The sequence below is a fragment of the Salvelinus fontinalis genome, chromosome 20, assembly GCF_029448725.1.
Source record: "Salvelinus fontinalis isolate EN_2023a chromosome 20, ASM2944872v1, whole genome shotgun sequence".
NCBI lineage: Eukaryota > Metazoa > Chordata > Actinopteri > Salmoniformes > Salmonidae > Salvelinus > Salvelinus fontinalis.
This window is the reverse complement of record NC_074684.1, coordinates 21378796-21442413: the sequence shown is the minus strand read 5'-3', so window position 1 is coordinate 21442413 and position 63618 is coordinate 21378796. Positions and strand designations below refer to the sequence as shown.

General features: G+C 42.3%; 3 pseudogenes; 2 read left to right on the top strand and 1 right to left on the bottom strand.

Moving 5' to 3' along the window:
• Positions 1–3961: 3961 nt before the first annotated feature.
• Positions 3962–6350, bottom strand: LOC129817503 (inactive hydroxysteroid dehydrogenase-like protein 1; annotated as a pseudogene).
• A 131-nt stretch (positions 6351–6481) lies between these two features.
• LOC129817118 (protein broad-minded-like) lies at positions 6482–12828 on the top strand (annotated as a pseudogene).
• A 3806-nt stretch (positions 12829–16634) lies between these two features.
• LOC129817117 (protein broad-minded-like) lies at positions 16635–49376 on the top strand (annotated as a pseudogene).
• Positions 49377–63618: the final 14242 nt, after the last annotated feature.

Below are 63618 nucleotides of genomic sequence, written 5' to 3'. Positions count from 1 at the left end.
GTCTACGTCGTTTGTTGTTTTGTAGTTATTCAAGTATAGTTCGTTTTCTGTTATGTCGTGTCTTGTTTAAATCAATAAATCATGTCATCATACCTCGCTGCATATTGGTCTTCAGATCCCTCTCTCCTCTCCTCGTCTGAGGAGGAGGAGGATTTAGAGTATCGTTACAGAACCACCCACCAAATTACCAGAACCAAGCAGCGGGGAAAAGGGCAGCGAAAGCAACCGCAGAAATCCCAGGATTCATGGACATGGGAGGAGATCTTGAATGGAGAAGGACCCTGGGCACAGGCTGGGGAGTATCGCCGCCCCAAAGCTGAGCTGGAGGAAGAGAGTGCTGAGCGGCGGCGATATGAGGAGGCAGCACGGCAGCGGGACAGGTACGAGAGGCAACCCCAGAAATTTTTTGGGGGGGGGCTAGAGAGGAGTGTGGCTAAGCCAGGTAGCAGACCTGAGCGCACTCCTCGTGCTTATTATAAGCAACGCGTCACTGGTCAGGCACCGTGTTATGCGGTTAAGCGCACGGTGTCGCCAGTGCGTGCCCATAGCCTGGTGCGCTATAGGGCAGCCCCCCGAAAGTGTCAAGTGAGTGTGGGCATCCAGCCGGGGCGTATTGTGCCTGCTCAGCGCGTCTGGTCTCCGGTACGCAGTTTCGGTCCAGGGTATCCTGCGCCGGCTCTGCGTGCTGTGTCTCCGGGGCGCTGGGAGGGTGCAGTGCGTCCTATGCCTACGCTCCGCTCGTACCGGGCAAATGTGGGAGTGGAGCCTAAGGGAGAAGTGCGCGTAGTAGGCACTAGATCTCCAGTGCTCATCCACAGCCCGGTTCAACCTGTGCCTGCACTCTGGAGGGTACGGGCTGAAGTAGTATGCCAGCCTGGGGGAGTGGTGCCAAGGCTGCGCACCAGAGCTCCAGTGCTCCCCCACAGCCCGGTCCTTCAGGTGCCTTTTAACATCAAGCCTCCTGTAGGTCTCTCCAGTCTGGTGGGTCCTGTGGCAGCCCCACGCACCAGGCTGTCTCTCCGTCTCCTCCCTACAGGTGTGCCCGTCTGCCCAGCGGTGCCTGAACTGCCCGTCTGCCCAGCGGCGCCTGAACTGCCCGTCTGCCCAGCGGCGCCTGAACTGCCCGTCTGCCCAGCGGCGCCTGAACTGCCCGTCTGCCCAGCGGCGCCTGAACTGCCCGTCTGCCATGAGCCTGCAAAGCTGCCCGTCTGCCATGAGCCTGCAAAGCCGCCCGTCTGCCAAGAGCCTACAGAGCCGCCCGTCTGCCAAGAGCCTACAGAGCCGCCCGTCTGCCAAGAGCCTACAGAGCCGTCAGCCAAACAGGAGCCGCCAGAGCCTTCCGCCAGACCGGAGCCGCCAGAGCCTTCCGCCAGACCGGATCAGCCAGAGCCTTCCGCCAGACCGGATCAGCCAGAGCCTTCCGCCAGACCGGATCAGCCAGAGCCTTCCGCCAGACCGGATCAGCCAGAGCCTTCCGCCAGACCGGATCAGCCAGAGCCTTCCGCCAGACCGGATCAGCCAGAGCCTTCCGCCAGACCGGATCAGCCAGAGCCTTCCGCCAGACCGGATCAGCCAGAGCCTTCCGCCAGACCGGATCAGCCAGAGCCTTCCGCCAGACCGGATCAGCCAGAGCCTTCCGTCAGACCGGATCAGCCTTCAGAGCCGTCCAGCCAGGACCAGCCTTCAGAGCCGTCCAGCCAGGATCCGCCAGAGCCAGCCAGCCAGGATCTGCCAGAGTTTATCAGCCGGGACCTGCCCCTTGTCCCGGTGTTGCCCCTTGTCCCGGTGTTGTCCCTCAGTCCGGAGCTGCCGTCCCTCAGTCCGGGGCGGCCCCTAAATCCAGCGGGACCCATGTCTAGGGTTCCCAGTCCAAGGTCGGTGGCGAGGGTCGCCACCTTGAGGAAGACACAGAAGCGGGGATTTATTATGGTGGGATTGGGACAGCGTCCGGAGCCGGAGCCACCACCGTGGTCAGATGCCCACCCAGACCCTCCCCTAGACTTTTGGTGGTGCGTTCGGAGTACGCACCTTGAGGGGGGGGTTATGTCACGTTCCTGACCTGTTTTCTGTTAGTTTGTGTATGTGTTAGCTGGTCAGGACGTGAGTTTGGGTGGGCAGTCTATGTTTTCTGTTTCTATGTTGGTTTAAGGGTGACCTGATATGGCTCTCAATTAGAGGCAGGTGGTTTTCATTTCCTCTGATTGAGAGCCATATTAAGGTAGGTGTTTTCACACTGTTTGTTTGTGGGTGGTTGTCTCCTGTGTCTGTGTGATGTTACGCCACATGGGACTGTTTCGGTTTTGTTTGTTCGGTTTATGTAGTCTGTTCCTGTTTTCATGCGTTCTTCGTTATACGTAAGTTCTTATGTTCAGGTGCGTCTACGTCGTTTGTTGTTTTGTAGTTATTCAAGTATAGTTCGTTTTCTGTTATGTCGTGTCTTGTTTAAATCAATAAATCATGTCATCATACCTCGCTGCATATTGGTCTTCAGATCCCTCTCTCCTCTCCTCGTCTGAGGAGGAGGAGGATTTAGAGTATCGTTACAATAAGATATTACATTTTTGAAGCAAAGTTTTAGAGAATGAATAGATCTCATAACAGCATTAATTAATATGTACTATTTGAAATGTACCAATGAGCGCCCAGTCAAGGACCCTCTTCCTCTGTTCATTTGGACCAGTGAGTACATTGTTACGTGAAGGCCCATGAGGCCCAGATATCAATAGCCATTCCAATAACAGACCTTTCCAATCTGGTGGGAACCAAGGACCTGACCTTGTTCAATCTTTAAACATTGGTTGTTTAATTCAGAAGGCACAAGAAGACATGAAGATTATTTTTCCTACCTTTTCATTACAGTCAGTTTGCTGTGCCACTATTTCCTTCAGGAACATTTATTGAATACATACTCAAAATTAAATCTTTGCCTATCAAAGTTTTCTTTAGGAAAAACCTCCCACTGCAGATAGTAGTCTACTTTTCATCAAGGCTGTATGCATAGTCTATTGGTAAACTGGTATGGTCACATAATGTTATAATTATCTGTTATAATTATCTAATTATTATCTAATTATCTAATTATCTATTACTTTTTGTCAACGTCAGCAATCCCATCCATCCTTACAAAGCAGGTGATAGATCTCTAATGTAAAGCTCATTTGATTAACCTCACTTTCTAGGCATTATGATTGTCGAATACCAACAACTAACCAGAGGCAATTAACCATTACATCTCACTTTAATGTCATGAGTGCAATTTTCACAAATCTGGTATTTGATCATGTAGTTATCATAAGTGAATTTTCAACTTACCAAGAGACAAACCTGAAGAAAGGTCCGAGCTCAGTCTCTCAGGATGATGATGTCAGGGTGAAGACGAGAACCTTCTCAACCTTCCCCTCTTATGGACGAGGCACCATCCAAACCACAACAAAGACTACATATCCCACCTCTTAGGTATGACACCATTCAATGACCTGTGGTAGTGCTGTGGCCCAAGATGAAACCTTAAAGTGATCATTTAGGTTCCTATGATATCTAGTGTAAAGCTATACCAAACATAGAGGCAGGGTATGTCAATATTCAAGAAATTAAGTTTGACAAATGATTTAAAAGTCAGAGACACTGCCAACCCGCAACAAGATTTATTTGTCTATAGATCAAGTATTGATTTTCATACACAACATGCATTTTATGTGTCTAATGATTAGACATGTTGTAATTTCTTTGTCAATAGTTACTTTCTAATTGTTCCATCAATTGTTTTGTTTTTAACAGCAGACTTTGCTTCACATGTTATTGTGAAGATTACAAACAATGTCTGACCTACTTTTTCCGAAAGAATATGTCAACAGTGTTGGTCCTTCTAAGTGTAAATGATTTACTAAACTATCTTGTCTTTGTTGACAAAAACAGATTTTTGTTCAAAAATGAAATCCTCATAAAGTTCATCAACAAATAATTATTTAGTAAGGATTATCTTTATTGAGCTACATTTTGTATTGTGCTATGCATAACATATGCATATTCACCAAGCATAAACCAGATGGAAAGTCATTCACAAGCACACAACTTATTTCTGCAATCATATCACCAATAATTAGAATCCCAGCACCATCAGTAAATAAAAAATAACTCATTTCAAAATGTATTCTCGAGTATACTGTAAATTGTTGTCAAAACAACTGGCTTTACATAGGACCACCAGTTGAACACCTCAAAGACCACAGTTCCTCAAAGAGACATCTCAAATCACTGCAAAAAAGATCTCCATCACCTCACATATCTGTGCATTTCAGAGACGTCATCAACATAATTTGGGACCTACACTCCTGGAAATTATTTAGTATTACATTCACTGAATAAATATAGATTTTTAAGATACAATTATTATGCACACTCATTCACACACTAGTGTAATATCATCTGTTTGATGCCTGTATTAGCTAGGCATAACTTTGTTGTCATGAGTTCAGTGACTGGAGTTCAGTTTTCTGTATGAAGGAGACCTTTCAGCATGAGATTGTGAGCATACATGACCAAAAAACCCAAATCCATTCTGGCATTGACTGCACAAGTCCAAACTAGAAAAGATAACACAAACAAGGGTCATGGTTAGCCTATAGTTTAAAATGGACTATGGACTACTAAATGTCTATCTGTCACCCCTTCCAAACACCATTTTAATCAGCACTGATCTGTGTACCTGCAGTTTATGGGGACAATAGCCTGTGGTCCTGTGTGAGATGCCCAGGGTGGAAATGGCATGACAGGCATAAACATCTGACTGTGGTACTAGCGAGCCACCTGCTGATGCTCCACGGGGCGCCACTTCGAAGGGTACCAGACTTTGCACAAAGATTCCCTGATGACCATGTTCATGGTGCAGAGCACAGGAAAAGTTATCAAGGTAAGCCTGAGAAAAAAAGAAAATAATCACAGGCATTTATTACAACGAATCAGTAGGATGACAAGATCACAATGCATTTAACAACATGTACGTCAAGGATAATCAGCGTGTGTGTGTGTGTGTGAGTAGTATCTGACCGTAGAACGTGAGAGAGGAGCTTTGCTTGGAGAGGGTCTATAACATGCCCCAGAAGAGATGTTCACCACTGCTCCCCGTTTCCTCTCTACCATGTCAAGTAGAACCAGGCGTGTCATCAGTGTGGTGACAGCAATGTGTGTTGGAGTACATACCACAACTGGTCTTCAGGCAGGCCAGTCAAGTTTGGTGAGTTGCCAAGGCAGTCACTCACACAGATAACCAGAAAGCCTATATTTTTGTCCCCTCAAGGCGTCTTTGACAGGCTTGCAACCTGTGTCGCTCTGACTGAAGTTAGCCACAAGCAGCATTGTATCCACTCCAGGAGTCTCAGAGATGGCCCTGGCTGTGTCACTGACACTGTACGTTACCATAAAGGACACCCCATTCACCAAAACAGTGGCCAAGTCGAGTGCTTTGCGTCAGTCGAGGAAGGAAATGCACCCTGACCAAGCTGTAGCAGTCCCGCACCTTTGCTGGCTGTACACAGAGCACCCACAACAGCTAGGGTTTCCACAAATGAAGTGCATGACCGAGCAATTTCTCTGTACAAAAGCTCAAAACTGTCAACATCAGCCATAGCAGTCACAGGTTGGTAATTAGCTAAACAGAAGCAAGCTATAAACAATGTTTTCTAATCTTAGCCAATCTGTACTACTTGGCTAAGGTTTTCCCGATTATATACTTTACTTGATACTTATAGCTTAAAGTTAAATTGTGCATAGTATTTTGTAATCTAGCTACACAGCAGTTCTGACAGGCGCAATATTGAGCTTGTTTACCAAAGATGGTCGTTTACCATGCTTAACGGGGTGGCTCTCCCATAGACACCAATGCAATAGCAGTTGGGTCTAGTGTACTTAATTCATTGACTTTCATTGTACCAGAAAAAAACTGTAAGTGTTGTGTCTCGCTTCCTCTTCTGTCTCTGGTTTGGCCACAGAGTTTCTAAACCCAGAGGCGCAACATTGCAAGCTTTGTGGGAATGCTTGTGATATAGACCAACAGACCAGGCCTGGGCTTCGGGTTTGAGAAGTCAATTTTATGTATTTATTTAATTTAACTAGTTAAGAACAAATTCTTATTTACAATGAAGGCCTATCGTGACCAAACCCTAACCCAGACAACGCTGGGCCAATTGTGTTCCGCCCTATGCGACCCCTAATCATGACCAGTTGTGATACAGGGCCACTAACCAGGGCCTGTAGTGACACCTCTAGCACCCAGATGCACCACTCTGGAGCCCAAATGAGAGTCTAACCTTATTCCATAGTTGTTCATTTTCTCGAAATCAAAAATTTGTGCCACTGTCTTAAGTAGTTAAACGTTATTACAACAACCTCATGAAAGTGACAAACAGATACGTTGTCATTTTCGTCACAAACAACCTTATATCAAAGGAGGGCCTTTGATTTGACGGCTTGCACATGGGCAGTTCGACGCGAGATGACCATTGGACCCGATGACGTGTTTCTACGTATGAGTTTAGCTAGCCAACGCCTTCATGGCCTCACCTACACGTACGGTAGGAGATTTCGATTAGAGATGCAGTTTAAGACTGGCCCTTTTTTTACCTGTCTTCATAACAGTTCTGTCTTTGATTTGGCTTTTGACAGACGTTCCTTTCCCGGAAAAGAGTGTAAACATGGGGGACCACGTGCCATCTAACGGACAGGGATTTAAAGGCACAGGAAAAAGCATATTGCATGAACACTTTGGTTTGAAATAACAGGAGTAGCTGGAATTTATTGTATATCATAATTGTCAGTTAACAAACAAAAAAATATGGTGTTTGTTTGCACCCCTTTTCCAAAGTACTGTTACATGGTTCCATGTTTCTGCAGGAGGTTGGAAATTGTTGCTAACTATACTGCATAACTATATTGGCGAAATGAGCAGTACGGTATGGAAGTCGTACACTGTTTATTACAATGTGATACATTTGCAATGGTTTTGCGAAAATGTTTAACCAAGGTCTGTCATGCAAAGGACTTTATCTCCTTACCTTCGTTGCTAGCAAGCTAACATTAGCTACCATGTCAACAAACATAACGTCAACTAGCTCCAGTAACGTTAAATGGCAAGACAATGCATGCCCAGGTTTTAATACAATGGCATCGCTTGTCTAGCTATATTTGTTATATTTCTATTTGTTTTCTTCTTAAAACTGCACTGTTGGTTAAGGGCTTGTAAGTAAATATTTCACTGTAAGGTCTACTACACCTGTTGTATTCGGCTCATGTGACAAATTCCATTTGATTCGATTTTAGTTGTTACATTAAAGTAGCACTGTAGCTAGCGAGCAAACTGAGTTGCCACTGGATAATCTCCATTCTGTGGATATTTCTGATGAGAAGAGTGAATCCACATTAGGACCATGTCTCAGATCTCAGCTGAGGATGAGTCTGAACTTCAGTCTGTTGAGGCAACTGCTAAAAAGCATCAAGACAGAATCTCAGGTGCATCTACCAATTGAATGTGCAGAGGAAATATTGCTTAATCTGGAGGAGATGGACAAGAACTTCCATAAGTATGCAGAATTTAATACCTTCTCATTTGCTACAATCAAATCTGTAGTAAATTATATCCATTGTTATCTAACGCTTGTTTAATATCCGTCTCTTTTTCAGTTATGAATTTGTTAAGTACCTGCGGCAGTATGTGGAAAGCTCTCTGGGAGCAGTTATCGAGGAGGAGACAGAGAGATGTAACAGAGGAGAGGGACACGCTGTTGGGTCCGGTCAGGACACCTTGGTTCATGCTGTTACAAGGAGGACTAGAGAATCTGGAGAGTATGTATGGTGTCTCTATAAAGCATTCTCAGTGAAGACTTCTCACAAGTGACTTTTGATTAACTTTATCCTTTACTATATTCCCAACATGGCTCGTCACTTACTTCACAGAATATGCCATTGCTTACAGGGAGTCTAAAGCCTATGTGCTTGTGTGCTTCACAATGAATACAATCTTGAAGCAGTAGCAGCAAGGTAAGAATCTGTTGTTCTGCCCCTGAGCAAGGCAGTTAACCCACTGTTCCCAGCACCAAAGATGTGGAAGTGGATTATTGCAGCCCCCCGCACTTCTCTGATTCAGATGGTTTGGGTTAAATGCAGAAGACACATTTCAGTTGAATGCATTCAGTTCTACAACTAACAAGGTATCCCCATTTCCCTTAGTGTAGACTAGATCTTTCATTGTATTTACCTGTCTCATTTACTTTGTGTAAAATTTCATCAGGTAACAATAATGTAAATTCCTGCGCCAAAGCCTGCAATCTTATCCTCCATCGGATACGTTTCGTGATAAGTGCTTAAATGTCCTTTTATCTACTCTACTTTGTTTCTGTGTTTATTAATACATGTGTATAGATGACCTAATGTATAATAACTGTTACCAATAATGTAGATCATGTAATGTACATGACGTGAAAGGAGCCACTGTACCATGTCTGACTATGTTTGTTGCTCTACCTGAATGGTCCACATTGTGGTAAAAAAATAAATCTGTAATATGTGTTGTAAATTATTGTATCATTGTGGAATGACACTTAAATACATTTCTAACCTCTAGAGTGTCATTTATAGATACAAGCAAATGATGCAGAACCTGAAGAACACAATGATGGTAGTTATTGAACCATTGATGAATACATTTGAAGAGGACCAACTGAGAAGGGAGGAGCTGCACAGGGAGAGCCAACATCATCAGTCAAACAGCCATTACACAGACAACTGAGCCGACAGTGATTCTTGCTTCAATCAGGTAATACCATGTTAAAGAAGTAGCCTACAAGTTACTCTTGCAAAGTGAGGATCCACCCAACTATCCATTGAATGGCTTTTTATACACTACCGGACCAGTATCATTATATCGTATAAACATATATTTTGTTGATCTGGATAAGTAATACTATTATACTTGTAAATCATTACATTATAGGCTTAAGTTGTTTGTGTTGCCTCTGAGTTGAGTTTGCAATCAGTGTAAGTTATGCTGTCTAATTATAACTCACGAGCACAAAAAAGTGAATGTACAGTAAATACACATTAACTACAGTTGCAAATGTTTCCTTAGGGTTATGTATTTATCAAACAATAGCAGCTGCAAGTACTTGCTGAAAGGTTGGACCATAGTAGGCCTAAAGAGTTAAAAGGATTTCAATATGATTTCTATTCTGTATAATTTGCTAGATTATTACTAGATTGGTAAGAATGTTATTAATTGCATCCAATGTTGTGTGGTCTCTGAGAGTGACAGTGGTGTGCAAGTGCACTGGGAGGACATGCAGGGTCTGTGTGGTGCATAGCCCTCGGATGTGCTGAGCTGTGGCAGTTGGAGCAGCCTGCGTAGGGATCTCTCAGCTGCCCTTGCTGACCCAGACCCTGACCTCAGTGTAAGTCACTGAAAAATGCTCACACAAAAGTTAGCACTTATGAGTGGAGATAACATGCTCTCAGCGAAATGCCTTTCTTATGTAACTTAGAAAGTAATATTAATGTACTACTCAAAGGAATGCAGTCATCCTGGTTTTGCTTATACAACAAAATGTTAAAAGGTAAAGAGCTAGACAGCTTAGTTTGGCAACTGAAGATGTCTGATAGATTAACTCAAAGTAAAGTAGGCCATCTTCATACGGTATTAAACATTGGCAACAACGCTTGTAGGCATTCTTAGAGTAGACATTTAAAATCTCTGTCTTTATACTAGGTCTTTAAAACCCCTTAGAGTCGATTTCCTCACCCCGCGGATATCGAATAAAAAAAAATCACCATAAAAATCTGTCTATTTAAGCTAAAGATATGTTTTTTTGCATTGGATCTACCGCATCCACCGATGTCGCACTTCCGCCGATGTCGCACCTGCGGTGAAAGGTTACAGAGCTAGGACGGTGTTTGTCAGACAATGAGACATCCTGAAAATCAGTCTTCTCACAAAATCGTCTGTAGCGTCCGAACAGTTTGGTTTACACGATAATATGGAAAGGTGAGACTCTCCCGAACAAATACATGTCGGTTGTTTTGCTCTAAGATGCCCACAGGCCTCACAAGACTTGTCTGACGGTCCCCCGGTAGCATTTTAAAAAATGGATGGAAGTATGTATGGAGACTGTTAAGTGCCAAAAATAAGGGTTTAAATACATGTAAAAAATGTTTCCTGATCTTTCTTATATCTCTCAGATATAGGACAGACACTTCAGAACAAACTTCCTTTTTTATTTAATTTTTGGGACTATCTGTTATTCCATGTAGTGAATCTGTTATTCAATGCGTTTGTATGGGCAAATAGCAGTAAGGCCGAATAAAATGTCCATCAAATACTTTTTAAAATAATATTTTTGATACTTCAAGGGGTCTTAAAATTCAAAATCAAATAGCAAAATGATCTTATGTATGACCTTCTTAAAGCAATTCCATAAACCTTAGTAAAACCCCTTACCCCAGCTTAGACAGGGCTTAGAATGTAATGGGCTAAATAGAATAGGATACTCTAATATGGGATTTCACCCCCTAGGGATTTTGTGTACTCTGTTTTGTAAACAACTTTCGTTTTTTTATTGGTCTGATGAACATTTGTCACACAGTGAAATTGCAAAAATTCCCACCTGCATGAGTCTTATAGTTTTGTTCATCCTCTATTCAGGATAAGGTAATGTGCTTTTTTATCAAAAACATTCTCTTCTTCACTGAATGTAACGAGAGATCTACAACAGTCTAGGTAATTCATTAGTTTTCTCCTATATGTTTCTGAAATGTCTTGTTTCTTTTTCTATTCAAAGTCTGATGTGGATAATGATGTGAATAATGTATATTTTGCCTTCTGACAAATAGATAAAAGTCTGGAGTCTGACTTCATGTACCTTAAACTGGGGCTCCCGAGTGGCGCAGTGGTCTAAGGCACTGCATCTGTGCTTGAGGCGTAAACAAGAATTTGTTCTTAACTGACTTGCCTAGTTAAATAAAGGTAAAAAAATAAATAAACTGAGCCTCCTGACTGGATCGGTTGGAATGATGTAAACAGACCGGACATTACCCGTCTTCTAAAACAAGAATGCCCCGCCTGTAATGTGATACTTGCATGGCAGTTATACCCATATGAATATGATATAGTTTTTATTTACATTTATTTTACCACCAGATGAGACTAATGAATGATTTTCAGAAGGAAGTGACAATCTTTTTTATTCGCAACCCAGAAAAGTGAGATGTTCTATTTTACAGTATATTCCGTGATCAGCATTTGCAAAGTAATAGTTTAGTCTAAAATGTAATTTGGTATCTTCTTTGTCTCACTAGGTACATGGAGGAGATAATAGAGTACTTTCTCCCTCCTGTCCTTACACCCTGAACATGGCTTAGGCACACAAGTGTCAGAGAAAGCCTTGCACCTCATTGCCTTAGTGGATATCAAAGCCACCTGGTTTAATAAGTGGATGGTGAGCACAATATTACCTTGCTTCTCTAAACATTACAAGACACCAAACCCCCCCCCCCCCCCCCCCCCCCCCCGCCCATAAATGATGTCAGTCCTGCCTCTTCCAGCATGGTTACTACAGCAGGACCGTGGTCTACATGCTTCTGGAGATGAAGTACAAGTCTCTGGTGAGTGAGTGATAACTAATCTTAATGGTTCTGTTCTGTGGCAGTGAGAGTGGACTGGAAATGAGGGTGGTGGTGAGATTGATGATGAGCTGATGATTGACCACTCCAGGAATCTCAAGGGTCTGTCTCTGATTCTCCTCCTTCGTGATTAGAAATGAGTTCCCAGTTTGATTAATATTAATATTCCCTCCCTGCCTGTCTCCTGAGCCCAGATAGCTGTGTTATCGTCAGAGAGCAGGGAGTATTTCTCCGGAACGTGCCTTGTGTTATTTGGTGTAGAGTGAGGTTGCGTTCTTGACCTTGCATTGGATGAGCACAGATAAACTGACCCCATTGTCAGTGATTGCACAAAGGCTTTTTTGTCCCTTAAAAATTCGTAACATATTGTACAAATTGGAATACGTAACATCAAACACATTTTTTGTTTTATGTTTTGCAGGACGAAAGATATATACAAAATAGTTGACGTACACAACTGTACACAATTTTGAGCACTAGTTTTGGCTCGTTAGTGCTACTTTCAAAATTACTGGCTGAAATTATACAAAACCTTTGTAGTGTCAGCACTGCCCGTTGTGTGTTTGAATTGTTTTAGCATATGCTAAAAGATAGGTTTGTGAATAAATTGTATGAAAATACATCAGTATGCTATTTGTTACACATCAGTTTTACCTGATCAGATGTTAATTGGGTCTAGACAGCATTTTATATATTATGTTCCCACTGTTGAATTATAATCTTGTTTCTGTTCAGGCATTGCTAAAAGTACTCTACACTGCCAAAAAGCTGGAATACACTTATTTTGTTCACTCATTATGTGTGCTTGGAAGGCTTCTCATGTACATTAATGGGAGAAAGCTCTTTCCCATCAAAGTGGGGAAACGCAAAGGTATGAGCAGAAATAAAATGTTTTTTTAAACAGTTGTCTTATCGTTTTAGATAGTTCGACAGTTATTTCACAGAAGTTACGTAGACCCCATCCTTGAGGTACAGCTGTTGCAATCCATTATTCTAGGTTGCCAGCCTAACTGTCTGATCAATTTGTAATTTTCCTGTCTTACAGATCCAGTCAGTCTGACAGACCTGGTTGTCATTCTGATTGGCATCATGTACCAACACCCCAAGCCTCCTCACAGTGACTCGTTACATGCAGGTGTGGTTCACGTTGCCTCTCCCATCCCTTGACTCACTACAAAGCCTTCATTTACACATGCTGCCCAGCTTCCGATTAAGATTATTAATTAACTATGAAAGAAGGTGTAACGGATACTGTAGTATGTGTCTTAGTTTTTATGACAGCCCTTTATCTCGATATAGTGTTCTAGAGTACACCCACTTTAATTCTGTCAGACCTTTTGTCTAGACTCTAGAGAACACTGTGATACTCACTGAGATGAGACATAACAAAATCACTGAGATTCACTGGCGTGCCATAACCTTGTATTGAGCCATTAAACATTGTCTCAGTTGGTGACAGCAACGCCTCTTTTATTTCCCCTTCATTTTCTTGACCAACATTACACTATCTTTATTCCAGTCAAAAGATCAATAATAATGTACCTTCCCTGTCTCACAGGATATCCTTTGTCTGTGCTTCGTCACTAACTAGTTTACAGCTAAAAACAGCCATATCGTTTGTTATCTTTGTTCAGATAATGATAACTGTTACTTAGGAATTTACGCTGTAGAATTTATGCTGCAATTCTACACTGCAGAAACTGAACTGACCCATGTGGATGTGTGTCTAATCTGTTGATTGTATGTCAAGAGTTACATATGCACTGTATGAGTTGTCTGTGTCATTTTGTATTCATTCCGCAATGTGCCCAAAGCCATTTCAATTCAATTTGTGTGTCACAGGCCAAATTAAAGTCCCCAGAAACTGCACTCATATAGCAGACACTCTCGCAAGAATTGCCACCACAGAGTGAGGATTGTCGCTTTTCTTATATGAAAGAAATCTAGTTTCTGCCGAGAGTGAAGGGTAAGTTAAAACTGACTTTATACAGTACACAAGGTGTTTATTTATTATTATGAATATTACACTTTCAGTATACTAAGAAAGTATGTAGAAGTTCTTTCTCGTGTACTTGCAGAGCACAAATAGGATAATGGCTTGTTAAAGGTCAACTGCAACTCAATACCAAATAATTTCTGGGTAACAATTAAGTACCTTACTGTGATTCTTAGCAAGAGCAATTTCTCAAACAAGTGTTTTGATAGGACTGTCTGGGAGTGGTTTGAGTGTGGAGCAGAAAACTGAAATCTAGCTGTTATTGAAATGGATCACTAGCCACTTGAATAATGTTCCGTATCTAACATTACTCATCTCATATGTATCAACCGCACTCCACACTATTCTACGGTATCTTAGTCACTTTTTTTTTTCAATTTAAAGTTTTATTAAGTTTTCTTGTTTTTCAATCAACCAACAAAACACATTCCACATTCACAGATGTGACTTTAAAAATCTAACAAATATATAATAATAATAAAATAAAAATAGTTATATATATATATATATATATATATACATACACACAAAGAATAATTATTACAACATTTTAAATATAAAACTTGCAGCAGCACTATCAAGGTTCTTATTAGCTATTTCCAGCCTTAGGTGAGACAACGAGCAAATAATTTGTTTTTAGATTTTACAGCACCTTATACAGCATGCATCTGCTCATCTCCCTAATCACCCCATTCACTCTGTCCAATTTGAAATATAGTTGAGTAGTGGAGACCAGAGTCTATCAAACTTGGGCTGTCTCTTGTGGAGGTCATAAGTGAGCTTTTCAAGAGGGAGAAAGTCAACCATCTGGTCAATCCACATTTTAAAGGTATTAGAGGCCCACAATAAAATAATACATTTCTTAGCAAAGTATGTAATGGTCATAAGCAAATTTTCTCTGTCAGGATCAAGAACAAAGTCCTGCTGGGCATTAAGAAGATAGATACACGGTGTCATATCAAACTGTACATCTAGAATTTTCTGTGCAGCATTATGTATAGATTGACAAAATCTGTCAATCTCTCTACAGCTCCAAAATACATGCATATAGGTTCCACTTTCAGAAGTACATCTTTTACAGTTAGGAGAAATGTCTGTTTTCATTCTATGGATTCTCAAGGGAGTGTAATAAAATTTGTACAAAAATTTGTAATTAGATTCTTTCATTTTTACATTAGTAGAGGAGCAGTATACCCTGTCTCAAACCTCCCATAACTCATCAGTGATGGTCAGACCAAGGTCCTTTTCCCAGATTATTTTCAAAGGAGTAAAGGAGGAGTCTACAGATATAAGATATTTTGCCTTTAATGGATTGTGCTATGACAAGAAGGGTTTCAACTTCATTCAACTGAGTTCTAAACCCCCTCTTGGAAGTAAATGAGGAAATGACATGTCTAATTTGAATATATATATATTTTTTAAAATGGGATCTTGGCACATTGAATTCACTGCAGAGCTCTTGAAAGGATTTCAGTGTAGTGGTCTTCTGATGAAATAGGTCTGAAAAGGTCCTGATTCCTAGAGTATGCTAGAGTTTTGTCAAGTCTGGGTTGCCTACTATAGGCGAGTGAGAACATATTTGGGAGTAAATGCCCAGGTATTTCTTACAGTCCCTCCACGCTAGTAGGGTGCTGTAAATCAAAGGTTTTGGCTATGTTGCCCACTTCACTAAAGTAATTAATGAATATAATTGAGCTTAGTGGCAATGAAACACAGGATTGGGCTTCTATCTGAATCCAGGTTGACTCTTGTCTGTTTGTGATCCATGTTAACATGTTGCGGATTTGGGCAGACCAGTAGTACAATTGAAGGGAGGGAAGGGCAAGACCGCCCTTAGATTCAGGTTTCGATAGAGTGGAGAACTTGATCCTAGGTTTTTTATTGCCCCATATAAATTTGGTGATGCTTTGGTTAGTTGTTTTGAAAAAGGAAGCTGGGAGATAGCATGGGAGCATCTGAAATAAATAGTTCAGTCTAGGGAGGATGTTCATACGGATGACATTAATTCTTCCTACTAAGCTAATTGGGAGGGAGATCCAGGTTTGGAGATCGTTCTTGATTCGATAGTGGTCCAGGCGTGGAAGATAATTCTCCTTGAAAAGGCTATTCAGATCTGGTGTTATGAAGATCCCAAGTTATTGAAACCCCTGTGTCTTCATAGAGCTGGTGAGTGTAATATTGAGAGGGCAGACAGTGGATTTGTTAAAATTGATCTTATTACCTGAAAACGTGCCATACTGAGCAATTGTGTCTTTAATGGGAGGAAGGGATTTCTCAGGGCGAAATCTTGTGCTGCAGGCCGCCTGCAGAAACACCCATAATACTTGGATTGCTCCTTATCAACTCTGCCAGAGGCTCCGCCCCCAACAAGTAGTTCAGGGGGGACAGCGAGCAGCCTTGTTTTGTGCCCTGTCCCAAAGGGAATCTGTCAGAGTTCAGTCCGTTAGTAGTCACCATGGCCTTTGGATGAGAGTATAGGGACTTAATCCATTTAATAAAGTTTGGGCCCATGTTGAACTTTTCTAAGACTGAGAACAGAAAGCTCCACTCCATCCTGTCGAACGCCTTCTCAGCATCCAGTGAAGCCAGCAGGACAGGGGTCTTCTGTGCATTTACTTGATCAATAATATCAAAAAGACGGCAAATGTTATCAGAAGAGTATCTGTGTCTAATAAATCCATTTTGGTCCGCTTTTATTATTTTGGGAAGAAGAGTGTTGAGTGTTTTGGCGAGCAATTTGGTAATTATTTTCTAGTCGAAATCCAACAAGCTTATGGGCCGGAAGGAGGAGCAGGATAGAGGGTCCTTGTCTTTTTTGAGCAACACTGTAATGCGAGCTGTGTGCATTGAGTCTGGGAGAACTCCGTTTTTGCAAAAATCCTCCAGCATTGGCATGAAAATAGGGCTAAGCTGGGGCCAAAAAGCTTTGTGGAACTCTCTGGGGAATCCATCTGAGCCTGGGGACTTATTAGGTGGCATGGAGGTAATTGCCTCCAGGATCTCCTCAGGAGTGAAGGGGGAGTTGAGATCTTCTTGGTCGGTCTCTGATAGTTTAGGTAGCGAGATTCCCTCTAGGAAGGAGTGGAGTTCTGCCTCCGTGTGTTTTCTCTCAGAGGTATATAGTTTGCAGTAAAAATCATGAAAAGTGAAATTGATCTTTTTTGGGGTCATATGTGACCTCGTCCTCTGCTGTTTGGATAGCCAAAATTGTACGCTCTGACTTCTCTTTTTTTAATTGATAATCAAGCAATCTACTAGGCCTATTGCTATACTCATGGTATTTCTGTTTAGTAAAGAAAACATTTTTTTTAATCTCCCGAGTATAGTCCAAATTCAGTTTGGCTTTGGCTGCTTTAAGTTGACTCCAGGAGGTGCTGTCTGGGGATTGTTTATGTACTTTTTCACAGCGTTCCAGCTCCCTCTCAAGATCTAGCCTGTGTGCTTCCATTGCTTTTTTCTTAGAGGAAGCATATGTAATTAGATGACCTCTTAGTGTGGCTTTTATCAGCGTCCACATTGTGGCCAGAGAAACAGGAGAATCTTTGTTGTCTTGTGCGTAGTTGTCTATCCATGTAGTTACCAATGTATGGAACGCTTCGTTTGACAGCATGGAGGTGTTGAATTTCCAGCTCTTTGACCTCGGGATGTTTTTGCAGAGGTCAAAGCGGAGGTGGACAAAGGCGTGATCTGAAAGTGCTATGGGTCCGATTGTACACGTGGCTGAATTTATGAAACTCTTTGGGATAAAAATGTAATCTATACGAGAGTAGGTGTTATGGACATTAGAGTAGTATGTATAGTCCATAGATGAGCTGTTAGTCTCTCTCCAGATATCTATCAGTCCTATCTCTTTAGTAAGAGAGTTCAACATCTTTGCAGATCTAGGATTTGTGGTGGGGACTTGAGATGATTTGTCCAGGGTTGGGTTAAGGGTACAATTAAAATCTCCAGCCAGCACTCCAAAGGAAACACAATGCTCATTGAACAGGGTCATCATTTTCAACATTAAAGCAGGAGTATCTGTGTTAGGGGCGTATATGTTTAAGATAGTAATTGGTTGCCCATACAGTGACCCAGTTATCAAAATAAATCTCCCCTCCCGGATAAGATGTGTTTTTGTCAATTATGAATGGAACATTCTTATGGATAAGTATGGGTGTACCTCTACTGTTTGATTTGAAAGATGAGAAATACACCTGTCCCACCCAAGCTCTGTGGAGGTTGGCATGTTCGGCATCACAGAGGTGTGTCTCTTGTAATAGCGCGATGTCTGCTTTTTCCTTTTTTAGAGCGCATAGTATCTTTTTCCGTTTTATTGCATGACCTAGACCATGGCAGTTCCATGTCAATAGATTTAAGGTACTAGTCATCGTCATCGAACAGTAATCGAACTTTAGTGCAAATCATCTCTGGGTAAAGGTGGATAGTAGTTACAACTGCGTTCACATAAAAGGAAAATAAATGGTTTACATAAAATAACAATCTCTGAACACCCCAGCCGAGTTCCCAAACAACTCGACATATCCCGTTGGATTGGGGGGAACGGGTCCTCTTGCTCCTGGCTAATGGCGCTAGCTTTTTCTGAAGCTAGCTGCTTCTTGGAGGCTTTTTCCGTCGCTAATGCTTGAGTCCGGGTAAAAATGTCACCTGTAGTGTCGCCTTTTGTAGCCGCCATGACTTTTTGACTAAAGCTAAAGGAGTTTAAACTTGAAGTGGAGGTAAGATTAGGAATTGGAAACTACTTGTGCTGAGCTCTTAATTCATGCGGCCATCTCGTTCAGGGGTCACGTGATCCCTCCATCTTAGTCACTTTTAAATTGTGTTGACATATTGCATCTCCCATTTCATATGTATATACTGTATTGTATTCTAGACTACACCACTGACTGTTAAACAGCCATCTCCAGCACATCAGAGGCTGCTGCCTATAGACACAGATTAGGAATCACTGGCCACTTTAAGGGAATAGACACACTAGCCACTTTAATAATATCTCCGTATCTTGCATTACTCATCTCTTATGTGTAAACTGTACTCTATACTATTCTATGGTATCTTAGTCATTGTAATTGTTTGTAAATATTGCATCACCCATCTCATATGTATATACTGTATTCTATACTATGCCACTGTATCTTAGTCCAATGCCGCTCTGACGTATGTATATATACTGTTAATTCATTCCTTATTTAGATTTAAATGTATTTTGGGTATATGTTGTGAAACTGTTAGATATCACTTGTTAGATATTACTGCACTGTCGGAGTTAGAAGCACACGCATTTTGCTACACCCGCAATAACATCTGCTAAACACGTGTATGTCAACAAATACAATTTGATTTGATTTATTGGCAGAGAGGTTTGGAACTTTCTTTCTTATTGGTCTATTATGTAATTTACAACCTGTTGATGTCACCAGGCAGGCCATACTCCATCCCACCATAACAGGCAGACATTTCAGCACTCTTTTCAAACAGCTTTTCTAATTGTCTCACGTCAGATGACGTCACTCCTACGCAACGCTCGTCCCTTAACCGACTTGTCTTTTAGGATGTGGAACTTCTCTCTAAAAATCGAGATTTTGCTCATCCATTTAACACTAGTTCCTTGTTTATTTGACCTTTATTTAACTAGGCAAGTGTGATACAGCCCGGGATCGAACCCGAGTCTGTAGTGACTCCTCTAGCCACAGTGCCTTAGAATTTTGGGATCCAATCAGGATCCAATTCAGAAAATCACCAAAACATTTACAAATATTCTGAAAATCTGTGAAAATCCCTCCTCTCTCGGAAGCTATGATGTACTGGCTACTATGGCAAACCATGCTCGATCAGCTGAGCAAATTTGCTCCAGCTAGCAGGCTAGTGCAAGCTTGTTTGAATGGCCATACGGTAGCTAGTTTGCCAGCTTATTGATGAGGTTGTACAGCACCAAAATTATGGGACTGTTCTCAGAAATCAGCATGTACTGTGTCTGACTCTGACAGCGGGCACTGTGCCTCGCTATTTTGTAACATTTGGCCAACGCGTTAAGGTCGCGGAGAGCAGTCAGCTGTGCTGTAGAACTCGGCGCACCAATCACGGCAGAACAGATATCATGAACTTCATTAAGCTAGCAAATTGTCTTGTCAATTTTCGATTTTCATCAATACTGATTCTACCACCACAAAATACCTTACTAGCTAGATGTAGAAATAGGTAGTGAAGACTTGCTCATGAAAAAAAAGAGTCAATATTAGCTGCAGGTTTATAGTTTTTGGTAAGATTAACTCTGCATTTTTTTTTGAGGATGAACGAGGGATCAGTGGCTGACATTTTCTAATGTTAGGACAGCATCTTGTAGCTAAACTTATTTTTCGCTATCCCATGAGTGTTTGCAAGTTATCAGTGCAGACGGCCGTTGATGTGAGTCAATGCAGATTTTACACTAAAAGGGCATTGTCATAATTTTCACAGTATTATTTCAACCTCATAGTGTGGAAATATACACAGTACATTTGGAAATTATTCTGACCACTTCACTTTTTCCACATTCCTTATTCTAAAATGCATCAAATAGTTTTTTCCCCCTCATCAATCTACACACAATACCCCATAATGACAAAGCAAAAACAAGGTTTTTAGAAATGTTTGCAAAGAAAATAAACGGAAATATTACATTTACATAAGTATTCAGACCCTTTACTCAGTACTTTGTTGAAACACCTTTGGCAGCGATTACAGCCTTGAGTCTTCTTGCGTATGACGCTACAAGCTTGGCACATCTGTATTTGGGGAGTTTCTCCCATTCTTCTCTGCAGATCCTCTCAATATCTGTCAGGTTAGATGGGGAGCGTCGCTGCACAGCTATTTTCAGGTCTCTCCAGAGATGTTCGATCGGGTTGAAGTCCAGGCTCCGGCTGGGCCACTCAAGGACATTCAGAGACTTGTCCCGAAGCCACTCCTGCATTGTCTTGGCTGTATGCTTAAGGTCGATGTCCTGTTGGAAGGTGAACTTTGATCTCAGGAGCAGGTTTTCATCAAGTATCTCTCTGTACTTTGCTCCGTTCATCTTTCCCTTTTTCCTGACTAGTCTCCGAGTCCCTTCCACTGAAAAGCATCCCCACAGCATGATGCTGCCACCACCATGCTTCACTGTAGGGAAGTGCCTTTTGTCAAACTCTGAATGGGCTTTTACTGAGGAGTGGCTCCCGTCTGGCAACTCTACTATAAAGGCCTGATTGGTGGAGTGTTGCAAAGATGGTTGTCCTTCTGGAAGGTTTTCCGATCTGCACAGAGGAACTCTGGAGCTCTGTCAGAGTGATCGTTGGGTTTTTGGTCACTTCCCTGACCAAGGTAATTTTCCACCGATTGCTCAGTTTGAGTCTTAATGGTTCCAAACTTCTTCCATTTAAGAATGATGGAGGCCACTGTGTTCTTGGGGACCTTCAATGCTGCATAAATATTTTGGTACCCTTACCCAGATTTGTGCCTCGACACAATCCTGTCTCGGAGCTCTACGGACAATTCCTTCAACCTCATGGCTTGGTTTTTGCTCTGACATGCACTGTCAACTGTGGGACCTTATATAGGCAGGTGTGTGCCATCTCAAGTATAATCAACGGAAACAGGATGCACCTGTGCTCAATTTTGAGTCTCATAACAAAGTGTCTAAATACTTATGTAAATAAGGTATTTCAGTTATTTTATTTTTTATGAATTCAAAAGATCTGTTTTTGCTTTGTCATTATGGGCTATTGTGTGCAGATTGATGAGGGGAAAATGTATTTAATACATTTTTGAATAAGGTTGTAACGTAACAAAATGTGGAAAAGTGAAGGGGTCTGAATACTCTCCAAATGCAGTGTATAAAAAAACAGTGAAATCATGTTTTTGACTGCACTGGGCCTTTAATTCTTGATTGTTGATACCAAAACATCAAAGCTTGTTACTTAAAAGTAAACATTTGAGGTGGATCAGGTAATCAATCAGGCTATTTGATCTGTGATCTTCTAGTTCACCCAGAAATTCCTGGCTAAAGAGCTGCCATTGTTACAGGAGGCAGAGACATCCCCTGGCGTGAGCGGGGCCTTCATCATTGTGTGTCGACAGATGTACAATACATCTGAAGGACTGCAGGTGCTCAGGGCCTATGGCCTGCATGAGTGCATCGCTGCAGCCTGGAAAAAGGTAGTGTTTTCACTCTACCAAAAAGGGAGCAATATTTCCATCATATTACAGTTAAACTAAAGTACTTTGTTTTGTTGTGACTTTGGCAATACAAATTGCAGTTATGGGCAGTTCTTTTAGCTAAATCAGACCCAGCTAAATCAGACCCAATAAATATATGCTACCAGTGGTGGAAAAAGTATCATATTTTCATACTTGAGTAAAAGTAAAGATACCATAATAGAAAATGACTCAAGTACAAGTTAGTCACCTAGTAAAGTCTTACTTAAGTAAAAAAAAGTATTTTGTTTTAAATATACATAAGTATCAAAAGTATATGTAATTGCTAAAATATACTTAAGTATCAAAAGTAGAAGTATAAATAATTTCAAATTCCTTATATTAAGCAAACCAAACGGCACAATTTTCTACTCTTTTAAATTTACGGATAGCCAGGGGAACACTCCAACAAAACATTTGTGTTTAGTGAGTCCTTCAGATCAGATGCAGTAGGGATGACCAGGAATTTTCTCTTTAAGTGTGAATTAGACCATTTTCCTGTCTTGCTAATCATTCAAAATGTAATGAGTATTTTTGGGTGTCAGGGAAAATGTATGGAGTAGAAAGTACATTATTTTCTTTAGAAATATAGTGAAGTTAAAGTAAAAGTTGCCCAAAATATAAATATTGAAGTACAGATACCCCAAAAAACTACTTAAGTAGTACTTTAAAGTATTTTTACTTAAGTACTTTACACCACTGTATACTACTATATCAAGTTATCGACCAATAAAAGGTTACATTAGCAAGACTTATGTTGGAAAGGAATATTTAAGGATACGTTTATCAGCAGTTTTACTAGTTTGATTACTCTTTGCCAGCTAGCACGTATGATATGCTGTTGGCTATCATGAGCCATCGTCTACGCCTTTATCAATATATATTTTTTATTTCACCTTTATTTAACCAGGTAGACTAGTTGAGAACAAGTTCTCATTACAACTGCGACCTAGACAAGATAAAGCAAAGCAGTTCGACACATACAACAACACGGAGGTACACATGGCATAAACAAACATACATTCAATAATACAAGTATATATATAGTGTGTGCAAATGAGATAAGATAAGGGAGGTAAGGCAATAAATAGGCCATGGTGGCAAAGTAATTACAATATACCATTTAAACACTGGAGTGATAGATGTGCAGAAGATGAATGTGCAAGTAGAGATACTGGGGTGCAAAGGAAAAAGATAAATATATAAATACAGTATGGGGATGAGGTAGTTGGATGGGCTATTTACAGATGGGCTATGTACTGGTGCAGTGATCTGTGAGCTGCTCTGACAGCTGGTGCTTAGAGCTAGTGGGGGAGATATGCGTTTCCAGCTTCAGTGATTTTTGCAGTTCGTTCCAGTCATTGGTAACAGAGAACTGATCAACGTAATCCTTAACCTAGGTTCACATATCAAACTCCACCCTACTAGTCTTCTCTCAAACATAACATGTGAATGAAATATTAACTATTTCACTGGGTGTAGAAAAACATCTGAGCAATCCACTTCCTTTTAACTGAGTCGCCCCTCTAAAATATTCTGAATCATTTTTTGAGAATTTACCAAAAAACATACTTTATGATGGATAGGCTGTGTTTTGTTGATCCCAAACCTCCATCATCCATGGTGTCTCACTTCTCAATTAGAGCTTCTCAACTGCCCTTGCAATTCCCAGAACAACAGTTTAACTTCACAAACCAAACATCATGAACGTTTGAACATAAGCATCCCACTAGGTACACCACGTCATTTCAACGTGGATAATTGGGTAATATTTGGTTGAAATGTTGATCAATTATTAGACCTCAGGATAAGACCCAGATGCAGACAGTTCGAAGTAACAAAAGTGTATTACAAAAACGGGGCAGGCAAAAGACAGGTCAAGGGCAGACAGAGGTCAGTAATCCAGAACAGAGTCCAAAAGGTACAGAACGGCAGACAGGCAGAATGGTCAAAACCGGGAAAACCGCTCGTACGCTTGACAAGACAAACTGGCAACAGACAAGCAGAGAACACAGGTATAAATACACAGGGGATGGGGCAGATGGGCGACACCTGGAGGGGGGTGGAGACCAGCACAAAGACAGGTGAAACAGATCAGGGTGTGACATCAATGAGATGAAAACCTATTGTCACGTTCCTGACCTGTTTTCTCTTGTTTTGTATGTCTTTATTGGTCAGGGCGTGAGTGTTGTGTGGGTAGTCTATGTTTTGTATTTCTAGGTTGGTTTTTGTGTTCGGCCTGGTATGATTCTCAATTAGAGACAGGTGTGTATCGTTTGTCTCTAATTGAGAGTCATACTAAGGCAGCCAGGGTTTCACTGGGGTTTTGTGGGTGTTTGTTCCTGTGTCCTCACATGGACGGTTGAAGGTTAGTCACGTTTGTTGTTTTGTAGTTTTGTAGTGTTTTGTTTGCTGTTTTCATTAAAAGATGGCTTATTTCCCTCAATCCGCATCTTGGTCCTATCCATGCTCCTCCTCGTCTAAGGGGGAGAACAACAATGACTGCCATTACAGAAACACCCACCATAACAGGACCAAGCGGATTGAGGAGAGAGAAAAGGAACTAAGGCAGCCACAGCCCAGGAGCGCTGGTATGAGGAGGCAGCACGTATGAGAGGCTGGAAGCCCGAGAGGCTCACCCAAAAATTTCTTGGGGGGGGGCTAAAGGGGAGTGTGGCGAAGCCGGGTTGGATACCTGAGCCAACTCCCCGGGCTTGCCGTGGAGTAAGAGGGCGTCGTACTGGTCAGACACCGTGTTATGCGGTAAAGCGCACGGTGTCCCCAGTACGCGTGCTTAGCCCAGTGCGGGCTATTCCACCTTGCCGCACTGGGAGGGCTAGGTTGGGCATCGAGCCGAGTGCCATGAAGCCGGCCCAACGTATCTGGCCTCCAGTACGTCTCCTCGGGCCGGCGTACATGGCACCAGCCTTACAGGTGGTGTCCCCGGTTCGCCTGCATAGCCCAGTGCGGGCTATTCCACCTCGCCGCACTGGCAGGGCTACGGGGACCATTCAACCTGGTAGGGTTGGGGAGGCTCGGTGCTCAAGAGCACGTGTCCTCCTTCACGGTCCGGTATATCCGGCGCCACCTTCCCACCCCAGCTCAGTACCACCAGTGCCTACACCACGCACCAGGCTTCCAGTGCATCTCCAGAGCCCTGTTCCTCTTCCACGCACTCTCCCTATGGTGCGTGTCTCCAGCCCGGTACCTCCAGTTCCGGTACCACGCACCAGGCCTAGAGTGCGCCACGAGAGTCCAGTGTGCCCAGTTCCTGTTCCCCGCACTCGCCCTGAGGTGCGTGCCCTCAGCCCGGTACCTCCAGTTCCGGTACCACGCACCAGGCCCATAGTGCGTCTCAGTCAGCCAGAGCCGTCCTGCCATGACCAGCCAGAGCCGTCCTGCCATGACCAGCCAGAGCCGTCCTGCCAGGACCTGCCAGAGCCGTCCAGCCCGGACCTGCCGGAGTCCCTCAGCCCGGACCTGCCGGAGTCCCTCAGCCCGGACCTGCCGGAGTCCCTCAGCCCGGACCTGCCGGAGTCCCTCAGCCCGGACCTGCCGGAGTCCCTCAGCCCGGACCTGCCGGAGTCCCTCAGCCCGGACCTGCCGGAGTCCCTCAGCCCGGACCTGCCGGAGTCCCTCAGCCCGGACCTGCCGGAGTCCCTCAGCCCGGACCTGCCGGAGTCCCTCAGCCCGGACCTGCCGGAGTCCCTCAGCCAGGACCTGCCGGAGTCCCTCAGCCAGGACCTGCCGGAGTCCCTCAGCCAGGACCTGCCGGAGTCCCTCAGCCAGGACCTGCCGGAGTCCCTCAGCCAGGACCTGCCGGAGTCCCTCAGCCAGGACCTGCCGGAGTCCCTCAGCCAGGACCTGCCGGAGTCCCTCAGCCAGGACCTGCCGGAGTCCCTCAGCCAGGACCTGCCGGAGTCCCTCAGCCAGGACCTGCCGCCCCTTATCCCGGTGCTGCCCCTTATCCCGGTGCTGCCCCTTCATTTAGGTGGTGTTAGTGGGAGGGTGGTCATTGGGAGGGGGATAAAGAAGCGGGGATTGATTATGGTGGGGTGGGGACCTCGCCCTCAGCCTGAGCCACCACCGTGGACAGACGCCCACCCAGACCCTCCCCTAGACTTTGTGCTGGTGCGCCCGGAGTTCGCACCTTAAGGGGGGGGTTCTGTCACGTTCCTGACCTGTTTTCTCTTGTTTTGTATGTCTTTATTGGTCAGGGCGTGAGTGTTGTGTGGGTAGTCTATGTTTTGTATTTCTAGGTTGGTTTTTGTGTTCGGCCTGGTATGATTCTCAATTAGAGACAGGTGTGTATCGTTTGTCTCTAATTGAGAGTCATACTAAGGCAGCCAGGGTTTCACTGGGGTTTTGTGGGTGTTTGTTCCTGTGTCCTCACATGGACGGTTGAAGGTTAGTCACGTTTGTTGTTTTGTAGTTTTGTAGTGTTTTGTTTGCTGTTTTCATTAAAAGATGGCTTATTTCCCTCAATCCGCATCTTGGTCCTATCCATGCTCCTCCTCGTCTAAGGGGGAGAACAACAATGACTGCCTTTACACCTATATTCAATTTCTCCCACTCAAAATGAGCCAAAAGTTAGTTGAATTCTTAATGTGTTATCACTATGCTTTCAAACATCTAAAGCACAACTCAATTCCAATGTAAAAACAATATCAGATGTTTGGATTAGTTGTCACCTAAAAGCGTTATCACTGTGATTTCAGACATTTAAAAGGACAGCAAAGTTCAAATGGGAATACAAAGATATTTTGTTTATTTATACAACAGATGAATGTGTTATCACTGTGCTTTATCTAATAGCAGAACCAAATGACCTGTATTGCAGTTGAAATTAGATTAAAAGTACATGGTGCAAGTGATCACTGCCGTTCGAGAATCTGCACACATTATTACAGCAATTGTGAAGATCTTTATTGACCTGTGACGACCTATGTATTCTATCTTCAACATGCACGCTTTATACGATTACATAAGAAGTGTATATTTACAGTAACCTCAATGTGGCCATGGATGTTTACCTCATGTTAAGGTTGAATGTTACATTAGTTTGTAAAATGGTCTTAACTGTAGGCTGTTTACTGGATTACAAAGGAATATTGATTTGTGTTTGGTTGTCAATGCAACCAAATATCAACATTTGAAGGAGATTTATCTTCAATCTGTGCCACTGGTTGAGATGGAGGCGTGAATCCAACATATAAATTATTAATAATTAAAGCCAGATGGAACTATCCAAGCAGAAGATACATCTCCTTCAAATGGTGATATTTGGTTGCATTGACAATGGAATACACTTCAATATCACTAAATATTACATTTTAATTCAACCAGAGCTTGAAACCCTAGGCCTATTGTATTGTCTATTCTTTGTTTAACCCTGTGTTGAATTGAAACAGTATCTGTTGATGACTTTGCAAATGCTATATAGGCCTAAATAGTATAATTGATGCTACATGAGTGATAAAGTATGGTTACATTTGATATGCTCTGTTAAACCTAACCTTTGGAATGAGTTTGATAGCAACATTGAGAGATCTCTTAATAACTAAATATATTCAATGTCATTTTCAATAATAGCACATTGGTAATAGTCAGTGGCAATTATAAAAGCTTACCAGGCTTTGGTTAAAACCCTGGATGGGAGACCAAAGGGTAGCTGTAAATAGATTCTCCAGTAGGAGGTGCTGCCAAGACAATTTATTTATTCTTCCGATAGTGGATATAACGTTTAAAATCTGACATTTTCAAGGTACGAATTCCAAATATTTTATACAAGGTTTGTCTGTTAAAATTTGGTACCATGATGACATAATCCTGTGGTTGAAATTTCACCCTCAAAACGACAGTTAATGACTTTCAAAAAATGTATTTTCCATGTAGATTCCACATCACAATACGTTTACAAATTACGTTAAAACAACATTGATTTAACCTGTTTGTGCCCAGTGAGATATTGTCCAAGTTCATTATTATGTGAGGGATATAGTGTCAGGCAGGCAATGGAGGAGAACAGAAGAGAACTTTCTCCACTCTGCTAATAACTAATCCCTTTGAGCCCTGTGCTCCTATGGAGGAAGGTAGAAAGGCTGGAGGAATGCGATTCAGAGCCCCTAATATCACTGCTGAACTCCTCATTATTGCTGTTCAGTGTACGGGTTCAGGGGAGAATTACAAAGGCTCACTCTGAAGTTATTTTCTCCCTATCATAGACGAGCTCCCTGTCAGAAAGAGATCCCACCCCGGTTCCCAGAGCCATCCTTGGCATATCCTCTCAAGAGCTGCAGAATATGTTCGTTTTGTTAGTGTCTCCCCCTGCAGGCAAAGGGTGCTTGTGGATCTATGATAATGATGTTGTGGTTTTATTTTCAGTCACCCTTCTGGCATGTTGTTAAGAAGGATACATAAGATGGGAAATAATGAGGTTCCCCGTTATACTTTCCTTCTGCTGTCTGTTCACACAGAGTGGTTTGGGAGGAGACTTCCTGAACCTGAACCTGCTGAACTTTTCTGCCACTCCGAAAGGCCTGCTGCTCCTCCAGCATACTCCAGGTTCACCAAGAAACGACAGATATTACCATGTTATAGTCAACTCTTATTGCTTACTGGTGATGTGCATTGAGAATCAACACCATGGTAGGGATGAATAGGCAAAATTAAGTCTACTTCCGTACTTAGTATTTATGACGCCCAGCTATTTTTTTATTTTTTTATTTTGTTCACCTTTATTTAACCAGGTAGGCAAGTTGAGAACAAGTTCTCATTTACAATTGCGACCTGGCCAAGATAAAGCAAAGCAGTTCGACACATATAACAACACTGAGTTACACTTGGAGTAAAACAAACATACAGTCAATAATACAGTAGAAAAAAATAAGTCTATATACAATGTGAGCAAATGAGGTGAGATAAGGGAGGTAAAGGCCATGGTGGCGAAGTAAATACAATATAGCAAGTAAAACACTGGAATGGTAGACTTGCAGTGGAAGAATGTGCAAAGTAAAGATAGAAATAATGGGGTGCAAAGGAGCTAAATAAATAAATAAATACAGTAGGGGGAGAGGTAGTTGTTTGGGCTAAATTATAGATGGGCTATGTACAGTTGCAGTAATCTGTGAGCTGCTCTGACAGCTGGTGCTTTAAGCTAGTGAGGGAGATAAGTGTTTCCAGTTTCAGATAATTTTTGTAGTTAATTCCAGTCATTGGCAGCAGAGAACTGGAAGGAGAGGCGGCCAAAGGAAGAATTGGTTTTGGGGGTGACCAGAGAGATATACCTGCTGGAGCGCGTGCTACAGGTGGGTGCTGCTATGGTGACCAGCGAGCTGAGATAAGGGGGGACTTCACCTAGCAGGGTCTTGTAGACGACCTGGAGCCAGTGGGTTTGGCGACGAGTATGAAGCGAGGGCCAGCCAACGAGAGCGTACAGATCGCAGTGGTGGGTAGTATATGGGGCTTTGGTGACAAAACGGATGGTACTGTGATAGACTGCATCCAATTTATTGAGTAGGGTATTGGAGGCTATTTTGTAAATGACATCGCCGAAGTCGAGGATCGGTAGGATGGTCAGTTTTACAAGGGTATGTTTGACAGCATGAGTAAAGGATGCTTTGTTGCGAAATAGGAAGCCAATTCTAGATTTAACTTTGGATTGGAGATGTTTGATGTGAGTCTGGAAGGAGAGTTTACAGTCTAACCAGACACCTAGGTATTTGTAGTCCACATATTCTAAGCCAGAACCGAGTAGTGATGTTGGACGGACGGGCAGGTACAGGCAGCGATCGGTTGAAGAGCATGCATTTAGCTATGTACTGTAAGTTTATCATATGCTGGTACTATTACACTGAATTAGATTTATTAGTCTCTCATTAAGTACCCTTACTGCCCAGTGTATGCATCTTATACTGCAAACCTGGGCAGAAATCCCTGCTGCTTTAAATGACTAGAATTGTTTACATGCTCTTTTAATTACCCTCCTTGTTTTGCATACATTTTTCTCCGTATTCTAATTAAACTAATCTATTTTTAAATCACACCCTTGTTTTGTAATTAATTAAGGATCTTTACACATTAAATCAATCAGTGTTTACATTTCTAAATGTTTTAAATCTTCCATTTCAGCTTTTAGTCCTATTTTTTTGTAAATTCCCATTACTTTGATTAATCCACAATAGTGGTGAAAATGTGCTTGAAATATTGTTTTACTTTTATCTTTATATTCTATCAATTGTTTGAGCTAGAGATTTACATAAAGTCAATTAACATAAATATATTTATACACTTGAGTGCCATTTCAATATCCCAGAGTATAGAATAATGCCTCTGGCCTAACTAATGTGTTCCCATTTTAATAATAAACAAATATACTGCACACAAAGAATGAGGAATCACACACACACACACACACTTTTGATTATGCAAGATTGTTATTAGCCAAAAGCAATTTACTATCATGGCCTACTTTTAATCTGTTATCACACTTTCCTCTAGGCAAGACCATGTGACAAGTTTGGCTACGGTGTGATGGTTACACAGGTAGCAGCAACAACCCCTGGTGTGGTGGCTTTACACAGCGCAGGTACTAGCTGCTACATGACAGCACTGATAGCAGTTTGAAAATACAATTATTGCACATTACAAATGACTTACATCTCAGTATGTCCTGGCAGGTTTCGTGCAGGCCATAGTGGTGGAGCTGTGGTCGGTTCTGGAGTGTGGGAGAGAGGATGTGAGGGTCGTTCACCCCAAGTCCACCCACATGGACTTCATTGACAGGGGCTGTTTGAAGGTAAATGATCTTCTCAGTTTTTTACAGTTCTGTGTGCTTCCACACTAATGCTTTCCTTATGATACCTCCTCAGCCTTGACATACACAGTCAGCCTTCCTTATGAGGTCAGAGAGGACTTACTACAGAGACCAGTAGTGTACTCAAAACAGGATGAATGGCTGATCTGAGTTGGCAGATGTCAGTGAGCCGTGCTCTGATTGACGTTGGCGTTGTGAGTATTGTCCTTGTTGTGTTAACTCTGTATGGTGGATGGTTAAAGGCTGTGTGTGAATGGTAGGTCTATACCAGGGCGGTGCAACATACTGCCCAGCCAATCTGGTTTGAGAAATACATTTTTGGGGATAAAAAACACCCCAGGCCACTCTTGAACGTCTAAAACTAGATACAAAAAGTATATAGAGATTCTAATGGACCTGCAGTATATGTTTTCAAATAACTGCCCTTTTTCTGGACCTCAAATTTATTTTGACTAACAAATCCGTCCGTGAAGTTGTGAAATCCCGATGTGGCCCTCGAGATAAAATGATTGCCCAGCCCTGGTCTATACCCTATTCAGACAAGATAGGAACCAGCCCAGCCATAGATAAAAACGACAGACACCAGACCTGCAAGAATGACAATGTGGGTTTTTAGATCTGTTTTGGTATGATTTATTCCCTAAATTAAATAACGGTGTCTGACAGATAAATATCCTAGCTCTTGTTTTCTCATGTTTTATTTAAATCCAGTCTTTTGTATTCACTAATCTACAGGAAGTAATCTACTCATGCATTCACAGTTTGTATTTGTATTTAATATGGATCCCCATTAGCCGCTGCCAAAGTAGCAGCTACTCTTCCTGGGTTCCATCAAAACTAAGGTAGTTTATACAATTTTAAAAACATTACAATACATTCACAGATTTCACAATATACTGTGTGCCCTCAGGCCCCGACTCCACCACTACCACATATCTACAGTACTAAATCCATGTGTATGTATAGTAGAGATTGACATGCATATTATTAATATTAGCTCTCTGTGTACATCCAAGGGCCAGCCGTGCTGCGCTGTTCTGAGCCAATTGCAATTTTCATTTTTTGTGGCACCTGACCACACAACTGAGCAGTAGTCAGGGTGTGACAAAACTAGGGCCTGTAGGACCTGTCTTGTTGATAGTGTTGTTAAGAAGGCAGAGCATCGCTTAATTATAGACAGACTTCTCCCCATCTTAGCTACTACTGCATCAATATGTTTTGACCATGACAGTTTACAATCTAGGGTTACTCCAACAGTTTAGTCATCTCAACTTGCTCAATTTCCACATTATTTATTACAGTATTTAGTTGAGGTTTAGGGTTTAGTGAGTGTTTTGTTCCAAATACAATGTATTTCGTTTTAAGAAATATTTAGGACTAACTTATTCCTTGCCACCCACTCTGAAACTAACTGCAGCTCTTTGTTGAGTGTTGCAATCATTTCAGTCACTGTAGTAGCTGACGTGTATAGTGTTGAGTCATCCATATACATAGACACTGGTTTTACTCAAAGTCAGTGGCATGTCGTTAGTAAAAATGTAAAAAAGCAAGGGGCCTAAACAGCTACCCTGGGGAATTCCTGATTCTAACTGGAATATATTTTAGAGGCTTCCATTAAAGGACACCCTCTGTGTTCTGTTAGACAAGTAACTCTTTATCCACATTATAGCAGGGGGTGTAATGCCATAACACATATGTTTTTCCAGCAGCAGACTATGATCGATAATGTCAAAAGCTGCACTGAAGTCTAACAGTTGGTGTTCTGTGCATCACTTTGAGGGTGATCTATCAATATGTCAGTCCTCTGATACTCCTACAGCAATACACACTGTCTGTAGCAGATGTGAATGTAATTGTCATCCTTTTGTTGAGAAGAAATAGGTTATTTGCATGCCGAATAAATCTCTATAGTCCAAATTCCTTATTCCCCCACTCAAAATCATTTTAAAGCCATTAGAATAGATAGAATGTGTTTCAGACATAAGGAAGTGGATGGCTGCAAACTTTCTACTTTTAAACTCGGACAAAACAGAGATGCTTGTTCTAGGTCCCAAGAAACAAAGAGATCTTCTGTTGAATCTGACAATTAATCTTGATGGTTGTACAGTCGTCTCAAATAAAACTGTGAAGGACCTCGGCGTTACTCTGGACCCTGATCTCTCTTTTGACGAACAAATCAAGACTGTTTCAAGGACAGCTTTTTTCCATTTACGTAACATTGCAAAAATCTGACATTTTCTGTCCAAAAATGATGCAGAAAAATTTATCCATGCTTTTGTTATTTCCAGCTTGCTGTCTCTGCCTGGCCGGTTCCCCTCTCTCCACTGAGATTCTCTGCCTCTAACCCTATTACAGGGGCTGAGTCACTGGCTTACTGGTGCTCTTTCATGCCGCCCCTAGGAGGGGTGCGTCACTTGAGTGGGTTGAGTCACTGGCGTGGTCTTCCTTTCTGGGTTGGCGCCCCCCCATTGGGTTGTGCCGTGGCGGAGATCTTTGTGGGCTATACTCGGCCTTGTCTCAGGATGGTAAGTTGGTGGTTGAAGATATCCCTCTAGTGGTGTGGGGGCTGTGCTTTGGCAAAGTGGGTGGGGTTATATCTTGCCTGTTTGACTCTGTCCGGGGGTATCATCGGATGGGGCCACAGTGTCTCCTGACCCCTCCTGTCTCAGCCTCCAGTATTTATGCTGCAGTAGTTTATGTGTCGGGGGGCTAGGGTCAATCTGTTATATCTGGAGTATTTCTCCTGTCTTATCCGGTGTCCTTTGGGAATTTAAGTATGCTCTCTCTAATTCTCTCTTTCTCTCTTTCTTTCTCTCTCTCGGAGGACCTGAGCCCTAGGGCCATGCATCAGGACGACCTGGCATGATGACTCCTTGTTGTCCCCAGTCCACCTGGCCGTGCTGCTGCTCCAGTTTCAACTGTTCTGCCAGTGGCTATGGAACTCTGACTTGTTCACTGTGATTACTGTTATTTGAACATGCTGGTCATTCATGAACATTTGAACATCTTGGCCATGTTCTGTTATAATCTCCAACCGGCACAGCCAGAAGAGAACTGGCCACCCCTCATAGCCTGGTTCCTCTCTAGGTTTCTTCCTAGGTTTTGGCCTTTCTAGGGAGTTTTTCCTAGCCACCGTGCTTCTACACCTGCATTGCTTGCTGTTTGGGGTTTTAGGCTGGGTTTCTGTACAGCACTTTGAGATATCAGCTGATGTAAGAAGGGCTTTATAAATACATTTGATTTGATATAATGTAGGAAAGAAACAAAAACTGTTGCTGCACCGTGACCTTGTCATAAAACTAAACTAATGTAACCTTTACCTTACCTTTTCAGAACAATAAAATTATGTCTGACTGATTTGCCCTGACACCTCCTGCTCCCCAGTCGTTCCTGTCCATGGTCAACCTGCTGTCCTCCCCCCATGCTGTGTGGGAGTTCTTGGGACAGCAGTCTCTGCCCAATAAGGCTGAGTAAAACCTAAGGGAGATGCCCATCTCCCTCACAGTGAGTCTTGACCTCAACACTGACCCTCACACACTACGAGGAGAATGCTTGACTTGTGACTTGTGTATGACTCCTAGGTTGGATACGGTTTCACATCAGTTTGTTCAGAGGATGCTCCCCATAAATAACATGGGTTGTTTAAAATATGTGAAAATGTGAAAGAGAAGAATGTTTAGTTTAAATTATGCAGCCAATATGAAAGATACAGTGGTACTTTTAAATGTGGTTGCAGTCCCAGTTTCTACCATAGGAGGGCATACTTACACTGTGTGCAAACAGGACTATCGTAACGTAGTTCTACGTGTGCTTCTACAGACAGCCAAATCAATAACTACTGCACGTTATCAGTATTTAAGTAAGAATTCATTATCTACCTTTCACATCATCACAATCTTTCCATCCTTTCCACTCTGTTTTGTTCCTCTTTGCCACAGGAGTTGATTGATAGGCTGATTGTCGTGAATTCAATGTGAAAATTCATTCACTGTTCAACTATGAGCAACCTCACACGTTTGGCCTGAGTTAAGATGAATTCTGTTCTCCGATCTTCCTTTCAGAATGAATGGGGAGCAGGAGCACAAAGGCACAGCAGCGCATACATTGTGTGGTTTACCATGTGATTAGCATGTTGTGTCGCATTCATACATCCGTCACCCATTGATCAATATGAGATTGACCCTTTGCTTTATGCTTTGATTAAACGACATGGACTGCCTGATATAATAATTCCGCTATATGAAAAGAGCTATTCTCAGAATTGAGTCGTGTCTTTTTTCTTTTTCTTTGAAAAGCATTCTTAGTTGAATTAAATAATGCTGTACTGAGTCACTCTTTTAGACACAGAGAAGACTCATTAATATAACACTAATGCATTTACAACAGATAAGACCCCACCATGGCTATTAAAGCTACCACAAAGGATGTTCTTATTTTTAACATGATTTGATGTGAACATTTATTTTGCTTATTGCTCACTTATTTTTGGTTCGCTTAACCTCCCCGGAGGATACTTTTGGAAAGGGCGATGTATTCCACACACACTCCAAACAAACACTAACTTGCCTCAGTGTAAACACAGCTGGTGCTTTCACTTTAACTAAACCACACTTCCAGTGGTTATAGACATGTCACTGGATAGCCTCTGCCTCTCTCTTGTCTCTCTGGGGAGAGGTCATCATTACTGAGCCACTGTCCCTTCTCACGTCCTCATTTCACCCAACAACTGTCAAAGCTGTCAGTGTGTCGCTGGAGTGGCTGGCGGGACATCACAGGGAGAAGGACCGGCTTGAGTGGGTGTTAGCTCACAGTTTGTTAGGGTTTCTCTGCACTGTTGTCCCGAAGTGAACATAACAGCTACATCTTGAAAAGAACTGTAGAATCTAGAGACACTTCATTCCGGCTGAAACTAGTTGAAACCATAAAGGTTAGATTTCAATCTGAATGGTAAACAGTGAAGGATGAGGTGGAAAATGGACGACCTTCAGAACTCACAAAGCCATTCTGTCTTCCAGTGGACATCAAATTGAATGACTGAAGGAGCCCATGACACTGGGGGCGTGATGACAGTTCACAGCATCACAGAAATTAATAATTTTGCTTTGACAGGATGCTCCATCACGGCAACGACTCGCACCTCTCCTTGCTTAACCAGATCACATTTCCATCTTCATGTGAAAGTCAAAGGGAATCCTTAGCGATGGCCGCCCCAGTCAAAGGGAGCGCAAGTCAGTGTTGGTGTCTCGCGGAGGTTGGCGCCATGGCGGAGACTTCAGATGAAAGAGCCTGAGCTACATTCTCTTTGGAGAGACCTGCTCAGCTCCACCAAATATGCTAAATATATCAATTAAGAGACTGTTGTTTTGGAGGAGGAAGGCTTCCTGTTGACAAAACGGCGCGGCTGTGTAATTTTCTTGAGCGGTTTTATTCAGTGTTCATTTCAGCAGCACGTTGGCTCCCAGTTGTCATGCTTAAAGTAATGATAATGAACTGCCCTCACGTTGCACTCCTAATCAGAGCCTTCTAATGGTATGAACAAATATGGAGCTCCTCACTCCCTGAATGCAGGACGGACATGTATATTGTTTACTGGCTCCTGACTGGCTTCTACAGAATCTTTCACTTATTGTTAATGATTAGAATAGGGGAATTCTTTATGCTCTAGGACTGGTATTTTTTCCTGTTTACAATAACTTGCATTCCTGCAGTTTGGTGTCTGTGTTGAAACAATGCTATCTTGAATTGCTTCCAGGTGTCCCAAGATTGCTTTGGTCCCAGCTGTGCAAATTTTGGTTGATTACAGCTTCAGTATGTTGTGTTGCTGCCCGAACCCTATAAAATGGGCTTGTGTTACTGTCACAGCAAAGAGACAAGGCTGATATGAACAGACTGCTCGGTAGTAAATCCCATCATTATTAGCCATTAGGGAGGGAAATATCTGTCACTTAACAATGACACGCAGGGTTGTCCTGTTTTACTGCTCACTTCCACCTGCCTGTTTTATGTCACCGTTGTTATGTCCCCGTCACATCCCGCCTGCATCCGCTTTCATGATGTATTACTCTCAACTGCTGCGTTAATGTTGAAATCTATTTCCACAATTCAGTTAGAGATTCTTTCTCCCTATTATGCAAAGCACTCTGGCTTGGCCCTCTGTGGAGTCTGCTGATATACAAGGCAATAAGGCAGGCGTGCGGAAACAAATAATAACTTTTATAAGACCTGGGAAAAAATACAACATACTGTCCATTACAGGTCTGTAGGCAGAAGGCAGCTAGACCCAATGGGTTTTCAGAGCAAGCACTCTAAATCAAATGGTAACTAACTTTATGAGGATTAAGTCTGTACGATCTGTAATTGTATGTCCTTGAGAAGTGACATTTGTTTATCTATGTAATTTCATATACTTTCAGATTACTAAGTGTGTGATGCTGCAACCTAGACTCCCTCCTGCATCTGAAGTCACAGTACAACATTTACGACATGTTGTTGCAATGTCAGAAGGACAACATCACCGATACATTGTCTGGTGAAGTGTATTTGAAAAGCTGTTTGTTTTCCTGTGCCTCATAATGTTATGACAGGCTGTGGTTCCACCGTTAGTCTAATCACGACAAAATGAGAAATGTATCATTTGCCTTGTCACAGTAAAATGAAATAAAGCGTAAACAAAAGGCCATTTCCAAAAGTGTCTTTTGAATGCCTCCATAATGGATATTGTGACTGGTCATGAATTGAAATGCTGTGAATTGTCTGGTCACAAAATAAATGTGCCTGCAAGCACGCCAGTTTTGTTTCTGAATTAGAGATCACCTAATTTCTCCTCCCATTTTTGTATCCCCTCCCCCATCTTCATCATTGATGGTCTGTCTGTTGAGAGGAACCACATCCTGGTGCATATGAGTGTGATTGGAGGACTATCGGAGAGGAGACTTCCCCCTAGGGCCCTCCAGAAGGTCAGTGCTCTTCTACTCGCACCCCTTGTTCTAACATAAAAAAGAGGAAGTCCTGAAACTAGTTGCTGACAGGTGTATAAAATCGAGCACACTGCCATGCAATCTCCATAGACAAACATTGGGAGTAGAATGGCCTTACTGAAGAGCTCAGTGACTTTCAACGTGGCACCGTCATAGAATACCACCTTTCCTACAAGTCAGTTCGTCAAATTTATGCCCTGCTAGAGCTGCCCCGGTCAACTGTAAGTGCTGTTATTGTGAAGTGGAAACGTCTAGGAGCAACAACGACTCAGCCATGAAGTAGATCACACAAGCTCACAGAATGGTAAAAAGCGTTTGTCCTCGGTTGCAACACTCGCTACTGAGTTACAAACTGCCTCTGGAAGCCACTTCAGCAATATAACTGTTCGTCGGGAGCTTTATGAAATGGGATTCTATGGCCGTGCGGCCGCACACAAGCCTAAGATCACCATGTGCAATGTCAAGTGGCGGCTGACTGCGAGCCAGGCCTAATCGCCTAACATCAGTGCCCGACCTCACTATTGCTCTTGTGGCTGAATGGAAGCAAGTCCCCTCAACAATGTTCCAACATCTACTGGAAAACCTTCCCAGAAGAGTGGAGGCTATTATAGCAGCAAAGGGGAGACCAACTCCTTATTAATGCCCATGATTTTGGAATGAGATGTTTGACAAGCAGGTGTCCACATACATTTGGTTATGTAGTGTATTTCTGCCTGACCATGGTAAGGGTATTAGTTATGCAGCAATAATTTTCCAATAGGCGAAACAAGATTTTGTTGTTTGAAGTTCTCATATGAAGGGTTTGGGTGAGCATGTCTGTCATTAGCTGTGGAGTTGGGTGCAAGGACAGGGTCTCTTGAACAATGCTGTTCATTCAGCCACAAGATCTCCACCTGGTGCCAAGGATCCTCCCCTGGTTAATTAATGCTTTAAAACCTTTCCTTTCATTACAGTTCTGCTTTGCCTGTCGTGTAAATATATAAACGTAGGCTATTCAAAACACTCAATACAAACAATACCCCCTTAATCAGTAGAGGCCTTGAAAAAAAGACATTTAAAAATGTAATGCCTGAATGGGAACATCAAGCATTAGTTGACATTAGAGATTAAGGCTAGAGAGGCTAATTGAAATTCTAAACAAATGTCTGTGAGGTGAGGTGGTACTTTAGATTCAGACACAATGTCAATGTTGTTAAAAAGGTCAGGGTTTCTGAAATAAAAGATGGCTCTGATTGCATAATGGTGGCTATAGACTCTCCTGAAAGTAAATTAGGATATGAATGATTGCATTTGGTAGTCAGTGAGTGAGTGATGTCTTTTGGTTTTGTCTGTGGACTCTGAGATAAGTGCCTTCCTGGCCTCCACCAAGGACACAGAGAAGGATGGGAGCTGGATGGATACCTGCAGGAGACAATACTGTAAAGTCATGACCACCAAGTCCAACATTGTCTCAGCAAATGGGAGTGATATATTATGATGTTATGTATAAAATATAAAAAAAGATATTAAAAAGATATTACTGGTCAGGTTATTACTGGTCAGCTCACATGGTCAGAGCGGAAAAAAACTGACTTTGAATAGTTTATCAATAAAACCTGGGAATCCATATTTCCATGTTCTAGCCATTCCGATATGCTACAATCCACACTGTTTTTGAGAATTATAGCGCTGTTGGGTTATAACTCATCTGTTTTATATTCAAACTACAGACAGGGACCAGAGTTTGTTAACATTTGATAGTCCATTACATTCCCATGAATAAATGGATGATAAATTTGTCAGTGGATGAAATGATAGGCCCATATTGGGTGTGCTGCTAGACTACTAGATAATGAAGAACCAATATCTCTCTGCCTACAACTGCAAATGTATAGATGATCACTTTGCCTGGGTAACAGTAAATAACGGTAAAGATGACTAATTTACCCATATACGATTTTAATTTACTGTATATGTACTGTACTGTTGCACTCTCTGAGGGTGTTTATGTCATTGATTGGTTGCTATTCATTGAAACCGTCATGATTATGTGTCATTGTGTGTTCAATTTCTTCCTCTGAATGTCACTTCAAAGAGTTCCATTCTGAGTTATTGGTTGTGAAGGGATTGCGGTGTACAGAGTAACATACTTCCTGATTGCTTATTTCATTTAGAGACAAAGAAGCACCCAGGACGAAGGCTTTTGATGTATCTTAGAAATAAGAAAAAATGTCTACACAGAGCTTCCTTTCTTTGTATAATAGATAAACAAGATGCTTGATTACTTTACTCTTTTCCCTGCTGTGTGTATAATAAAGGCAGCACAATCTGTACTTGCCTGATGTAGCATTGAAGATAAATGGCTTATCCAAGGCCTCTGTGATGTTCCTAAAACCTACTGTGTGTTTCCTGTCTCCACCTCAGTCCTGGCTGATTGACTGTGTGTTTCCTGTCTCCACCTCAGTCCTGGCTGATTGACTGTGTGTTTCCTGTCTCCACCTCAGTCCTGGCTGATTGACTGTGTGTTTCCTGTCTCCACCTCAGTCCTGACTGATTGACTGTGTGTTTCCTGTCTCCGCCCCCAGTCCTGGCTGATTGACTGTGTGTTTCCTGTCTCCGCCCCAGTCCTGGCTTATCCACTGTGTGTTTCCTGTCTCCTCCCCAGTCCTGGCTGATTGACTGTGTGTTTCCTGTCTCCTCCCCAGTCCTGGCTGATTGACTGTGTGTTTCCTGTCTCCTCCCCAGTCCTGGCTGATTGACTGTGTGTTTCCTGTCTCCGCCCCAGTCCTAGCTGATCCACTGTGTATTTACTGTATCCTCCCAAGTCTTGGCTGATCCACTGTGATTCCTGTCTCCGCCCCAGTCCTGGTTGATCCACTGTGTTTCCTGTCTCCTTCCCAGTCCTGGTTGATCCACTGTGTTTCCTGTCTCCTCCCCAGTCCTGGCTGATTCACTGTGTGTTTCCTGTCTCCTCCCCAGTCCTGGCGGATCCAATGTGTGTTTCCTGTCTCCGCCCCAGTCCTGGTTGATCCACTGTGTTTCCTGTCTCCTCCCCAGTCCTGGCTGATTCACTGTGTGTTTCCTGTCTCCTCCCCAGTCCTGGCTGATTCACTGTGTGTTTCCTGTCTCCTCCCTAGTCCTGGCTGATCCAATGTGTGTTTCCTGTCTCCTCACCAGTCCTGGCAGATCTACTGGAGAAGGCTGTGTTGCCACCTCTCTGCTTCGCAGTCCGAGCATTTCTTCCCCCCTGCACAATACAAAGGTCAGGGTGAGCTGAGGAGCTTACTGTCTCCCTCCCAGCCCCTCAGGGTCTACCTGGGCCTAGTGGGCGAGAGAGAGAGACTGTCTGCCATTGGGCGTGTCTGTGGAACATAGAGGAAAGACAGGCCTGGCAGGAACATGCTGCAGCCCTATGACGTCGACATGCTTCCATACCATGTCAGAAAACTATCTCCCTCTGACCTTTACATTTAATTGATATGGAAAGGTGTGTGTCCTGCGCCGGGCCCTTTTATCTTGTAAAGGAATGACAATGGAGATATTACCCTGACAGCCACTCCCAGTCTCCCACCCAAAGTGCCTTACTGAAATGTCGGTAGACCTCCCAGTCCTTCATGCAGACATTTTGTTCATTATTCATAAACTGCTTAAAAATTCATCACATCTTAAATTTCTTTGAATTTTGGCTTGAAGTTATTCCAGTGGTGACACTTTTATTAATTACAAGTAAATAGCAAATGATAGAACAAACGCTCCCATCCCCATCACTTTCACAGCTTTGTTATCTATAATTAACTGTGTTTTAATTAGTGATGTGCCGCTCATCTGTGTGGACATCTAATGACAGGACAAATCAGCATCCACCACTTAAACAGAACCAAACCTTTTAAATGCAACTCAAATATTGTTATTTTCCCCAGTGTTATAATCATTTTGCATGTATTATTTATCTTGTACAAAGTGCTCCATCATGACATCTGGCTCTTTGTCCAGAAATCCAAAGGCAGGCTATTTACTGTTCAGTGGAGGCCTCACTCAGGGAAACTGTAAGCACATTCTCTCCATCTCATCACTAGTTACAGTATTTAACTTTCCCTTGAAGCTCAAAGGATTCTCAGTGCCTTGGTGCTCTTTCATCCGAACTGGCCTCATAATGCTATCAACACACACTAACGTTTCCGGGGTCCCCCGAGACCTCAATGTTGCCCATTATTTATTGATGGGAGCTTGCTTCAGTAACGTCAGTCCAGTCAATAATGGTCTGTCATTTCTAAGGCATTGGTGTTGATTTTTAAATCTTTATTTTCATGTTTTTGTGGAGCTTAGTTTTATGGTTTCCCTGAAACCTAGAGGCTAATAGCATACCTTTATAACCTTTGAAACCCATTCCCTTAAGTATGTTCCTTTATGTGTTCCTGTACAATTCTGTTAGTCAATGAGAAGTAATACATGGTTGACTTGGTAACATACTGTAGGTGTAGAGGTCAGTGAGTGTTTCATTGAGACCTGTAGGTGTTCTAGTCCTGACGTCTGGATCAATACCATATATGTTCAGAATGTATTCTTTCTCCGCTTCGCTTGCTTAACTCAGGCCAAACGAACACTGGAGTCGCTGTGTGAGATATGCTCATCAGAACGGAGCTGTACTCTTGGGCTGGAGCTCACAATGGACGATGAATCATAGAAAAAGGCAAAATAAACTCTCCATCTCCCCCCTCAGTCACACACACTCCCATGCCCTGTTTTCTCCTTTCCTCTTTCAAGTTATTCCTCTCACAAAATGGTCCATCAGGGGAGCAGCTGTCATAGCCAGTGTGGTTTGACTCTCTTTCCCTCTCTTGTCATGGCTTGTGATTGACATCAACAATAGGCTCAGAGATTTGCTCAAGTTGAGGGGCTGCCATTGTACGGAGCAGAGACATTTTCTGGAGCCTTAACCCTGTGAGCTTCTCCACATCTCTCCCAGGCATTTCTCACAGGCTCATCTATCAAGAGGCAACAATGGCAGACGGGAGAGAGAAGTCATTCATCTCCATTAGATTGTAATTGCAATCAGGAAGTGGGGTTCGCTGACATTAATAAGGAGAGGAGAGTAGTTTCCACAGAACTGCAGCAGTCAGTCTGGGTTTACTTCACTCTCATCAAGGTCATTTTCTCAATTAAAGCATGCATTGGTTTCTATGATGAATACAGATCGCTCGTCTGATCGTTTCTGCAATGTATCACATAGAGGTGTGATTAGGGTTTGTGTCATTTCGCCAGATGAGCGAGCTTTGGCAAAGTCACGTTCTCTTTGCTTTGCCGCAGTCATTGAATTTAAATGTTTATTCATGGCTGGGGAGCACGATTGTGTAAACCCCTGGTAATTTCCCGTTCCTTTATTGCCTGTTTTATAGCATCGGAGAGCGGCGTAAAGGCTGGCAGCCTGTCATCTGTGGACCAGCTGGGGATTCAGGCCTCTCAGGTACGCCGTCTGCATCCTCAAAGTCTGACTGAACCTCGCAGCTTTGTTTCAATCCCCCCAGTAAGCACCAGCCATTTTCTCAGAGAGGGTACTCAGCGACCAATAAAGATAACTAAAATTATTACAGAATTATACGGTGATCAGCAGTATTACAGAGACATTCTAGAACAATGGGTCAACTTTCTATGAACTCCTTTAAGATATGTCATACTGTCTTTGGGCAATATGCTAATGAACAGAAGAGCATTAAAACAAGGCTCATTTGGGCTAATTATATCTTCTATTAACCCTAATTGTTCTGATTGCACACCTCATAATTTGGTGAATAAATTAGTCAGAGTGTGATCTAGAATCCTGAATATTTTCTAACGTACTTTGTGATGTCTTTGTGACAATGGACACAATAAGATCAGTAGAGCCCTGTTGAATTTGTGTCAATTTGTGTTTGTTTGTAGGTATGGGAGATATCTGAAGTTATTGAGCAATGAATTCGAGCAGGACCTCTGTCTTTTGGTGAAGCGTTGCCAAGAGCTCCTCTCTCAACAGAGAACTAAACTCACATCGGAGCTTTGTATCCTTATCAGCTATCTATGTTTGACACCCGCACGAATCACAAAGGGACTGACTTAGCCTCCACAGACAATTCCAGGGTCATAACTCTATTATTCTCTCTCAGAGGTAGAAGAGATATTTTACACCTGTCTTTTTTCAAGGACTCATCATGAACACTCAGGCTTTTAGAAACGGACCTTTTCCTTAACAGAGTGACACCTGTAGTTCTGCCGAGACTCCTCTCTTTATTCCCTGGTAAGAGCCTCTCATGGTTATGCTCTGTTTTGAATTCAGATTCATACTTCTCTGTTTAGCATCCTGACTGGCCGCTTCCACTCCCCTGCAGTACATGCCTGTCAATCACATTGAGAAGGCCCACTGCGTCCAGCCTCAGCCCCCTCAATCTGTAACCCCTCTCTTCTGCTGCCTACTGAGACTGACCTGTGGTGCGCTAGGTAAGATGTTGTGGTTGTTGTAGTGGACCTCTCCCTAACATTGGAGGGGGGGGGGGGGTAGTCAGACAGGCCTAGATGTTGCACTTTGTTAGAGCTTCTCCTTGACACCCCCCACCAGACACTGCAGGGAGCCTAACCCTGCCACGACTGGTTTGCCTCATGGCTGGATAAATGGAGAGAGAGAGAGAGAGACATAATTTTCTGCATGTTATTTCAAAAAGATAGATTTAGAGTTAGAAACACTTTTTTGGCAAGGACATATACAGGATACTACCCTCCACAACATAACCTTCACTCCAAATCAAAACTCCAAACCTACAACCTGATTGTGGACAAAATTACCTGTAAAGATTCCTACTACCAAAGATTCCTATTTCCAAGCTATACAGCATATACTCTGGCAAACAACAACATAAACCTGAAACACCATCCAACTCGGAACTGAGTGAGTAATGTTTAGTCTGAAGCTATTTTGAGAGCCAAGAAGAAAAATGCATTACAATGATATATTTTACTTTATAAGGACTGAATGCTAACTTAAGGCAACCAAGCTTGCTAGGACAGAACAGATACAACTTCAATTAGCACTGAGGTGTGAAGTGAGAGGTGTCAAATCCTTTGAGCTCAAAAATGTCAGGAGATTCTCACAGCCTACCCCATCTAAATCCAGAGGCCTTTGAAGCCTACTCCTGCTGTTTAGAGACCATCCCCTAGCATTTTCTGCTTGTTGCCATCTAATGCACATTCAAATGTCATAAATCAACACTGCAGAGCTCTCCTTGTCCTCAGCCGTGCCCTGATTGTACTGATTGTATACTGCTGATGATATCTGGAAATGTGCATGTGCACCCTGGCCCATCTAGTGTTGCTAACCCCAATTTTGACTTGTTCTCTGATATCTGCTTCACTGATTTCAGCTCTCGTAAAAGCCTGATTTCTGCACATTAACACTAGAAGTTTATTACCTAAAATGGATCAGTTGAAAGTGTGGGTTCACAGCTCCAATCCAGATGTGTTGGTCATTACTGAGACATGGGTTAAGGAAGAGTGTTTTGAACACTGATGTTAACCTTTCTGGTTATAACCTTTTTCTGCAAAACAGATCTTTCAAAGGTGGTGGGTGTAGCAATCTTTACCAAGGAAAACCTTCTGTGCTCGGTTGTCTCCACCAAGTCTGTCCCCAAACAATTTAATTTGCTGGTTTTAAGCATTAAACTTTCAAATAGCTCTTTGTTGCCTGTTGCTGGGTGTTATCGTCCTCCATCTGCACCGGCCTGTACCGTACCTGCCCTAAGCTCTCTCCTGGCCCCTTACACTAAGTCTGAATTTGTCCTGCTAGGTGACCTAAACAGGGACATGCTTAAACCTCCTGACCGTCCTAAAGCAATGGGACTCCCTAAATCTTTCTCTGATTATTACCAATCCCACAAGGTATGACTCCAAACACCCAGCAAAGGCTACTTGATGTCTCCTTGATGTTATTCTCACAAATAATCCTGATATGTACCAGTCTGGTGTTTTCTGTAACGACCTTAGTGATCACTGTTTTACAGCCTGTGTTCGTAATGGCTGCTCAGTGAAATGACCTGTCCTGATTTGTAAGGGTGCTCTCGAGCGGCTAGATGTTCTTTACCATTCGGCCATCAGATTTGCCACCAATGCTCCTTATAGGACACATCACTGTACTCTATGCTCCTCTGTAAACTGTAAATCTGTATACCTGTCGCAAGACCCACTGGTTGATGCTTATTTATAAAACCCTCTTAGGCCTCACTCCCCCCTATCTGAGATATCTACTGCAGCCCTCATCCTCCACATACAACACCGGTTCTGCCAGTCACATTCTGTTAAAGGTCCCCAAAGCACACACATCCCTGGGTCGCTCCTCTTTTCAGTTCGATGCAGCTAGCGACTGGAACGAGCTGCAACAAACACTCAAACTGGACAGTTTTATCTCCATCTCTCATTCAAAGACTCAATCATGGACACTCTTACAGACAGTTGTGGCTGCTTCGCGTGATGTATTGTTGTCTCTACCTTCTTGCCCTTTGGGCTGTTGCCCAATAATGTTTGTACAATGTTTTGTGCTGCTACCATGTTGTGCTACTGCCATGTTGTGTTGCTACCATGTTGTTGTCATGTTGTGTTGCTACCATGCTGTACTGTCATGTGTTGCTGCCATGCTATGTTGTCTTTGGTCTCTCTTTATGTAGTGTTGTGGTGTCTCTCTTGTCGTGATGTGTGTTTTGTCCTATATTTTTATTTTATTTATTTTATTTTATTCCCAGCCCCCGTCCCCGTCGGAGGCCTTTTACCTTTGGTAGGCCGTCATTGTAAATAAGAATTTGTTCTTAACTGACTTGCCTGGTTGAATAAAAAAATATTAACCTGCTCACATCGGCCTTCCTCTGGCCCGCTACGCTCCACGGATCGATGAGTCCAGCAGCCCACCCCTCGCTCTCCCAGGAAGGGACTGAATACCAAGAGGCCTCCAGTCTGACGAATAGAACTTTGTTGTCTCTGCTGTCTCTCCTCTGTCTCTCTCTGCCTTCCATTTGCATGCAGCTTAAGGAGTAATCAAGGAAGAGGATGTGAAAAGTATGTGAGGAGATAAACACTTCTTTCATTTGGTGGGACCTTCTACTAAATCCTGCTGCAACTGGATTATTATGAAATACTGTCATTTGTATGGCTGTGCATTGGAAAGATGAGTTGCATTTTAATACTAAATATTCTCGCCCCAATTTATGCAACACGAGCCAAATCGTACACGTTTTGAGTTATGTTATCGTTTGTATCTTTGTAGACTAGGGATTGTTAATGCCTCATGTTTTCTTGATGGAAATGGTGAATATGATGAGATTATGGTGGCATAGTCATTACCATTGTCCCCATAAAATGTGGAAACGGCAATCTCTCTCTGCAGATGTTGGTGAATACGCTGAAGTTAATAGAGTTGCAGGGGTAAGAATGTCTTGGAAATGGTAATGCTACCGTGGACAATTTTGCACAAATGATTATAGTTCTTCATAGCTCTGCCATCCGAGCAGCAGTGCATGCAAATCAGGATGTATGCAGACAGATGGGAGTATGCACACCATGTCGCCAATGAAGGAGAATTTCTAAACAGCGGTGGCAAAATCCTCTATAAATTTGATGCGATTGATCCTGTCAATACCTAAGAAAACAGGGACAAGTAATTAAGTAGTAGTAGCAAATTGACTGTGAACATACACACACACACACACACACACACACACACACACACACACACACACACACACACACACACACACACACACACACACACACACACACATACTGCATTCTTCGAAAGCATTCAGGCTCTGACAATTCTGTTATTTTGAGGAAAATGAGGAGTGAAAATCAGACAAAGCAGCTGTCTGTCTGAATGTTACTTTCACACGTTTACCTATTAACCTACAGAGCTGGGCTTTTGTAGTTAAAGTCCTCTGCTCTGTACATGTTTTATTTTATTAGCCTTTTAGGTTCACCTCCACATGGAGATTGCTCATGCTGGCATCTATCCAGTCTACTTATGTACAACACACTATGTAGAGATGCTGCTGAAGCCTGACATGCCACTGGTCTTCTCTACCTTCAGGATGTCCGGTTTTACCCCCTCCCAGGTACAATATCACCCTATGTCCTTTCACTTTCCACTGTTTTCACAGGATTATATTATAATCAAATGGATACCCTTAATTACTATTTTGACCTTGGTTTCAACCATTGAAATGGAATAGAAATGATTTTTCATGAAAGTGTAATATGTTTTCTTCAAGGTCACAGCCACACATATTCTCTATAAAGAAGTTCAGAACTGAGGCTGCAGAATCCCTCTACTGTTCGGCTTGCCACACTTGATTCCTTTGACGTAAACGTTCATGTCCAAACAAAGAGTTCACCTTGAAAGTCTTGTTTTGATCTCATCTTCTTTTGGCTCAGTGTTCCAGGCTGACTGTCATCTCGTATGTGTCATCAGGGACTGAGTATCTTAAGCTAAAGAGTTTACAGTATAGATTTAAAGTCATTGGGTGCAAACTATTGCACCCACCTTCCCAATCAACCTCTATATATCAATCCAGTATGTTCTTGCCATGAATGAAATTATGCCCTAATACGTTTTGATAACATGACAAAGCAGGAATCACTAATGAAACTGACCTTCAGATGAGGTCACCTCCATCAGGAATGGCAAGATATTGTGCACCTGCAGCTATGCCACATCATCTGGGGTTGCTAGGAGAGATATTCAGACTGTAAACATCACAGGTGGCTGGTGGCACCTTAATTCAGGAGGACAGGCTCATAGTAATGGCTGTAATGGAATAAATTGAATGGTCTCGACACATCAAACACATGGTTTCCTTGTGTTTGATTCCATTCACTTAATTCCAGTCACTATTATGAGCCATCCTCCCTTCACCAGCCTCCTGTGGTAAACATACAGAGTAAATTGCAGTGTGGAGTGAGTGGGTGGAGGAGCTAGCAGATCCGTCTGGGACTGGCCTTAGCTCTGTCTATCTGAATAGTTCAAGTTGAATGTCACTTCTTTCCCTTCAAAATACTGTTATTGAGAAGACCTTGAAAAGACAGTTAGAAAGACCTATAAAGGATGTCAAGTGTACTGTTGATTTTACGGATAAATCTGTTCTTACAAAAATGAATTAGAAGTTGTCATTGTTTTAATGTAGGAAGATAGGAGTTTGATTACAATACATTATGCATTCAAAATAATGATTGTCCTCTGTGTGGTTCAGTATCTTGGGTAGAGAAACAAGACAGTTAATTATTGTTAGAGCCAAGCTCTCCAGTTAATTTTGTAGGTAAAGCACATGATAGACATCATACAACCACTCAGCATGCTCCACAGCACCACTATCTCAAAGCCTCAGTACTTATTTCTCCAAGTCATGTGGATTAGATTAAAACATTCATAACCTTTAATATCATCCCTTCATCTGTGTCATTTTCTGGTTTACATTCTTAGTGTGGGTAGGTGTTTTTCCAGATGTGTCTGCACTGGCTGGGCCAGTGTTTCTGGAACTACCTGGGCTGGCCTGAGATCTGCCAATATGTGTCCACCTGTGTGGTGATACAGCTGAACTACCAGGTGTACATGTGTGTGGCCGTGCTGGAACACCTGCAGTACACGCAGTCCCAGGACATTCAGGTCTTCCTTAAGGTGAGGCTGGCTGGCTGTCAGTCACACTACCTGCGGCACCGCAAAGCCCTGAAACACTGAGACACTCTCCATAGAGTACAGTCATATTCATACAGCTAGAGCTAGTGAATTTGTCCACAAGAGATAACAACTGAGTCCCAGCTCCATCAACAGATTGTTAGTAGTTTGACTAAAATATTACATCATGGCCTTATCTGGAGATATTCTTGTGATGAATTGTAGCATGCATTTTGGCTCAAATACAGCTAGACAGAAATATGCTTACACAATTTCCTCATTGTCCTTGCTTCAACTTGGACAGTGTGAAACATGCTACTTTGTAAATGTTCATTGAGGATTCACACTTTGAACAATAGGGGATCCGTTTTAGACAGACAGTCAGATGGGTTTGTTGGGTTTTGTACGTATCCGCAGCTGCTTAGTACATCTATATTTCATCTCAATTAAACATTTAAATGGAAATTACTTGTTACAATTGTTCTGGATGTCAGTCTGCAGCTCAATGCGGTGGAAGACAGAGTGTAAAAAAGCATTGCCGGTGACTCAAATGCTACATGAATCAAATGGTAAGTAAAGCCTCTTTGTTATTCAAACGAAATTGCCTGTCACTACACAATGTTGCCATAGGTTCTCAGCCAACTATCTGCTCAGAGATATTTTCTAAAGTGCATTCCTAAATGTTTTCTCCCGTCCCTGCTTCTCTCTAACAGTAACAATAGGAGCAAGGCTACAGTACAGTTGGTATACCTAACTTGCTGTATGAATTCTTATCTGTTAGATAGTTCACTTTTTGCACATTTGATGGTGTTTACAGCTCTTTTCTGGGTGACAAGTGATAAAGACTCAGGAAAATGATATTGGTCATTTGGGTGGCTTTTCATACAAAGATTGCCATTATCAACTTGGAACAGGAAGGAGCAGGAAGAAATGTCACTCCATTAAGTAGAGTGTTCTTCATGCTAATCCCACATTTATCACCACAGCCCTCCCTTGTTTTGACAGGCCAAGTAAGTGAATGTGCTCGTGAACATAGATAACAGGTCTGCCTTAGAGCAGGGTGCTGGTTTGGAAATGACCTAGCCCATTACAGATAGAAGCATGTCTGGTCTATGAAATTCCAAAATAAATGTATTCTCAAATATTTTATTTTCTGTTACGCTGTATGCACTGAACTGACATGCATGATGGTTTCTGGCACTCCGATGTTCAAATTAAAGGAATGAAATAGTCTATAATGCTGGTAAAGTAATTTAAAGCATTTACTTCATCCCTCAGGATGTAACTTTCCAGAACTACTATTTTTTCCATGTAATGTCGTTATTAAAACAAAATCAGACAACACCATGTTATAATAGTTTACCTATTTACCTTCTCGACTTGTGTGTTCTATGCAGAGATGTTCACAAGTCTTTGAGGTAGAGTCAAGTCTCAAATATTTTAGGGCCAAGTCTAAGTCAAGTCTCAAATCGCTTTTGGCAATGGCTTTCTGCATGCTGTGGGTTAGGTCTATAAACCTTGTAAATTATTTGAAGAGACTCCCTTGTTCATTAGTCTATACTTGTATGAAAGAAAGCACATCAGGCACTATTTAAATCAAAATACATTTCCTTTTAAAATGTAGACAGTTTACATTAATAAAAGTAATTGTACCGGATATGGAAAAAAGCCAACATAACATTTTAAAGTGCATGGTATTTTGTGGCAGACAGTCTATATTTCACTTCATTCTGTCACACAAACAAAAAAATCTGTAGGTGAGGGAAGATAAATGACAAGTATGAATGTAAACCAAAATGATTGACAACTGTTAACTGCACTACTAAAGTATCCTATATATCAAACGTAATGACCTTTATCCCTAGAATATACTTACTGACCTGGACACTTAACAGAAATACAATTTCCTGTAACAAGTAGCAAATTATGTCCTGTGCCCTAAGACAGAGAACATTTATGTTGCAGACAGGTTACATTTCAGAAAGATGAAGTTTGTCATCGTTCTTGCACTGAGCCTGGCACGATGAGGGCGCATGATGAGGCCTCCATGACTAAACACTCTCTCCGCTGGGGCACTGGTGGCAGCCTTGGAAAGTCTTTTGCATGGATTCTCCAAAAATCCAAGCAATCAACTTCATTTTCATCAGAAGATACTTGAATGTAGCAAATAATCTCTGCTCTGACATGGCTTTGTCTCCTTTCTTCTTGCTGATCTTGTTGCGGAGGCCAGAGAACAGTCTGGAGGTTTTGCCAGGTGGTTGTTCTTCTTCTCCGCTACTGCTCTTCGTAACGGTGACTTTCCATGCCTCAGCCAAAACAAGGTCTGAAAAAAAATCATAAAATGATGTATATGATCAAGAATAACAGTATATATTGTACATGAAAAAACAGTTATTATTTGAATGCAAGTGACATAGAAAGCATTGTACCTACCAATCAAAATCTCCTTCAATTGAGCTTTATCTTCATGTGGTATGAGGACATCCTGAATAAGCCAGAGCAGGCAGAAAGATGGGTCCAGCAGTGCAGCCATTATGTATACATTGTCACCAAATGGAAGTTTTGTTGCCTGTTCATCCGAGTGCTCCATTCTGACATTCACAAACACCCCCTGGAATCAAAATTTGAGTGACTGCTGCAGTGCTTTTACTAGACTGACTAGGTGACGACTTGTGCTCAGTATACTTTGCAGATGATAGTTGAGTGACAGTACACAAGGAAGGGCAGCACTGAGTCACCACTTTCTCCCTCTGAGTAAGGTCGGTGGCCTGGACAAAAGGGTCCAAAATGTCCACTAGCTCCAATAGCTGTCTCCATTCCCTTGGTGATAAGCAGAGCTCCTTGTGTCCTTGGGCCTCAAGTAGATTATTGAGGCTTTGAGGCTCAAGTAGATTATTGAGGCTTGATTCAGATTGGTGACTGCTTTAACAAGCCGGATGATTGAATTCCATCTGGTAGATACAGCAGCAGGGATACTACGATTGGCTCCGAACTCAGCTTCAAATGCTTCTTTCAGACCACAGGTAGTGTGTAGTAAGCTGCAAAGTTGAGTTACCTTAGCCATCACACGGTTCATGTTTTTTGCTTTCTTTAGTCCATCTCTAATCACCAGTTGTAATGAATGGGCAAAGCACTGTAAGTGCTGTTGCCTGCAGTTGGTTTAGCTTCTACATCAGCATTGTACTCTTCACCAAATTCTTCCCATAGGCTGGAGTTATCCACATCATCATCATGATCATTGCTTGCATTGGGGAAACAAACTGTGAAGGCCTATTTCATATTTGCAGCGTTATCACATATGATAAACTCTAATTGATGCTTTATGCCAAAATTATCACATATTACTTCAAATGTATCACTGATTCTTTCCACAGTGTGTGACACTGTGAATCTATCACAGCTCAACAGAACTGACTCCAGTCTGGGTGGTTTTTTTCTCTTCCATGGCCATGTAATAGGCCGTTACTCCCATGAAGCCCCTCATGGTCCTGTCAGTCCATATATCTACAGTGACAGACACTGATCCTGTCTTCTCTAGGGCACTTTTGATTGTAGCCTCTTTGTTCAGTGTTACGTCATGCATGCGCCCGTTCAACGTGGGCCTACTTACTGTTCTATATTTGTCATCTACCACTGACACGAAATGCCTAAAGTGAGGGTTGTCCAATAAGGACATAGGCAGACTGCTGGAAGGTCTTGCAGGTCTTGCAGTACAGCCTCTGTTATGGCCTTCTGCCTGGGGTGGCCCTGGCTGTACACATGGACACCTGTGGTGGTCAAGAATGAGTCAATGCTGCTCTGTCCTTCTGTCCCTGCACCTTTGCTTTGTAGAATTCAGTGAACCTGCAGACGAGCAGCACGATAGATAGTTGTTGCTGACTTGAGATGGAAGTACAAGCACACAAACAAATATACATATATAGTCTATGGGATTTTTCAGCAGAAATGTCAAAGAAGTTGCATGCTTTGAACTCTCGTTTTATACTACGTTACTTCCTAGGACCAGGCTACAGCAGAAAGTATGTTAAATCTCAGAGTGATATGCATATCGCCGAGATGTAATTTAATAATCTCTGCTAACAAGTAGACCTAGCTTTCTGACAACCCACCTCTTAACCTTTCAAGGAAATATTCGACAGTAATACATTTCCAGTTACCTAAAAGAGATGACACACAAGAAAGCTAGCTATATCAAGCTGCCATCTGCTAAACAGGCTGCTATTAGTCTAACCACATTGGAACGTTGTTAGCTAGCTAGCCTAACTGACTTTTTGCTGTGAGTTTTCAAATGCCGGGTGTAGTTGAGCCTGCATCTTTAATGTTAATTCCACAAGTTTTGCAAACAGCATTTCATTTTTTGCCACTGGCTTTATAATGCAGGTTCTTCTAACCAAATGTAATAACGAAAGCCTCACCACCTGATGACATTGTTGCTGATTACGTTTGTTTAGCTGTAGTACTACAGTGACGTACAAATGACGCAGACGTTCTAGAATGTTTTTCAGCCCTCTGTGTTAAACTACTATCTCTGTGTTACAATGCCGCCTGTTCCATGTTATCTGATAGAACGCACAACAAAAACGTATCCCAGTACTGACTTGCATTGTTCACTAGTCTCTCATCTAGAGTCCAAGTCAAGTGTCAAGTCAATTGATCACGAGTCTAATTCAAGTCGCAAGTCATTTTCTTTGCGACTCGACTCGAGTTTCCATCTCTGGTTTTTCTATGTGAGATAAATATTCCTCTCGAGGCGCGTTCAAGTTGTGAGAGCCATATGAGGGAAACATGTATTCTGACAACTAGCATTCAATGCACAACTATTCTTAATTCAATACTTTTGAATTTATTTGAAAGCAGAAAACACTTTTGAATTTATTTCAAATTTATTTTGAAAGCAGTTTTGGCCTTTGTTGTAAAAAGAGGGGGATCCCAGTTTTACATTGATACCACGTTCATAGCCACGGGAAGTAAGGGTGCTGAAACAACCCCATGAAAAATCTAAATTATAAAAAAAATCTCTACTTCTTCAGTGTGGCATTGTTTTACAAATGCAGTTTTACAACCGGAGATTCAAGCATGGTATAGGCTCAGTTGCAACAGAACTTTTAAAGGGGCATTGTCATTTTAAAAGGGCAATGACATACTTTGTAATAGAAAATGCAGAGGGCTTCAGCCTAGGTCCATTTTATAGCCACTATGCTGCATCAGTTGGGCTACAGGTGATGATGCGTATTGCTAATAGCACATCTGATAATGTAGACCATGCATAGGCTATAAACATGGTTCACAGTGATGTAGCGCTCCCTCACTTTTTCAATTTGAGAATACACCTAGCTGCATGGTAAAATTATTTCTGGAAAATATATTCTGATGAATTGTAAATAAATTATATTTAATTGACCACTTTGAGCAGGCCAAATCTGATGAAACAAGAACAGCTGCAGACCGAAATCTCTACCAGGGGTTGCTAAAACTTCTGTTCTCAAAACGGTCTTATACGACCCACTTGAACTCGCCCTACTGTCCGAGTGCTTAGCTTACAGAAACGTACCATCTCTATTGCATATGAAGACAAACTGATCCACGCATGAACCTTATCATCACACCAATGAGATCTAGCATCCAAATTCACCCTGTGTCTGCCTTGATGTTCATAAAACTCCACGGACATCCCGCAGTGGACACCCTGCAGTGAACCCAGAACAACACTGCTGTCCTTTCAGCACCACGATACGAAGGGCACTCAAAACGCTTATAATCACCCTCATCAAGATGTTGCCTACGCCTAATAGTCCTACTCATCACTTATTATTATTATATTACAAATGTCACTTCTCACAATGGTGCCAGTTTAGTAAAGTTAGATAAAGCTGAATAAATGTCTCGCAAGATCACATAATGATTCATTAGTATTTGACATTTTGGAATATAGGATTGGAATATAATACCATATAAGTCACTGTAGCATAGTAAGCTTATAATATGTTACACCAAAAACACATCCTCAGTCATTTCTTATCTGAAGCTGAATAGTCCAAAAAAAATCCTCATGCGGCCAAAACTCAACAGTGGGCACCGCATGCTTTAGTTGAAACAAAATAGGCCTACAAGAAATGCTAATAGTTTGTTAACACCATCTGCTTTAATTCACTCATGAAACAGTTATTCAAGAAGATCTTAATGCATGTTCCCATGAAACTGATTGAGATCAAACAATGGGCACGCAGTTTGGACATTTCAATGGTAAAACGTGAAGAATTATCATTCATTATTGACAGTGATAGTGGCCTATTTTGAAATTAGGTATGCCTAACTTGGTGTTTGGGGGTACTAAAAATATGAATAATTCTTGAGACAAGATGTGTGGGCATATAGGCAGACGTTGCAATTGGAGGATGCATTTTATGCACCTATTTTTTTATGATATTCAATCTGTCGGTACAAACTTTTAGTAGTTAAATTTAAAAAATGCGATCCCTTGCCTATAAAACATAGCACTACACTACTGACGGTCCAATCATTTTTACCAATATGTTATTGCGCCCATTTCTGGAGGTGGAAATTATATTTTAGATAGCGTCAGCATAATTTTATTTTCATTATGTTTTTTTAGAATGTCCTTTTAAAAAGTAAACATCCTCCCGAGTGGTGCAGCGGTCTAAGGTATAGCATCGCATTGCTAGAGGCGTCACTGCAGATCCGGGTTCGATCCCGGGCTGTGTCGCAGCCTGCCACGACCGGGAGACCCATGAGGTGGCGCAGAATTGGCCCAGCGTCATCCGGGTTAGGGGAGGGTTTGGCCGGCTGGGATGTCCTTGTCCCATCGCGCTCTAGTGAGTCCTTGTGGTGGGCCGGACACATGGACGCTGACTTCGGTCGCCAGTTGTACAGTGTTTCCTCCGACACATTGGTGTGGCTGGCTTCCAGGTTAAGCGAGCAGTGTGTCAAGAAGCAGTGCAGCTTGGCGGGGTCGTGTTTCAGAGGTCGCATGGCTCTCGACCTTCGCCTCTCCCAAGTCCGTACGGGAGTTGCAGCGATGGGACAACACTGTAACTACCAATTGGATACCACAAAATTGGGGAGAAAAAAAAGAGAAAAAAAAGAAAGTTCAAAGTCACCAGAACTGAGCTTTTCAGTCCTTCTACATAAAAATGATCCCAGGGAGGACCCGGACCCCCTAAGCAAGGGGACTGGAATTGGTCAAACTCACAGTTTAATACATGTACAAAACGATCCTCTTTCCCTAAAAGCATGAAGGTCATGACTTTCTTACATAAAAAGGAGGTTAACTAGGCCCCAGGCAATTGATCTGAGATCGACTTAAGTTTCAATCATGGTATTTTTGGGTGCTTTAACCCCTGCCACTACATAATTTAATGTGTGAATATAAGGGCATTTGCATTGCACTTGTTTGCTCAGGGTTGTTCTGTGTCATTGGCTAAGATATCGCTCCTTTGGGTGCTGTGTACTGTAGGTAGCAAACAGAATACGCTTGCACTGCACACATCGACTTTCCAATGAACCCATAAAAGTTTATTTCCTCTGTTTTTCATTTTGTATTGTCTGTGTACTTGAGAATCACCATAAAATATGTATCACTCCGAGAGTAATTATAACGCCTTAAATTAAATTGCTGACTGTACAAATTGCCCAAATTAAATTGTATTTTGTCCTTGCAATTTGGCCTTGATCCAATTGAAGTTGTTAAAATGTCATTGCACATTAGGCCATCCCACACACTGGCTGTACTATTACAGGTTGTTAAAGTTCACGTTGCTGTTGGTTGTATATTGCTATGTCAACCTCCTCACCAAACACACACACACACACAACAAGCCCATAGAGGGCTGGACTGGAAGCCTAACCAGAGTTGTTGTGTTCTCTCCTCTCATTTCCCATCAGGAGGAGCTTCAGAGTGAGTCATTACTTGGAGTACATGGAGGGTCTGGAGCACAGTTACAGAACAATGGTACTGACAGACATGAAAAATATCTCTCAGAGAATCAGCTAGCGGTGCTGACACACCACAGCCCTCACTCCCCAGGCTGCACTGGGACTGGGACTGGTAATAACAAGGTAAAGGCTTCTTGTGACAGGATTAACCAGTGTGTGTACCTGGGGAGTCTCATACTACCTGTTGTTTGGATTGAGGAAAGGTTTGATACTGTGTATGCTCTCTGTAAATGTTGTTTATACCTCTAAGATCTGTCAGTATTGTTCTACATATTTAAAGATGTACAGTGCTAGAGATGTATGAAATATTAAATAACAGATATGAATAATCTTATGAAATATACTGAACAAAAATATAAACACAACATACAATAATTTCAAAGATTTACATTTCATGTAAGGTAATCCGGCAATTAAAATAAATAAATTAGGCCCTAATCTATGGATTTCACGACTGAGAATGACTGTTGGTCACAGATACCTTTACAAAAAGGTAGGGGTGTGGATCAGAAAACCAGTCAGTATCTGGTGTGACAACCATTTTCCTCATGCAGCATGACACATCTTCTTCGCATAGAGTTGATCAGGTTTTTGACTGTGGCCTGTGGAATGTTGTCCCACTCCTCTTCAATGGCTGTGCGAAGTTAATGTATATTGGTGGGAACTGGAACACGCTGTCATACATGTCGATCCAGAGCATCCCAAACATGCTCAATGTGTGACATGTGTGGTAAATATGCAGGCCATGAAAGAACTGGACCATTTTTAAGATCCCAGGAATTGTGTACAGATCCTTGCGACATGGGGCTGTGCATTATCATGCTGAAACATTAGGTGATGGCGACAGTTGAATGGCACAACAATTGGCCTCAGGATCTCGTCACCATATCCCTGTGCATTCAAAGTGCCATCGATAAGATGTAATTGTGTTCTTTGTCCGTAGCTTATGCCTACCCATACCATAACCCAACCGCCACCATGGGGCACTCTGTTTACAACGTTGACATCAGTAAACCACTCGCCACACGTAGTCTGCAGTTGTGAGGCCGGTTGGACGTACTGCCAAATCTTTAAAACAACATTGGAGTTGGCTTATGGTAGAGAAATTAACATTCAAATTTCTGGCACCAGCTCTGATGGACATTCCTGCAGTCAGCATGCCAATTCCACAATCCTTCAAAGCATGAGACATATGTGGCATTGTGTTGTGTGACAAAACTACACATTTTATCAGTGTCCTTATATTGTCCCCAGCACAAGGTGCACCTGTGTAATGATCATGCTGTTTAATCAGCTTCTTGATATGCCACACATGTCAGGTGGATGCATTTTTTTGGCAAAGGAGAAATGTTCACTAAGAGAGATGTAAACAAATTTGTACACAAAATTTGAGAGAAATAAGCTTTTTGTGCGTACAGTATGTAACAATTATGGGATCTTTTATTTCAGTTCATAAAACATGGGTCCAACACTTTACATGTTGCGTTTATATTTTTGTTCAGTGTACATAATAATGAACTTCTACTTGATGTACTGTCTTTTACATCTTCATGGATCTTCTGTAGGGTTATGATGATGCATTATGGTAATACAACTCTAAGGGCATATAATATTTACTTGTAAACCTACTGACCTCTCCTATCCGATACGACCACTACTAATACCTACACTAGACAATATGATGATTGTTTGGTCATGCCCTTTTAATTCCAATTCTACTCAACAATGCATTACACATCCTCTCATTGAGATCAATGCTAAGCTCCAAATCGTTATGAGCGGTATAGGGTCTGTGTATGTGCCACCAGTGTAGCTTACCAAGTAGCTCTATCTTGCAGGACCACTCTCCTCATGGAGAGGGTTGATGATGACCATGGAGAGGCAGCGTTGTTGTTGTGAAAATCCTTCATTAATAAACATCCCCTCTCTCTCCTTCAGCTGAACCATCTGATATGAAAACCTCTGAATAATTAATGAGATCATTAAAGCCTTTGGTTTCTCCAACACAACAGCTGTTAAATATTATATACTGTTTACCATCTACATAGGGCAGAGGTGGATAGAAGTGATAGAAATCAGTGCCACAAAATGTTTACCTGGTAAGCACTTCGAGCAAGGTTTAAAAGTCATTAGACTTGTATTTCTTTATCTTTGATCTCCATGTGTTAAATAAAATTGAACCTTCTAAGTTTGAGTGAGTGTCTGGCAGTCCCTTTTCTTTATTGGTATGACTCGTGCAGTCATTGTACTAAACCATTACATTTTTGTCTAATGAGCTGTTTATTTCAATTACGTAAGAAATTGCATTATCAGCCAACACTGCTGCGTCTTCTGGAGATTGCTGTTAGATTACATTTAAGAAATGACAACAGCAACCTTTACAGTAATGATCAATCTAATATTTCATATGAATGATAGACTTTAAATGACAGGAAGTCATTTCAATTGCTAATCACTTATAATTACACTGATTATGTGGTAATAAAGCTACTGTGCAACGCTACATGATCCTTGCCAAGCGAGCAGATTCCCTATACTGTAGACGGTGTAGGCTTTGTATTATAAATATACAAAAAATATACACACTATATACAAAAGTATGTGGACACCTCTTAAAATTATTGGATTTGGCTATTTCAGCCACACCCATTGCTGACAGGTGTGTAAAATCATCCACACAGCCATGCAATCTCCATAGACAAACATTGGCAGTAGAATGGCCTTACTGAAGAGCTTAGTAACTTTCAACGTGGGACCGATCCCACCTTTCCAACAAGTCAGTTTGTCAAATGTCTGCCCTGCTAGAGCTGCCCTGGTCAACTGTAAGTGCTGTTATTGTAAAGTGGAAATGTCTAGGAGCAACAACGGCTCAGCCGCGAAGTGGTAGGCCACACAAGCTCACAGAATGGGACCGCCGAGTGCTGAAGCGCATAGCACGTAAAAATAATTTGTCCTCGGTTGCAACACTCACTACCGAGTTCCAAGCAACTTCAGCACAAGAGCTGTTCATCGGGAGCTTTATGAAATGGGTTTCAATGACCGAGCAGCCACGCACAAGCCTAAGATCATCATGCACAATGCCAAACGTCGGCTGGAGTGGTGTAAAGCTTGCCGCCATTGGACTCTGGAGAACGATACCTGCCCCAATGCATAGTGCTCACTGTACAGTTTGGGGGAGGCCCTTTACTATGTCAGCATGACAATGCCCCTGTGCACAATGCAAGGTCCATACAGAAATTGTTTGTCGAGATCGGTGTGAATGAACTTGACTGGCCTGAACAGAGCCCTGACTTCAACCCCATCGAACACCTTTGGGATGAATTGGAATGCCAACTCTGCCTAATCGCCCAACACTAATTATCTTGTGGCTGAATGGAAGCAAGTCCCGCAGCAATGTTCCAACATCTAGTGGAAACCCTTTTCAGTAGAGTGGAAGCAGTTATAGCATTAAAGGGGGAGACCAACTACATATGAATGCCCATGATTTTGGAATGAGATGTTTGACAAGCAGGTGTCCACATCTTTTTGGTCATGTAGTGGATGTATTTTTCCCTCCCTAGCATGTCAGTGGTCACTAATGTCCTTTTGGTGCTGTATAATGTTCACCTTGCATGCGTGTGGAGCAGTGTGGTTTGGGAATAACGGCTCAATACCTCACACCATTACATCAATAAATATTGATGGCCAGTGTAACGGTTGTCCTCCTCCTCTTCGTCCGAAGAGGAGGAGTAGGGATTGGACCAAAGCGCAGCATGAAAGTTTGACATAGCGAATTTATTAAAGAAAAGACGAAACACGATAAACACTTCAACAAACTACAAAATAAGAAAATGAACGATGACAGACCTGAACATGGAACTTACATAAATACACGAAGAACTCACGAACAGGAACAGACTACATACAAGAACGACAAAACGAAACAGTCACGTGTGGCGCACAGACACAGGAGACAACCACCCACAAACAAACAGTGTGAACAGCCTACCTTTATATGGTTCTCAATCAGAGGAAAAGTCAAACACCTGTCTCTGATTGAGAACCATATAAGGCTAATTACAAATGACCTACACATAGAAACACAAAACATAGAATGCCCACCCCAACTCACGCCCTGACCAACTAAACACATACAAAATAACATAAAACAGGTCAGGAACGTGACAGCCAGCCAGCTCACAGAATAGTCATTGGATACATCTCAGATGAAGAAGTGATCTTAACTTAGCATTTTACAACCACCTCTTTGCTGACTATAGAAATGACTATGGAAATGCCGAATTGTTTAATGATCCAAAAGTGCATCAAGCAGCAGTAGAAACTTCATAGCTTGTCTCTCCATTCCTTTGCTGCTTCTCCTTTAATTTGAAATGGACTGATGTTGATTAAAATGCAAGAGGTAGACTCCCACAGTCACTCTGCCTAAACCCTGCTTGCTTTAACCCCTAGCTTGGCAGTTTTCTCTTCTGTGAGAGAATAGAATGATGGAGAGAATAATACAATCCATTCCCTTCGTTGGATAGAGGTGGAAGAAGGAATAGGATGTAAAGGACAATATAATAGGGAGATCAATTAGGTGGAAGGGAGGAAGACGTGAAAAAACTATTGAAGAAAGATTTTACGTTTCTAGTTGGTGCTCTTTACATTATTTTTCATGGGCACAGCCTCTGAATTGGTAGATACTCACGAGGCAACATTTTGCTTGGCCTTTTAAGATTGTAATGGCATTACTGCCCCCAACTTAGTGGCTAAATGGTTGGCTCTGGATGCTCTATGCTTTTCTCCACGTCTAATCTAATGCCTCCATGATCTAACCTTTCATAATTGTATTAGTCCACAGTCACTTTTAATCCACATTTTATCACTGTTAATCCACATTTTTGTTTGTTGCCATTTGAAAGGCAGCTGTAGACATTTGTACAGAGATTTGCACAGAGAGCTCATGGGAGAGGAGAATGGTTTGAGAATAGAAGCTGATGACTGAACGGTAAATGATAACCCAACCGAACACACCCCCTCTAAGTGTCTGTCAGAGTTGTAACCGATGCACGATCCCACAGCGCTGGACTTATTCCACTCATAAGTCCCAGGTCAGTGGAGGAGCACTGAAATAGATAGGACCAGAGGCGCAACTGTGGCCCCTGGCTGGCAGAGAAATAAGCTTTGCAAGGGGGTTTTCATTCTGTGTGCAGCATGGCGTGTCATCCAAGCCGGTGCACTCTGAACCTTTGGGAGACCTTGTGGAGGAGAACTGTAAATTGACCTGTAGATTGCTTGGAGACTCCTTGCCTTTGGGCGGAGAGGTGAGTGGATCGATAGCACATTAATCGCCCATGCTACCTTGCTCTTATTACACCCCTTTCACACACAAAACACGCTGCCACAGAACCTGCACAATTTTTAAACTCTTAATGCACGATTCCAGATTCCACACCACCTTGTGTTGCACTCTGTTGTATCTGGAAGCCGCAGGAAGTAGGGGTGCTGAGGGTAAAAAAAAATACTACTCATTTAATCATTTTTGAAAAAAAATACTGTATATATACACTGGAACATTGCTGGGGGACTTGCTTCCATTCAGCCACAAGAGCCTTAGTGAGTTCGGGAACTGATGTTGGGCGATTAGGCTTGGCTCGCAGTCGTTCCAATTCATCCCAAAGGTGTTCGATGGGGTTAAGGTCAGGGCTATGCGCAGAACAGTCATGTTCTTCCACACCGATCACGACAAACCATTTCTGTATGGACCTCGCTTTGTGCACGGGGGCATTGTCATGCTGACACAGGAAAGGGCCTGAGCTCTTCAGTAAGGCAATTCTCCTTCCAATGTTTTTCTATGGAGATGACATGGCTGTGTGCTCGATTTTATACACCTGTCAGCAATGGGTGGTGCTAAAATAGCCGAATCCACTAATTTGAAGTATATACTGTAATTCCCACAAAAGTAGTGGACTGGGCCTTGACTAATCTTGTATTAGCGGAATGATATCCATCTGTAGAACTTGCAAAAACATTCTCAGTACCTATGGTTATATCCCCTGGAATACAACTCCTGCAGTTGAAGCACATCTTTTCAAAGAACACACAATGTGCACTGGTGTGTTGTCTGTCTGTGTGTCCTGTTAGAATACTGAACACGAGCCCTGAGAGAATGGATGAGGAATGGCAAAGAAACACAGACCTGACTACAATACAGAGAGGAACTCACACTAGTAAGAGCACACACACATTCTCACTCTACTGCACGCACACACACACTCGCAAACTAGGTCTCCAGTACACACTCAAGGATCACTGATCCATACAAAACAATGAAACAGGAAATCAAGCTCCAAATCAGCCACATAAAGAGGGT